Below are 72,089 nucleotides of genomic sequence, written 5' to 3'. Positions count from 1 at the left end.
GACTCTGCATAATACCACTTCTCTTCTCTTGTATGCCGGGTATAATTCTCAGTATCTGTTCTCATTCTTTATGTATGGACTCTGCATAATACCACTTCTCTTCTCCTGTATGCCGGGTATAATTCTCAGTATCTGTTCTCATTCTGTATGCATGGATTCTGCTTAATACCACTTCTCTTCTACTGCTGGGTATAATTCTCAGTATCTGTTCTCATTCTGTTTGCATGGATTCTGCATAATACCTCTTCTCTTCTACTGCTGGGTATAATTCTCAGTATCTGTTATCATTCTGTATGTATGGGCTCTGCATAATACCACTTCTCTTCTCCTGTATGCTGGGTATAATTCTCAGTATCTGTTCTCATTCTGTATGTATGGACTCTGCATAATACCACTTCTCTTCTCCTGTATGCTGGGTTTAATTCTCAGTATCTGTTCTCATTCTGTATGCATGGTCTCTGCATAATACCACTTCTCTTCTCCTGTATGCTGGGTATAATTCTCAGTATCTGTTCTCATTCTGTATGTATGGACTCTGCATAATGCCACTTCTCTTCTCCTGTATGCTTGGTATAATTCTCAGTATCTGTTCTCATTCTGTATGCATGGACTCTGCATAATACCACTTCTCTTCTCCTGCTGGGTATAATTCTCAGTATCTGTTCTCATTCTGTATGCATGGATTCTGCATAATACCACTTCTCTTCTACTGCTGGGTATAATTCTCAGTATCTGTTCTCATTCTGTATGTATGGACTCTGCATAATACCACTTCTCTTCTCCAGTATGCCGGGTATAATTCTCAGTATCTGTTCTCATTCTGTATGCATGGACTCTGCATAATACCACTTCTCTTATCCTGTATGCTGGGTATAATTCTCAGTATCTGTTCTCATTCTGTATGCATGGACTCTGCATAATACCACTTCTCTTCTACTGCTGGGTATAATTCTCAGTATCTGTTCTCATTCTGTATGCATGGACTCTGCATAATACCACTTCTCTTCTCCTGCTGGGTATAATTCTCATTATCTGTTCTCATTCTGTATGTATGGATTCTGCATAATACCACTTCTCTTCTCTTGTATGCTGGGTATAATTCTCAGTATCTGTTCTCATTCTGTATGCATGGACTCTGCATAATACCACTTCTCTTCTCCAGTATGCCGGGTATAATTCTCAGTATCTGTTCTCATTCTTTATGTATGGAATCTGCATAATACCACTTCTCTTCTCCTGTATGCTGGGTATAATTCTCAGTATCTGTTCTTATTCTGTATATATGGATTCTGCATAATACCTCTTCTCTTCTATTGCTGGGTATAATTCTCAGTATCTGTTCTCATTCTGTATGCATGGACTCTGCATAATACCACTTCTCTTCTCCTGCTGGGTATAATTCTCAGTATCTGTTCTCATTCTGTATGCATGGACTCTGCATAATACCACTTCTCTTCTCCTGTATGCTGGGTATAATTCTCAGTATCTGTTCTCATTCTGTATGTATGGACTCTGCATAATACCACTTCTCTTCTCCTGTATGCTGGGTATAATTCTCAGTATCTGTTCTCATTCTGTATGCATGGACTCTGCATAATACCACTTCTCTTCTCCTGTATGCTGGGTATAATTCTCAGTATCTGTTCTCATTCTGTATGTATGGACTCTGCATAATACCACTTCTCTTCCCCTGTATGCTGGGTATAATTCTCAGTATCTGTTCTCATTCTGTATGCATGGACTCTGCATAATACCACTTCTCTTCCCCTGTATGCTGGGTATAATTCTCAGTATCTGTTCTCATTCTGTATGTATGGACTCTGCATAATACCACCTCTCTTCCCCTGTATGCTGGGTATTATTCTCAGTATCTGTTCTCATTCTGTATGCATGGACTCTGCATAATACCACTTCTCTTCTCCTGTATGCTGGGTATAATTCTCAGTATCTGTTCTCCTTCTGTATGCATGGACTCTGCATAATACCACTTCTCTTCTACTGCTGGGTATAATTCTCAGTATCTGTTCTCATTCTGTATGCATGGACTCTGCATAATACCACTTCTCTTCTTCTGCTGGGTATAATTCTCAGTATCTGTTCTCATTCTGTATGTATGGATTCTGCATAATACCACTTCTTTTCACCTGTATGCTGGGTATAATTCTCAGTATCTGTTCTCATTCTTTATGCATGGACTCTGCATAATACCACTTCTCTTCTCCTGTATGCTGGGTATAATTCTCAGTATCTGTTCTCATTCTGTATGCATGGATTCTGCATAATACCACTTCTCTTCTCCTGCTGGGTATAATTCTCAGTATCTGTTCTCATTCTGTATGCATGGACTCTGCATAATACCACTTCTTTTCCCCTGTATGCTGGGTATAATTCTCAGTATCTGTTATCATTCTGTATGTATGGACTCTGCATAATACCACTTCTCTTCTCCTGTATGCTGGGTATAATTCTCAGTATCTGTTCTCATTCTGTATGCATGGACTCTGCATAATACCACTTCTCTTCTCCTGTATGCTGGGTATCATTCTCAGTATCTGTTCTCATTCTGTATGCATGGACTCTGCATAATACCACTTTTCTTCTCCTGCTGGGTATAATTCTCAGTATCTGTTCTCATTCTGTATGCATGGACTCTGTATAATACCACTTCTCTTCTCCTGCTGGGTATAATTCTCAGTATCTGTTCTCATTCTGTATGTATGGATTCTGCATAATACCACTTCTCTTCTCTTGTATGCTGGGTATAATTCTCAGTATCTGTTCTCATTCTGTATGCATGGACTCTGCATAATACCACTTCTATTCTCCTGTATGCTGGGTATAATTCTCAGTATCTGTTCTCATTCTGTATGCATGGATTCTGCATAATACCACTTCTCTTCTCCTTTATGCTGGGTATAATTCTCAGTATCTGTTCTCATTCTGTATGCATGGACTCTGCATAATACCACTTCTCTTCTCCTGTATGCTGGGTATAATTCTCAGTATCTGTTCTCATTCTGTATGCATGGACTCTGCATAATACCACTTCTCTTCTCCTGCTGGGTATAATTCTCAGTATCTGTTCTCATTCTGTATGCATGGACTCTGTATAATACCACTTCTCTTCTCCTGCTGGGTATAATTCTCAGTATCTGTTCTCATTCTGTATGTATGGACTCTGCATAATACCACTTCTATTCTCCTGTATGCTGTGTATAATTCTCAGTATCTGTTCTCATTCTGTATGCATGGACTCTGCATAATACCACTTCTATTCTCCTGTATGCTGAGTATAATTCTCAGTATCTGTTCTCATGCTTTATGCTTGGATTCTGCATAATACCACTTCTCTTCTCCTGCTGGGTATAATTCTCAGTATCTGTTCTCATTCTCTATGCATGGACTCTGCATAATACCTCTTCTCTTCTCCTGCTGGGTATAATTCTCAGTATCTGTTCTCATTCTGTTTGCATGGACTCTGCATAATACCACTTCTTTTCACCTGTATGCTGGGTATAATTCTCAGTATCTGTTCTCATTCTGTATGTATTTACTCTGTATAATACCACTTCTCTTCTTCTGTATGCCGGGTATGATTCTCAGTATCTGTTCTCATTCTTTATGCATGGATTCTGCATAATACCACTTCTTTTCTCCTGTATGCTGGGTATAATTCTCAGTATCTGTTCTCATTCTGTATGTATGGATTCTGCATAATACCACTTCTCTTCTACTGCTGGGTATAATTCTCAGTATCTGTTCTCATTCTGTATGTATGGACTCTGCATAATACCACTTCTTTTCTCCTGTATGCTGGGTATAATTCTCAGTATCTGTTCTCATTCTGTATGTATGGACTCTGCATAATACCACTTCTCTTCTCCTGCTGGGTATAATTCTCAGTATCTGTTCTCATTCTGTATGCATAGACTCTGCATAATACCACTTCTCTTCCCCTGTATGCTGGGTATAATTCTCAGTATCTGTTCTCATTCTGTATGTATGGACTCTGCATAATACCACTTCTCTTCTCCTGTATGCTGGGTATAATTCTCAGTATCTGTTCTCATTCTGTATGCATGGATTCTGCATAATACCACTTCTCTTCTACTGCTGGGTATAATTCTCAGTATCTGTTCTCATTCTGTTTGCATGGATTCTGCATAATACCACTTCTCTTCTACTGCTGGGTATAATTCTCAGTATCTGTTCTCATTCTGTATGCCTGGATTCTGCATGATGCCACTTCTCTTCTCCTGTATGCTGGGTATAATTCTCAGTATCTGTTATCATTCTGTATGTATGGGCTCTGCATAATACCACTTCTCTTCTCCTGTATGCTGGGTATAATTCTCAGTATCTGTTCTCATTCTGTATGTATGGACTCTGCATAATACCACTTCTCTTCTCCTTCTGGGTTTAATTCTCAGTATCTGTTCTCATTCTGTATGCATGGACTCTGCATAATACCACTTCTCTTCTCCTGTATGCTGGGTATAATTCTCAGTATCTGTTCTCATTCTGTATGCATGGACTCTGCATAATACCACTTCTCTTCTCCTGCTGGGTATAATTCTCAGTATCTGTTCTCATTCTGTATGCATGGACTCTGCATAATACCACTTCTCTTCTCCTGCTGGGTATAATTCTCAGTATCTGTTCTCATTCTGTATGTATGGACTCTGCATAATACCACTTCTATTCTCCTGTATGCTGAGTATAATTCTCAGTATCTGTTCTCATTCTGTATGCATGGACTCTGCATAATACCTCTTCTCTTCTCCTGCTGGGTATAATTCTCAGTATCTGTTCTCATTCTGTATGTATGGATTCTGCATAATACCACTTATCTTCTACTGCTGGGTATAATTCTCAGTATCTGTTCTCATTCTGTTTGCATGGACTCTGCATAATACCACTTCTTTTCTCCTGTATGCTGGGTATAATTCTCAGTATCTGTTCTCATTCTGTATGTATGGATTCTGCATAATACCACTTCTCTTCTACTGCTGGGTATAATTCTCAGTATCTGTTCTCATTCTGTTTGCATGGATTCTGCATAATTCCACTCCTCTTCTACTGCTGGGTATAATTCTCAGTATCTGTTCTCATTCTGTATGTATGGACTCTGCATAATACCACTTCTCTTCTCCTGTATGCTGGGTATAATTCTCAGTATCTGTTCTCATTCTGTATGCCTGGATTCTGCATGATGCCACTTCTCTTCTCCTGTATGCTGGGTATAATTCTCAGTATCTGTTCTCATTCTGTATGTATGGACTCTGCATAATACCACTTCTCTTCTCCTGTATGCTGGGTATAATTCTCAGTATCTGTTCTCATTCTGTATGCATGGACTCTGCATAATACCACTTCTCTTCTCCTGCTGGGTATAATTCTCAGTATCTGTTCTCATTCTGTATGCATGGACTCTGCATAATACCACTTCTCTTCTCCTGCTGGGTATAATTCTCAGTATCTGTTCTCATTCTGTATGCATGGACTCTGCATAATACCACTTCTCTTCTACTGATGGGCATAATTCTCAGTATCTGTTCTCATTCTGTATGCATGGACTCTGTATAATACCACTTCTTTTCTCCTGTATGCTGAGTATAATTCTCAGTATCTGTTCTCATTCTATATGTATGGACTCTGCATAATACCACTTCTCTTCTCCTGTATGCTGGGTATAATTCTCAGTATCTGTTCTCATTCTGTATGTATGGACTCTGCATAATACCACTTCTCTTCTCCTGCTGGGTATAATTCTCAGTATCTGTTCTCATTCTGTATGCATAGACTCTGCATAATACCACTTCTCTTCCCCTGTATGCTGGGTATAATTCTCAGTATCTGTTCTCATTCTGTATGTATGGACTCTGCATAATACCACTTCTCTTCTCCTGTATGCTGGGTATAATTCTCAGTATCTGTTCTCATTCTGTATGCATGGATTCTGCATAATACCACTTCTCTTCTACTGCTGGGTATAATTCTCAGTATCTGTTCTCATTCTGTATGCCTGGATTCTGCATGATGCCACTTCTCTTCTCCTGTATGCTGGGTATAATTCTCAGTATCTGTTATCATTCTGTATGTACGGGCTCTGCATAATACCACTTCTCTTCTCCTGTATGCTGGGTATAATTCTCAGTATCTGTTCTCATTCTGTATGTATGGACTCTGCATAATACCACTTCTCTTCTCCTTCTGGGTTTAATTCTCAGTATCTGTTCTCATTCTGTATGCATGGACTCTGCATAATACCACTTCTCTTCTCCTGTATGCTGGGTATAATTCTCAGTATCTGTTCTCATTCTGTATGCATGGACTCTGCATAATACCACTTCTCTTCTCCTGCTGGGTATAATTCTCAGTATCTGTTCTCATTCTGTATGCATGGACTCTGCATAATACCACTTCTCTTCTCCTGCTGGGTATAATTCTCAGTATCTGTTCTCATTCTGTATGTATGGACTCTGCATAATACCACTTCTATTCTCCTGTATGCTGAGTATAATTCTCAGTATCTGTTCTCATTCTGTATGCATGGACTCTGCATAATGCCACTTCTCTTCTCCTGTATGCTGGGTATAATTCTCAGTATCTGTTCTCATTCTGTATGCATGGACTCTGCATAATACCACTTCTCTTCTCCTGTATGCCGGGTATAATTCTCAGTATCTGTTCTCATTCTGTATGCATGGACTCTGCATAATACCACTTCTCTTCTCCTGCTGGGTATAATTCTCAGTATCTGTTCTCATTCTCTATGCATGGACTCTGCATAATACCACTTCTCTTCTCCTGCTGGGTATAATTCTCAGTATCTGTTCTCATTCTCTATGCATGGACTCTGCATAATACCTCTTCTCTTCTCCTGCTGGGTATAATTCTCAGTATCTGTTCTCATTCTGTATGTATGGATTCTGCATAATACCACTTCTCTTCTACTGCTGGGTATAATTCTCAGTATCTGTTCTCATTCTGTTTGCATGGATTCTGCATAATTCCACTCCTCTTCTACTGCTGGGTATAATTCTCAGTATCTGTTCTCATTCTGTATGTATGGACTCTGCATAATACCACTTCTCTTCTCCTGTATGCTGGGTATAATTCTCAGTATCTGTTCTCATTCTGTATGCCTGGATTCTGCATGATGCCACTTCTCTTCTCCTGTATGCTGGGTATAATTCTCAGTATCTGTTCTCATTCTGTATGTATGGACTCTGCATAATACCACTTCTCTTCTCCTGTATGCTGGGTATAATTCTCAGTATCTGTTCTCATTCTGTATGCATGGACTCTGCATAATACCACTTCTCTTCTCCTGCTGGGTATAATTCTCAGTATCTGTTCTCATTCTGTATGCATGGACTCTGCATAATACTACTTCTCTTCTCCTGCTGGGTATAATTCTCAGTATCTGTTCTCATTCTGTATGTATGGACTCTGCATAATACCACTTCTCTTCTACTGCTGGGCATAATTCTCAGTATCTGTTCTCATTCTGTATGCATGGACTCTGTATAATACCACTTCTCTTCTCCTGTATGCTGAGTATAATTCTCAGTATCTGTTCTCATTCTGTATGTATGGACTCTGCATAATACCACTTCTCTTCTACTGCTGGCTATAATTCTCAGTATCTGTTCTCATTCTGTATGCATGGACTCTGCATAATACCACTTCTCTTCTCCTGCTGGGTATAATTCTCAGTATCTGTTCTCATTCTGTATGTATGGACTCTGCATAATACCACTTCTCTTCTACTGCTGGGTATAATTCTCAGTATCTGTTCTCATTCTGTATGCATGGATTCTGCATAATACCACTTCTCTTCTCCTGCTGGATATAATTCTCAGTATCTGTTCTCATTCTGTATGCATGGACTCTGGATAATACCACTTCTCTTCTCCTGCTGGGTATAATTCTCAGTATCTGTTCTCATTCTGTATGCATGGACTCTGCATAATACCACTTCTCTTCTCCTGTATGCTGGGTATAATTCTCAGTATCTGTTCTCATTCTGTATGTATGGACTCTGCATAATACCACTTCTATTCTCCTGTATGCTGAGTATAATTCTCAGTATCTGTTCTCATTCTGTATGCATGGACTCTGCATAATACCACTTCTCTTCTCCTGTATGCTGGGTATAATTCTCAGTATCTGTTCTCATTCTGTATGTATGGACTCTGCATAATACCACTTCTTTTCTCCTGTATACTGGGTATAATTCTCAGTATCTGTTCTCATTCTCTATGTATGGACTCTGCATAATACCACTTCTCTTCTCCTGTATGCTGGGTATAATTCTCAGTATCTGTTCTCATTCTGTATGTATGGATTCTGCATAATACCACTTCTCTTCTACTGCTGGGTATAATTCTCAGTATCTGTTCTCATTCTGTATGCATGGACTCTGCATAATACCACTTCTCTTCCCCTGTATGCTGGGTATAATTCTCAGTATTTGTTCTCATTCTGTATGTATGGACTCTGCATAATACCACTTCTCTTCCCCTGTATGCTGGGTATAATTCTCAGTATCTGTTCTCATTCTGTATGCATGGACTCTGCATAATACCACTTCTCTTCTCCTGCTGGGTATAATTCTCAGTATCTGTTCTCATTCTGTATGTATGGATTCTGTATAATACCACTTCTTTTCACCTGTATGCTGGGTATAATTCTCAGTATCTGTTCTCATTCTGTATGTATGGACTCTGCATAATACCACTTCTCTTCTCCTGTATGCCGGGTATAATTCTCAGTATCTGTTCTCATTCTGTATGCATGGATTCTGCATAATACCACTTCTCTTCTACTGCTGGGTATAATTCTCAGTATCTGTTCTCATTCTGTATGCATGGACTCTGCATAATACCTCTTCTCTTCTCCTGTATGCTGGGTATAATTCTCAGTATCTGTTCTCATTCTGTATGTATGGACTCTGCATAATACCACTTCTCTTCTCCTGTATGCTGGGTATAATTCTCAGTATCTGTTCTCATTCTGTATGCATGGAGTCTGCATAATACCACTTCTCTTCTCCTGTATGCTGGGTATAATTCTCAGTATCTATTCTCATTCTGTATGCATGGACTCTGCATAATACCACTTCTCTTCTCCTGTATGCTGGGTATAATTCTCAGTATCTATTCTCATTCTGTATGCATGGACTCTGCATAATACCACTTCTCTTCTCCTGCTGGGTATAATTCTCAGTATCTGTTCTCATTCTGTATGCATGGACTCTGCATAATACCACTTCTCTTCTACTGCTGGGTATAATTCTCAGTATCTGTTCTCATTCTGTATGCATGGACTCTGCATAATACCACTTCTCTTCTCCTGTATGCCGGGTATAATTCTCAGTATCTGTTCTCATTCTGTATGTATGGACTCTGTATAATACCACTTCTCTTCTCCTGTATGCCGGGTATAATTCTCAGTATCTGTTCTCATTCTGTATGTATGGACTCTGCATAATACCACTTCTCTTCTACTGCTGGGCATAATTCTCAGTATCTGTTCTCATTCTGTATGCATGGACTCTGCATAATACCACTTCTCTTCTCCTGTATGCTGGGTATAATTCTCAGTATCTGTTCTCATTCTGTATGCATTGACTCTGCATAATACCACTTCTCTTCTACTGCTGGGCATAATTCTCAGTATCTGTTCTCATTCTGTATGCATGGACTCTGCATAATACCACTTCTCTTCTACTGCTGGGCATAATTCTCAGTATCTGTTCTCATTCTGTATGCATGGACTCTGCATAATACCACTTCTCTTATCCTGTATGCTGGGTATAATTCTCAGTATCTGTTCTCATTCTGTATGCATGGACTCTGCATAATACCACTTCTCTTCTACTGCTGGGTATAATTCTCAGTATCTGTTCTCATTCTGTATGCATGGACTCTGCATAATACCACTTCTCTTCTCCAGTATGCCGGGTATAATTCTCAGTATCTGTTCTCATTCTTTATGTATGGACTCTGCATAATACCACTTCTCTTCTCCTGTATGCTGGGTATAATTCTCAGTATCTGTTCTCATTCTTTATGTATGGACTCTGCATAATACCACTTCTCTTCTCCTGTATGCTGGGTATAGTTCTCAGTATCTTTTCTCATTCTGTATGTATGGACTCTGCATAATACCACTTCTCTTCTCTTGTATGCCGGGTATAATTCTCAGTATCTGTTCTCATTCTTTATGTATGGACTCTGCATAATACCACTTCTCTTCTCCTGTATGCCGGGTATAATTCTCAGTATCTGTTCTCATTCTGTATGCATGGATTCTGCTTAATACCACTTCTCTTCTACTGCTGGGTATAATTCTCAGTATCTGTTCTCATTCTGTTTGCATGGATTCTGCATAATACCTCTTCTCTTCTACTGCTGGGTATAATTCTCAGTATCTGTTATCATTCTGTATGTATGGGCTCTGCATAATACCACTTCTCTTCTCCTGTATGCTGGGTATAATTCTCAGTATCTGTTCTCATTCTGTATGTATGGACTCTGCATAATACCACTTCTCTTCTCCTGTATGCTGGGTTTAATTCTCAGTATCTGTTCTCATTCTGTATGCATGGTCTCTGCATAATACCACTTCTCTTCTCCTGTATGCTGGGTATAATTCTCAGTATCTGTTCTCATTCTGTATGCATGGATTCTGCTTAATACCACTTCTCTTCTCCTGCTGGGTATAATTCTCAGTATCTGTTCTCATTCTGTATGCATGGATTCTGCATAATACCACTTCTCTTCTACTGCTGGGTATAATTCTCAGTATCTGTTCTTATTCTGTATGTATGGACTCTGCATAATACCACTTCTCTTCTCCAGTATGCCGGGTATAATTCTCAGTATCTGTTCTCATTCTGTATGCATGGACTCTGCATAATACCACTTCTCTTATCCTGTATGCTGGGTATAATTCTCAGTATCTGTTCTCATTCTGTATGCATGGACTCTGCATAATACCACTTCTCTTCTACTGCTGGGTATAATTCTCAGTATCTGTTCTCATTCTGTATGCATGGACTCTGCATAATACCACTTCTCTTCTGCAGTATGCCGGGTATAATTCTCAGTATCTGTTCTCATTCTTTATGTATGGACTCTGCATAATACCACTTCTCTTCCCCTGTATGCTGGGTATAATTCTCAGTATCTGTTCTCATTCTGTATGCATGGACTCTGCATAATACCACTTCTCTTCTCCTGTATGCTGGGTATAATTCTCAGTATCTGTTCTCATTTTGTATGCATGGACTCTGCATAATACCACTTCTCTTCTACTGTATGCTGGGTATAATTCTCAGTATCTGTTCTCATTTTGTATGCATGGACTCTGCATAATACCACTTCTCTTCTCCTGTATGCTGGGTATAATTCTCAGTATCTGTTCTCATTCTGTATGCCTGGATTCTGCATGATGCCACTTCTCTTCTCCTGTATGCTGGGTATAATTCTCAGTATCTGTTATCATTCTGTATGTATGGGCTCTGCATAATACCACTTCTCTTCTCCTGTATGCTGGGTATAATTCTCAGTATCTGTTCTCATTCTGTATGTATGGACTCTGCATAATACCACTTCTCTTCTCCTGTATGCTGGGTATCATTCTCAGTATCTGTTCTCATTCTGTATGCATGGACTCTGCATAATACCACTTCTCTTCTCCTGCTGGGTATAATTCTCAGTATCTGTTCTCATTCTGTATGCATGGACTCTGCATAATACCACTTCTCTTCTACTGCTGGGTATAATTCTCAGTATCTGTTCTCATTCTCTATGCATGGACTCTGCATAATACCTCTTCTCTTCTCCTGCTGGGTATAATTCTCAGTATCTGTTCTCATTCTGTATGTATGGATTCTGCATAATACCACTTCTTTTCACCTGTATGCTGGGTATAATTCTCAGTATCTGTTCTCATTCTGTATGCATGGACTCTGCATAATACCACTTCTTTTCTCCTGTATGCTGGGTATAATTCTCAGTATCTGTTCTCATTCTGTGTGCCTGGATTCTGCATGATGCCACTTCTCTTCTCCTGTATGCTGGGTATAATTCTCAGTATCTGTTCTCATTCTGTATGTATGGACTCTGCATAATACCACTTCTCTTCTCCTGCTGGGTATAATTCTCAGTATCTGTTCTCATTCTGTATGCATAGACTCTGCATAATACCACTTCTCTTCTCCTGCTGGGTATAATTCTCAGTATCTGTTCTCATTCTGTATGTATGGATTCTGCATAATACCACTTCTCTTCTCTTGTATGCTGGGTATAATTCTCAGTATCTGTTCTCATTCTGTATGCATGGACTCTGTATAATACCACTTCTCTTCTCCTGTATGCTGGGTATAATTCTCAGTATCTGTTCTCATTCTGTATGTATGGACTCTGCATAATACCACTTCTCTTCTCCTGTATGCTGGGTATAATTCTCAGTATCTGTTCTCATTCTGTATGCTTGGACTCTGCATAATACCACTTCTCTTCTACTGCTGGGTATAATTCTCAGTATCTGTTCTCATTCTGTATGCATGGACTCTGCATAATACCACTTCTCTTCTCCTGTATGCTGGGTATAATTCTCAGTATTTGTTCTCATTCTGTATGTATGGATTCTGCATAATACCTCTTCTCTTCTATTGCTGGGTATAATTCTCAGTATCTGTTCTCATTCTGTATGCATGGACTCTGCATAATACCACTTCTCTTCTACTGCTGGGTATAATTCTCAGTATCTGTTTTCATTCTGTATGCCTGGATTCTGCATGATGCCACTTCTCTTCTCCTGTATGCTGGGTATAATTCTCAGTATCTGTTCTCATTCTGTATGTATGGATTCTGCATAATACCACTTCTCTTCTACTGCTGGGTATAATTCTCAGTATCTGTTCTCATTCTGTTTGCATGGATTCTGCATAATTCCACTCCTCTTCTACTGCTGGGTATAATTCTCAGTATCTGTTCTCATTCTGTATGTATGGACTCTGCATAATACCACTTCTCTTCTCCTGTATGCTGGGTATAATTCTCAGTATCTGTTCTCATTCTGTATGCCTGGATTCTGCATGATGCCACTTCTCTTCTCCTGTATGCTGGGTATAATTCTCAGTATCTGTTCTCATTCTGTATGTATGGACTCTGCATAATACCACTTCTCTTCTCCTGTATGCTGGGTATAATTCTCAGTATCTGTTCTCATTCTGTATGCATGGACTCTGCATAATACCACTTCTCTTCTCCTGCTGGGTATAATTCTCAGTATCTGTTCTCATTCTGTATGCATGGACTCTGCATAATACTACTTCTCTTCTCCTGCTGGGTATAATTCTCAGTATCTGTTCTCATTCTGTATGTATGGACTCTGCATAATACCACTTCTCTTCTACTGCTGGGCATAATTCTCAGTATCTGTTCTCATTCTGTATGCATGGATTCTGCATAATACCACTTCTCTTCTCTTGTATACTGGGTATAATTCTCAGTATCTTTTCTCATTCTGTATGCATGGACTCTGTATAATACCACTTCTCTTCTCCTGTATGCTGGGTATAATTCTCAGTATCTGTTCTCATTCTGTATGTATGGACTCTGCATAATACCACTTCTCTTCTACTGCTGGGCATAATTCTCAGTATCTGTTCTCATTCTGTATGCATGGACTCTGCATAATTCCACTTCTCTTCTCCTGTATGCTGGGTATAATTCTCAGTATCTGTTCTCATTCTGTATGCCTGGATTCTGCATGATGCCACTTCTCTTCTCCTGTATGCTGGGTATAATTCTCAGTATCTGTTATCATTCTGTATGTATGGGCTCTGCATAATACCACTTCTCTTCTCCTGTATGCTGGGTATAATTCTCAGTATCTGTTCTCATTCTGTATGTATGGACTCTGCATAATACCACTTCTCTTCTCCTGTATGCTGGGTATAATTCTCAGTATCTGTTCTCATTCTGTATGCATGGACTCTGCATAATACCACTTCTCTTCCCCTGTATGCTGGGTATAATTCTCAGTATCTGTTCTCATTCTGTATGCATCGACTCTGCATAATACCACTTCTCTTCTCCTGTATGCTGGGTATCATTCTCAGTATCTGTTCTCATTCTGTATGCATGGATTCTGCATAATACCACTTCTCTTCTACTGCTGGGTATAATTCTCAGTATCTGTTCTCATTCTGTATGTATGGACTCTGCATAATACCACTTCTCTTCTCCAGTATGCCGGGTATAATTCTCAGTATCTGTTCTCATTCTGTATGCATGGACTCTGCATAATACCACTTCTCTTATCCTGTATGCTGGGTATAATTCTCAGTATCTGTTCTCATTCTGTATGCATGGACTCTGCATAATACCACTTCTCTTCTACTGCTGGGTATAATTCTCAGTATCTGTTCTCATTCTGTATGCATGGACTCTGCATAATACCACTTCTCTTCTCCAGTATGCCGGGTATAATTCTCAGTATCTGTTCTCATTCTTTATGTATGGACTCTGCATAATACCACTTCTCTTCTCCTGTATGCTGGGTATAATTCTCAGTATCTGTTCTCATTCTTTATGTATGGACTCTGCATAATACCACTTCTCTTCTCCTGTATGCTGGGTATAGTTCTCAGTATCTTTTCTCATTCTGTATGTATGGACTCTGCATAATACCACTTCTCTTCTCCTGTATGCCGGGTATAATTCTCAGTATCTGTTCTCATTCTGTATGCATGGATTCTGCTTAATACCACTTCTCTTCTACTGCTGGGTATAATTCTCAGTATCTGTTCTCATTCTGTTTGCATGGATTCTGCATAATACCTCTTCTCTTCTACTGCTGGGTATAATTCTCAGTATCTGTTATCATTCTGTATGTATGGGCTCTGCATAATACCACTTCTCTTCTCCTGTATGCTGGGTATAATTCTCAGTATCTGTTCTCATTCTGTATGTATGGACTCTGCATAATACCACTTCTCTTCTCCTGTATGCTGGGTTTAATTCTCAGTATCTGTTCTCATTCTGTATGCATGGTCTCTGCATAATACCACTTCTCTTCTCCTGTATGCTGGGTATAATTCTCAGTATCTGTTCTCATTCTGTATGTATGGACTCTGCATAATGCCACTTCTCTTCTCCTGTATGCTTGGTATAATTCTCAGTATCTGTTCTCATTCTGTATGCATGGACTCTGCATAATACCACTTCTCTTCTCCTGCTGGGTATAATTCTCAGTATCTGTTCTCATTCTGTATGCATGGATTCTGCATAATACCACTTCTCTTCTACTGCTGGGTATAATTCTCAGTATCTGTTCTCATTCTGTATGTATGGACTCTGCATAATACCACTTCTCTTCTCCAGTATGCCGGGTATAATTCTCAGTATCTGTTCTCATTCTGTATGCATGGACTCTGCATAATACCACTTCTCTTATCCTGTATGCTGGGTATAATTCTCAGTATCTGTTCTCATTCTGTATGCATGGACTCTGCATAATACCACTTCTCTTCTACTGCTGGGTATAATTCTCAGTATCTGTTCTCATTCTGTATGCATGGACTCTGCATAATACCACTTCTCTTCTCCAGTATGCCGGGTATAATTCTCAGTATCTGTTCTCATTCTTTATGTATGGACTCTGCATAATACCACTTCTCTTCCCCTGTATGCTGGGTATAATTCTCAGTATCTGTTCTCATTCTGTATGCATGGACTCTGCATAATACCACTTCTCTTCTCCTGTATGCTGGGTATAATTCTCAGTATCTGTTCTCATTCTGTATGCCTGGATTCTGCATGATGCCACTTCTCTTCTCCTGTATGCTGGGTATAATTCTCAGTATCTGTTATCATTCTGTATGTATGGGCTCTGCATAATACCACTTCTCTTCTCCTGTATGCTGGGTATAATTCTCAGTATCTGTTCTCATTCTGTATGTATGGACTCTGCATAATACCACTTCTCTTCTCCTGTATGCTGGGTATCATTCTCAGTATCTGTTCTCATTCTGTATGCATGGACTCTGCATAATACCACTTCTCTTCTCCTGCTGGGTTTAATTCTCAGTATCTGTTCTCATTCTGTATGCATGGACTCTGCATAATACCACTTCTCTTCTACTGCTGGGTATAATTCTCAGTATCTGTTCTCATTCTCTATGCATGGACTCTGCATAATACCTCTTCTCTTCTCCTGCTGGGTATAATTCTCAGTATCTGTTCTCATTCTGTATGTATGGATTCTGCATAATACCACTTCTTTTCACCTGTATGCTGGGTATAATTCTCAGTATCTGTTCTCATTCTGTATGCATGGACTCTGCATAATACCACTTCTTTTCTCCTGTATGCTGGGTATAATTCTCAGTATCTGTTCTCATTCTGTATGCCTGGATTCTGCATGATGCCACTTCTCTTCTCCTGTATGCTGGGTATAATTCTCAGTATCTGTTCTCATTCTGTATGCATGGACTCTGCATAATACCACTTCTCTTCTCCTGCTGGGTATAATTCTCAGTATCTGTTCTCATTCTGTATGTATGGACTCTGCATAATACCACTTCTCTTCTACTGCTGGGCATAATTCTCAGTATCTGTTCTCATTCTGTATGCATGGATTCTGCATAATACCACTTCTCTTCTCTTGTATACTGGGTATAATTCTCAGTATCTTTTCTCATTCTGTATGCATGGACTCTGTATAATACCACTTCTCTTCTCCTGTATGCTGGGTATAATTCTCAGTATCTGTTCTCATTCTGTATGTATGGACTCTGCATAATACCACTTCTCTTCTACTGCTGGGCATAATTCTCAGTATCTGTTCTCATTCTGTATGCATGGACTCTGCATAATTCCACTTCTCTTCTCCTGTATGCTGGGTATAATTCTCAGTATCTGTTCTCATTCTGTATGCCTGGATTCTGCATGATGCCACTTCTCTTCTCCTGTATGCTGGGTATAATTCTCAGTATCTGTTATCATTCTGTATGTATGGGCTCTGCATAATACCACTTCTCTTCTCCTGTATGCTGGGTATAATTCTCAGTATCTGTTCTCATTCTGTATGTATGGACTCTGCATAATACCACTTCTCTTCTGTATGCTGGGTATAATTCTCAGTATCTGTTCTCATTCTGTATGCATGGACTCTGCATAATACCACTTCTCTTCCCCTGTATGCTGGGTATAATTCTCAGTATCTGTTCTCATTCTGTATGCATCGACTCTGCATAATACCACTTCTCTTCTCCTGTATGCTGGGTATCATTCTCAGTATCTGTTCTCATTCTGTATGCATGGATTCTGCATAATACCACTTCTCTTCTACTGCTGGGTATAATTCTCAGTATCTGTTCTCATTCTGTATGTATGGACTCTGCATAATACCACTTCTCTTCTCCAGTATGCCGGGTATAATTCTCAGTATCTGTTCTCATTCTTTATGTATGGACTCTGCATAATACCACTTCTCTTCCCCTGTATGCTGGGTATAATTCTCAGTATCTGTTCTCATTCTGTATGCATGGACTCTGCATAATACCACTTCTCTTCTCCTGTATGCTGGGTATAATTCTCAGTATCTGTTCTCATTCTGTATGCCTGGATTCTGCATGATGCCACTTCTCTTCTCCTGTATGCTGGGTATAATTCTCAGTATCTGTTATCATTCTGTATGTATGGGCTCTGCATAATACCACTTCTCTTCTCCTGTATGCTGGGTATAATTCTCAGTATCTGTTCTCATTCTGTATGTATGGACTCTGCATAATACCACTTCTCTTCTCCTGTATGCTGGGTATCATTCTCAGTATCTGTTCTCATTCTGTATGCATGGACTCTGCATAATACCACTTCTCTTCTCCTGCTGGGTTTAATTCTCAGTATCTGTTCTCATTCTGTATGCATGGACTCTGCATAATACCACTTCTCTTCTACTGCTGGGTATAATTCTCAGTATCTGTTCTCATTCTCTATGCATGGACTCTGCATAATACCTCTTCTCTTCTCCTGCTGGGTATAATTCTCAGTATCTGTTCTCATTCTGTATGTATGGATTCTGCATAATACCACTTCTTTTCACCTGTATGCTGGGTATAATTCTCAGTATCTGTTCTCATTCTGTATGCATGGACTCTGCATAATACCACTTCTTTTCTCCTGTATGCTGGGTATAATTCTCAGTATCTGTTCTCATTCTGTATGCCTGGATTCTGCATGATGCCACTTCTCTTCTCCTGTATGCTGGGTATAATTCTCAGTATCTGTTCTCATTCTGTATGCATGGACTCTGCATAATACCACTTCTCTTCTCCTGCTGGGTATAATTCTCAGTATCTGTTCTCATTCTGTATGTATGGACTCTGCATAATACCACTTCTCTTCTACTGCTGGGCATAATTCTCAGTATCTGTTCTCATTCTGTATGCATGGATTCTGCATAATACCACTTCTCTTCTCTTGTATACTGGGTATAATTCTCAGTATCTTTTCTCATTCTGTATGCATGGACTCTGTATAATACCACTTCTCTTCTCCTGTATGCTGGGTATAATTCTCAGTATCTGTTCTCATTCTGTATGTATGGACTCTGCATAATACCACTTCTCTTCTACTGCTGGGCATAATTCTCAGTATCTGTTCTCATTCTGTATGCATGGACTCTGCATAATTCCACTTCTCTTCTCCTGTATGCTGGGTATAATTCTCAGTATCTGTTCTCATTCTGTATGCCTGGATTCTGCATGATGCCACTTCTCTTCTCCTGTATGCTGGGTATAATTCTCAGTATCTGTTATCATTCTGTATGTATGGGCTCTGCATAATACCACTTCTCTTCTCCTGTATGCTGGGTATAATTCTCAGTATCTGTTCTCATTCTGTATGTATGGACTCTGCATAATACCACTTCTCTTCTGTATGCTGGGTATAATTCTCAGTATCTGTTCTCATTCTGTATGCATGGACTCTGCATAATACCACTTCTCTTCCCCTGTATGCTGGGTATAATTCTCAGTATCTGTTCTCATTCTGTATGCATCGACTCTGCATAATACCACTTCTCTTCTCCTGTATGCTGGGTATCATTCTCAGTATCTGTTCTCATTCTGTATGCATGGATTCTGCATAATACCACTTCTCTTCTACTGCTGGGTATAATTCTCAGTATCTGTTCTCATTCTGTATGTATGGACTCTGCATAATACCACTTCTCTTCTCCAGTATGCCGGGTATAATTCTCAGTATCTGTTCTCATTCTGTATGCATGGACTCTGCATAATACCACTTCTCTTATCCTGTATGCTGGGTATAATTCTCAGTATCTGTTCTCATTCTGTATGCATGGACTCTGCATAATACCACTTCTCTTCTACTGCTGGGTATAATTCTCAGTATCTGTTCTCATTCTGTATGCATGGACTCTGCATAATACCACTTCTCTTCTCCAGTATGCCGGGTATAATTCTCAGTATCTGTTCTCATTCTTTATGTATGGACTCTGCATAATACCACTTCTCTTCCCCTGTATGCTGGGTATAATTCTCAGTATCTGTTCTCATTCTGTATGCATGGACTCTGCATAATACCACTTCTCTTCTCCTGTATGCTGGGTATAATTCTCAGTATCTGTTCTCATTTTGTATGCATGGACTCTGCATAATACCACTTCTCTTCTCCTGTATGCTGGGTATAATTCTCAGTATCTGTTCTCATTCTGTATGTATGGACTCTGCATAATACCACTTCTCTTCTCCTGTATGCTGGGTATCATTCTCAGTATCTGTTCTCATTCTGTATGCATGGACTCTGCATAATACCACTTCTCTTCTCCTGCTGGGTATAATTCTCAGTATCTGTTCTCATTCTGTATGCATGGACTCTGCATAATACCACTTCTCTTCTACTGCTGGGTATAATTCTCAGTATCTGTTCTCATTCTCTATGCATGGACTCTGCATAATACCTCTTCTCTTCTCCTGCTGGGTATAATTCTCAGTATCTGTTCTCATTCTGTATGTATGGATTCTGCATAATACCACTTCTTTTCACCTGTATGCTGGGTATAATTCTCAGTATCTGTTCTCATTCTGTATGCATGGACTCTGCATAATACCACTTCTTTTCTCCTGTATGCTGGGTATAATTCTCAGTATCTGTTCTCATTCTGTATGCCTGGATTCTGCATGATGCCACTTCTCTTCTCCTGTATGCTGGGTATAATTCTCAGTATCTGTTCTCATTCTGTATGTATGGACTCTGCATAATACCACTTCTCTTCTCCTGCTGGGTATAATTCTCAGTATCTGTTCTCATTCTGTATGCATAGACTCTGCATAATACCACTTCTCTTCTCCTGCTGGGTATAATTCTCAGTATCTGTTCTCATTCTGTATGTATGGATTCTGCATAATACCACTTCTCTTCTCTTGTATGCTGGGTATAATTCTCAGTATCTGTTCTCATTCTGTATGCATGGACTCTGTATAATACCACTTCTCTTCTCCTGTATGCTGGGTATAATTCTCAGTATCTGTTCTCATTCTGTATGTATGGACTCTGCATAATACCACTTCTCTTCTCCTGTATGCTGGGTATAATTCTCAGTATCTGTTCTCATTCTGTATGCTTGGACTCTGCATAATACCACTTCTCTTCTACTGCTGGGTATAATTCTCAGTATCTGTTCTCATTCTGTATGCATGGACTCTGCATAATACCACTTCTCTTCTCCTGTATGCTGGGTATAATTCTCAGTATTTGTTCTCATTCTGTATGTATGGATTCTGCATAATACCTCTTCTCTTCTATTGCTGGGTATAATTCTCAGTATCTGTTCTCATTCTGTATGCATGGACTCTGCATAATACCACTTCTCTTCTACTGCTGGGTATAATTCTCAGTATCTGTTTTCATTCTGTATGCCTGGATTCTGCATGATGCCACTTCTCTTCTCCTGTATGCTGGGTATAATTCTCAGTATCTGTTCTCATTCTGTATGTATGGATTCTGCATAATACCACTTCTCTTCTACTGCTGGGTATAATTCTCAGTATCTGTTCTCATTCTGTTTGCATGGATTCTGCATAATTCCACTCCTCTTCTACTGCTGGGTATAATTCTCAGTATCTGTTCTCATTCTGTATGTATGGACTCTGCATAATACCACTTCTCTTCTCCTGTATGCTGGGTATAATTCTCAGTATCTGTTCTCATTCTGTATGCCTGGATTCTGCATGATGCCACTTCTCTTCTCCTGTATGCTGGGTATAATTCTCAGTATCTGTTCTCATTCTGTATGTATGGACTCTGCATAATACCACTTCTCTTCTCCTGTATGCTGGGTATAATTCTCAGTATCTGTTCTCATTCTGTATGCATGGACTCTGCATAATACCACTTCTCTTCTCCTGCTGGGTATAATTCTCAGTATCTGTTCTCATTCTGTATGCATGGACTCTGCATAATACCACTTCTCTTCTCCTGCTGGGTATAATTCTCAGTATCTGTTCTCATTCTGTATGTATGGACTCTGCATAATACCACTTCTCTTCTACTGCTGGGCATAATTCTCAGTATCTGTTCTCATTCTGTATGCATGGATTCTGCATAATACCACTTCTCTTCTCTTGTATACTGGGTATAATTCTCAGTATCTTTTCTCATTCTGTATGCATGGACTCTGTATAATACCACTTCTCTTCTCCTGTATGCTGAGTATAATTCTCAGTATCTGTTCTCATTCTGTATGTATGGACTCTGCATAATACCACTTCTCTTCTCCTGTATGCTGGGTATAATTCTCAGTATCTGTTCTCATTCTGTATGCATGGACTCTGCATAATACCACTTCTCTTCTCCTGCTGGGTGTAATTCTCAGTATCTGTTCTCATTCTGTATGCATGGACTCTGCATAATACCACTTCTCTTCTCCTGCTGGGTATAATTCTCAGTATCTGTTCTCATTCTGTATGTATGGACTCTGCATAATACCACTTCTCTTCTACTGCTGGGTATAATTCTCAGTATCTGTTCTCATTCTGTATGCATGGATTCTGCATAATACCACTTCTCTTCTCCTGCTGGATATAATTCTCAGTATCTGTTCTCATTCTGTATGCATGGACTCTGCATAATACCACTTCTCTTCTCCTGTATGCTGGGTATAATTCTCAGTATCTGTTCTCATTCTCTATGTATGGACTCTGCATAATACCACTTCTATTCTCCTGTATGCTGAGTATAATTCTCAGTATCTGTTCTCATTCTGTATGCATGGACTCTGCATAATACCACTTCTCTTCTACTGTATGCTGAGTATAATTCTCAGTATCTGTTCTCATTCTGTATGTATGGACTCTGCATAATACCACTTCTTTTCTCCTGTATGCTGGGTATAATTCTCAGTATCTGTTCTCATTCTCTATGTATGGACTCTGCATAATACCACTTCTCTTCTCCTGTATGCTGGGTATAATTCTCAGTATCTGTTCTCATTCTGTATGTATGGACTCTGCATAATACCACTTCTATTCTCCTGTATGCTGAGTATAATTCTCAGTATCTGTTCTCATTCTGTATGCATGGACTCTGCATAATACCACTTCTCTTCTCCTGTATGCTGAGTATAATTCTCAGTATCTGTTCTCATTCTGTATGTATGGACTCTGCATAATACCACTTCTTTTCTCCTGTATGCTGGGTATAATTCTCAGTATCTGTTCTCATTCTCTATGTATGGACTCTGCATAATACCACTTCTCTTCCCCTGTATGCTGGGTATAATTCTCAGTATCTGTTCTCATTCTGTATGCATGGACTCTGCATAATACCACTTCTCTTCCCCTGTATGCTGGGTATAATTCTCAGTATTTGTTCTCATTCTGTATGTATGGACTCTGCATAATACCACTTCTCTTCCCCTGTATGCTGGGTATAATTCTCAGTATCTGTTCTCATTCTGTATGCATGGACTCTGCATAATACCACTTCTCTTCTCCTGCTGGGTATAATTCTCAGTATCTGTTCTCATTCTGTATGTATGGATTCTGTATAATACCACTTCTTTTCACCTGTATGCTGGGTATAATTCTCAGTATCTGTTCTCATTCTGTATGCCTGGATTCTGCATAATACCACTTCTCTTCTCCTGTATGCCGGGTATAATTCTCAGTATCTGTTCTCATTCTGTATGCATGGATTCTGCATAATACCACTTCTCTTCTACTGCTGGGTATAATTCTCAGTATCTGTTCTCATTCTGTTTGCATGGATTCTGCATAATACCACTTCTCTTCTACTGCTGGGTATAATTCTCAGTATCTGTTCTCATTCTGTATGCCTGGATTCTGCATGATGCCACTTCTCTTCTCCTGTATGCTGGGTATAATTCTCAGTATCTGTTATCATTCTGTATGTATGGGCTCTGCATTATACCACTTCTCTTCTCCTGTATGCTGGGTATAATTCTCAGTATCTGTTCTCATTCTGTATGTATGGACTCTGCATAATACCACTTCTCTTCTCCTGTATGCTGGGTTTAATTCTCAGTATCTGTTCTCATTCTGTATGCATGGACTCTGCATAATACCACTTCTCTTCTCCTGTATGCTGGGTATAATTCTCAGTATCTGTTCTCATTCTGTATGCATGGAGTCTGCATAATACCACTTCTCTTCTCCTGTATGCTGGGTATAATTCTCAGTATCTATTCTCATTCTGTATGCATGGACTCTGCATAATACCACTTCTCTTCTCCTGCTGGGTATTATTCTCAGTATCTGTTCTCATTCTGTATGCATGGATTCTGCATAATACCACTTCTCTTCTACTGCTGGGTATAATTCTCAGTATCTGTTCTCATTCTGTATGTATGGACTCTGCATAATACCACTTCTTTTCTCCTGTATGCTGGGTATAATTCTCAGTATCTGTTCTCATTCTCTATGTATGGACTCTGCATAATACCACTTCTCTTCTCCTGTATGCTGGGTATAATTCTCAGTATCTGTTCTCATTCTGTATGTATGGACTCTGCATAATACCACTTCTATTCTCCTGTATGCTGAGTATAATTCTCAGTATCTGTTCTCATTCTGTATGCATGGACTCTGCATAATACCACTTCTCTTCTCCTGTATGCTGAGTATAATTCTCAGTATCTGTTCTCATTCTGTATGTATGGACTCTGCATAATACCACTTCTTTTCTCCTGTATGCTGGGTATAATTCTCAGTATCTGTTCTCATTCTCTATGTATGGACTCTGCATAATACCACTTCTCTTCCCCTGTATGCTGGGTATAATTCTCAGTATCTGTTCTCATTCTGTATGCATGGACTCTGCATAATACCACTTCTCTTCCCCTGTATGCTGGGTATAATTCTCAGTATTTGTTCTCATTCTGTATGTATGGACTCTGCATAATACCACTTCTCTTCCCCTGTATGCTGGGTATAATTCTCAGTATCTGTTCTCATTCTGTATGCATGGACTCTGCATAATACCACTTCTCTTCTCCTGCTGGGTATAATTCTCAGTATCTGTTCTCATTCTGTATGTATGGATTCTGTATAATACCACTTCTTTTCACCTGTATGCTGGGTATAATTCTCAGTATCTGTTCTCATTCTGTATGCCTGGATTCTGCATAATACCACTTCTCTTCTCCTGTATGCCGGGTATAATTCTCAGTATCTGTTCTCATTCTGTATGCATGGATTCTGCATAATACCACTTCTCTTCTACTGCTGGGTATAATTCTCAGTATCTGTTCTCATTCTGTTTGCATGGATTCTGCATAATACCACTTCTCTTCTACTGCTGGGTATAATTCTCAGTATCTGTTCTCATTCTGTATGCCTGGATTCTGCATGATGCCACTTCTCTTCTCCTGTATGCTGGGTATAATTCTCAGTATCTGTTATCATTCTGTATGTATGGGCTCTGCATTATACCACTTCTCTTCTCCTGTATGCTGGGTATAATTCTCAGTATCTGTTCTCATTCTGTATGTATGGACTCTGCATAATACCACTTCTCTTCTCCTGTATGCTGGGTTTAATTCTCAGTATCTGTTCTCATTCTGTATGCATGGACTCTGCATAATACCACTTCTCTTCTCCTGTATGCTGGGTATAATTCTCAGTATCTGTTCTCATTCTGTATGCATGGAGTCTGCATAATACCACTTCTCTTCTCCTGTATGCTGGGTATAATTCTCAGTATCTATTCTCATTCTGTATGCATGGACTCTGCATAATACCACTTCTCTTCTCCTGTATGCTGGGTATAATTCTCAGTATCTATTCTCATTCTGTATGCATGGACTCTGCATAATACCACTTCTCTTCTCCTGCTGGGTATAATTCTCAGTATCTGTTCTCATTCTGTATGCATGGATTCTGCATAATACCACTTCTCTTCTACTGCTGGGTATAATTCTCAGTATCTGTTCTCATTCTGTATGTATGGACTCTGCATAATACCACTTCTCTTCTACTGCTGGGTATAATTCTCAGTATCTGTTCTCATTCTGTATGTATGGACTCTGTATAATACCACTTCTCTTCTCCTGTATGCCGGGTATAATTCTCAGTATCTGTTCTCATTCTGTATGTATGGACTCTGCATAATACCACTTCTATTCTCCTGTATGCTGGGTATAATTCTCAGTATCTGTTCTCATGCTTTATGCATGGATTCTGCATAATACCACTTCTCTTCTCCTGTATGCTGAGTATAATTCTCAGTATCTGTTCTCATTCTGTATGTATGGACTCTGCATAATACCACTTCTCTTCTCCTGTATGCTGGGTATAATTCTCAGTATCTGTTCTCATTCTGTATGCATGGACTCTGCATAATACCACTTCTCTTCTCCTGTATGCTGGGTATAATTCTCAGTATCTGTTCTCATTCTGTATGCATGGACTCTGCATAATACCACTTCTCTTCTCCTGCTGGGTATAATTCTCAGTATCCGTTCTCATTCTGTATGCATGGACTCTGTATAATACCACTTCTCTTCTCCTGCTGGGTATAATTCTCAGTATCTATTCTCATTCTGTATGTATGGACTCTGCATAATACCACTTCTCTTCTCCTGTATGCTGGGTATAATTCTCAGTATCTGTTCTCATTCTGTATGCATGGACTCTGCATAATACCACTTCTCTTCTCCTGTATGCTGAGTATAATTCTCAGTATCTGTTCTCATGCTTTATGCATGGATTCTGCATAATACCACTTCTCTTCTCCTGTATGCTGAGTATAATTCTCAGTATCTGTTCTCATTCTGTATGCATGGACTCTGCATAATACCACTTCTCTTCTCCTGTATGCTGGGTATAATTCTCAGTATCTGTTCTCATTCTGTATGCATGGACTCTGCATAATACCACTTCTCTTCTCCTGTATGCTGGGTATAATTCTCAGTATCTGTTCTCATTCTGTATGCATGGACTCTGCATAATACCACTTCTCTTCTCCTGTATGCTGGGTATAATTCTCAGTATCTGTTCTCATTCTGTATATATGGACTCTGCATAATACCACTTCTCTTCTCCTGTATGCTGGGTATAATTCTCAGTATCTGTTCTCATTGTGTATGTATGGACTCTGCATAATACCACTTCTCTTCTCCTGTATGCTGGGTATAATTCTCAGTATCTGTTCTCATTCTGTATGCATGGACTCTGCATAATACCACTTCTCTTCTCCTGTATGCTGGGTATAATTCTCAGTATCTGTTCTCATTCTGTATGCATGGACTCTGCATAATACCACTTCTCTTCTCCTGTATGCTGGGTATAATTCTCAGTATCTGTTCTCATTCTGTATGCATGGACTCTGCATAATACCACTTCTCTTCTCCTGCTGGGTATAATTCTCAGTGTCTGTTCTCATTCCAGACATGGATAGCAGAGCGCAGAGCGATGTCAGCAGAAGACGCATTTTATTCAACATAACATAATCCTCCACTTCCATCTCAATACAGGAGGATCGGCGCAGTGATGGGCGGAGTCAGAAGCTCCCAGGATGCCCCATGATGACAGGTGGAGGAGGAGGAGTTCTGGGATCACATACAGCTCTGCAGCAGAGCTTCAGCTTGAAGTTGGTATTTGGGAGCAGCCAGTAAATGTAAAAACTAAATGGTGGGAAAGAGTGTGAGAAGCTGCGGCCGGGTCACAGTTAAAACAAAAGTTAAGATTTGTCAAAAAAACTTTAAAAAAAAAAGGAATTTATTTAAAAAACACAAAGGATGTTTGAACTTTTAAGGAATACTAAAAACAGAATTCAGTAAATATGGTGTATCCCGGGTGTTTTTTACAAGGAGAATGTAATCCCCTGGTGTCCAACCTACAAGCCTAGGGGCCGCTTGCAGCCCCTAGGGCCCCTGCATGCCGCCCCTAGGGCCCCTGCATGCCCTAATCTGTGTTTCCCTATTGTACTGTTATAGTAATGATTTCTAGCAGTCTCATGTAATACTGTATTTGAGCGCAGGGTTCTCATTCTGTATGCATGGACTCTGCATGATGCCACTTCTCTTCTCCTGTATGCTGGGTATAATTCTCAGTATCTGTTCTCATTCTGTATGCATGGACTCTGCATAATACCACTTCTCTTCTACTACTGGGCATAATTCTCAGTATCTGTTCTCATTCTGTATGCATGGACTCTGTATAATACCACTTCTCTTCTCCTGTATGCTGGGTATAATTCTCAGTATCTGTTCTCATTCTGTATGCATGGACTCTGCATGATGCCACTTCTCTTCTCCTGTATGCTGGGTATAATTCTCAGTATCTGTTCTCATTCTGTATGCATGGACTCTGCATAATACCACTTCTCTTCTCCTGTATGCTGGGTATCATTCTCAGTATCTGTTCTCATTCTGTATGCATGGACTCTGCATAATACCACTTCTCTTCTCCTGCTGGGTATAATTCTCAGTATCTGTTCTCATTCTGTATGCATGGACTCTGTATAATACCACTTCTCTTCTCCTGTATGCTGGGTATAATTCTCAGTATCTGTTCTCATTCTGTATGTATGGACTCTGCATAATACCACTTCTCTTCTCCTGTATGCTGGGTATAATTCTCAGTATCTGTTCTCATTCTGTATGCATGGACTCTGCATGATGCCACTTCTCTTCTCCTGTATGCTGGGTATAATTCTCAGTATCTGTTCTCATTCTGTATGCATGGACTCTGCATAATACCACTTCTCTTCTCCTGTATGCTGGGTATCATTCTCAGTATCTGTTCTCATTCTGTATGCATGGACTCTGCATAATACCACTTCTCTTCTCCTGCTGGGTATAATTCTCAGTATCTGTTCTCATTCTGTATGCATGGACTCTGTATAATACCACTTCTCTTCTCCTGTATGCTGGGTATAATTCTCAGTATCTGTTCTCATTCTGTATGTATGGACTCTGCATAATACCACTTCTCTTCTCCTGTATGCTGGGTATAATTCTCAGTATCTGTTCTCATTCTGTATGCATGGACTCTGCATGATGCCACTTCTCTTCTCCTGTATGCTGGGTATAATTCTCAGTATCTGTTCTCATTTTGTATGCATGGACTCTGCATAATACCACTTCTCTTCTCCTGTATGCTGGGTATCATTCTCAGTATCTGTTCTCATTCTGTTTGCATGGATTCTGCATAATACCACTTCTCTTCTACTGCTGGGTATAATTCTCAGTATCTGTTCTCATTCTGTTTGCATGGATTCTGCATAATACCACTTCTCTTCTACTGCTGGGTATAATTCTCAGTATCTGTTCTCATTCTGTATGCCTGGATTCTGCATGATGCCACTTCTCTTCTCCTGTATGCTGGGTATAATTCTCAGTATCTGTTCTCATTCTGTATGTATGGACTCTGCATAATACCACTTCTCTTCTCCTGTATGCTGGGTATAATTCTCAGTATCTATTCTCATTCTGTATGCATGGACTCTGCATAATACCACTTCTCTTCTCCTGTATGCTGGGTATAATTCTCAGTATCTATTCTCATTCTGTATGCATGGACTCTGCATAATACCACTTCTCTTCTCCTGCTGGGTATAATTCTCAGTATCTGTTCTCATTCTGTATGCATGGATTCTGCATAATACCACTTCTCTTCTACTGCTGGGTATAATTCTCAGTATCTGTTCTCATTCTGTATGTATGGACTCTGCATAATACCATTTCTCTTCTCCTGTATGCTGGGTATAATTCTCAGTATCTGTTCTCATTCTGTATGTATGGACTCTGCATAATACCACTTCTCTTCTCCAGTATGCCGGGTATAATTCTCAGTATCTGTTCTCATTCTGTATGCATGGACTCTGCATAATACCACTTCTCTTATCCTGTATGCTGGGTATAATTCTCAGTATCTGTTCTCATTCTGTATGTATGGACTCTGCATAATACCACTTCTCTTCTACTGCTGGGTATAATTCTCAGTATCTGTTCTCATTCTGTATGCATGGACTCTGCATAATACCACTTCTCTTCTCCAGTATGCCGGGTATAATTCTCAGTATCTGTTCTCATTCTTTATGTATGGACTCTGCATAATACCACTTCTCTTCTCCTGTATGCTGGGTATAATTCTCAGTATCTGTTCTCATTTTGTATGCATGGACTCTGCATAATACCACTTCTCTTCTCCTGTATGCTGGGTATAATTCTCAGTATCTGTTCTCATTCTGTATGCATGGACTCTGCATAATACCACTTCTCTTCTCCTGTATGCTGTGTATAATTCTCAGTATCTGTTCTCATTCTGTATGCCTGGATTCTGCATGATGTCACTTCTCTTCTCCTGTATGCTGGGTATAATTCTCAGTATCTGTTATCATTCTGTATGTATGGGCTCTGCATAATACCACTTCTCTTCTCCTGTATGCTGGGTATAATTCTCAGTATCTGTTCTCATTCTGTATGTATGGACTCTGCATAATACCACTTCTCTTCTCCTGTATGCTGGGTATAATTCTCAGTATCTGTTCTCATTTTGTATGCATGGACTCTGCATAATACCACTTCTCTTCCCCTGTATGCTGGGTATTATTCTCAGTATCTGTTCTCATTCTGTATGCATGGACTCTGCATAATACCACTTCTCTTCTCCTGTATGCTGGGTATAATTCTCAGTATCTGTTCTCATTCTGTATGCATGGACTCTGCATAATACCACTTCTCTTCTACTGCTGGGTATAATTCTCAGTATCTGTTATCATTCTGTATGTATGGGCTCTGCATAATACCACTTCTCTTCTCCTGTATGCTGGGTATAATTCTCAGTATCTGTTCTCATTCTTTATGTATGCACTCTGCATAATACCACTTCTCTTCCCCTGTATGCTGAGTATAATTCTCAGTATCTGTTATCATTCTGTATGTATGGGCTCTGCATAATACCACTTCTCTTCTCCTGTATGCTGGGTATAATTCTCAGTATCTGTTCTCATTCTGTATGCCTGGATTCTGCATAATACCACTTCTCTTCTCCTGTATGCTGGGTATAATTCTCAGTATCTGTTCTCATTTTGTATGCATGGACTCTGCATAATACCACTTCTCTTCTCCTGTATGCTGTGTATAATTCTCAGTATCTGTTCTCATTCTGTATGCCTGGATTCTGCATGATGCCACTTCTCTTCTCCTGTATGCTGGGTATAATTCTCAGTATCTGTTCTCATTCTGTATGCCTGGATTCTGCATGATGCCACTTCTCTTCTCCTGTATGCTGGGTATAATTCTCAGTATCTGTTCTCATTCTGTATGCATGGACTCTGCATAATACCACTTCTCTTCTCCTGTATGCTGGGTATAATTCTCAGTATCTATTCTCATTCTGTATGCATGGACTCTGCATAATACCACTTCTCTTCTCCTGCTGGGTATAATTCTCAGTATCTGTTCTCATTCTGTATGCATGGATTCTGCATAATACCACTTCTCTTCTACTGCTGGGTATAATTCTCAGTATCTGTTCTCATTCTGTATGTATGGACTCTGCATAATACCATTTCTCTTCTCCTGTATGCTGGGTATAATTCTCAGTATCTGTTCTCATTCTGTATGTATGGACTCTGCATAATACCACTTCTCTTCTCCAGTATGCCGGGTATAATTCTCAGTATCTGTTCTCATTCTGTATGCATGGACTCTGCATAATACCACTTCTCTTCTACTGCTGGGTATAATTCTCAGTATCTGTTCTCATTCTGTATGCATGGACTCTGCATAATACCACTTCTCTTCTCCAGTATGCCGGGTATAATTCTCAGTATCTGTTCTCATTCTTTATGTATGGACTCTGCATAATACCACTTCTCTTCTCCTGTATGCTGTGTATAATTCTCAGTATCTGTTCTCATTCTGTATGCCTGGATTCTGCATGATGCCACTTCTCTTCTCCTGTATGCTGGGTATAATTCTCAGTATCTGTTATCATTCTGTATGTATGGGCTCTGCATAATACCACTTCTCTTCTCCTGTATGCTGGGTATAATTCTCAGTATCTGTTCTCATTCTGTATGTATGGACTCTGCATAATACCACTTCTCTTCTCCTGTATGCTGGGTATAATTCTCAGTATCTGTTCTCATTTTGTATGCATGGACTCTGCATAATACCACTTCTCTTCCCCTGTATGCTGGGTATTATTCTCAGTATCTGTTCTCATTCTGTATGCATGGACTCTGCATAATACCACTTCTCTTCTCCTGTATGCTGGGTATAATTCTCAGTATCTGTTCTCATTCTGTATGCATGGACTCTGCATAATACCACTTCTCTTCTACTGCTGGGTATAATTCTCAGTATCTGTTATCATTCTGTATGTATGGGCTCTGCATAATACCACTTCTCTTCTCCTGTATGCTGGGTATAATTCTCAGTATCTGTTCTCATTCTTTATGTATGCACTCTGCATAATACCACTTCTCTTCCCCTGTATGCTGAGTATAATTCTCAGTATCTGTTATCATTCTGTATGTATGGGCTCTGCATAATACCACTTCTCTTCTCCTGTATGCTGGGTATAATTCTCAGTATCTGTTCTCATTCTGTATGCCTGGATTCTGCATGATGCCACTTCTCTTCTCCTGTATGCTGGGTATAATTCTCAGTATCTGTTCTCATTTTGTATGCATGGACTCTGCATAATACCACTTCTCTTCTCCTGTATGCTGTGTATAATTCTCAGTATCTGTTCTCATTCTGTATGCCTGGATTCTGCATGATGCCACTTCTCTTCTCCTGTATGCTGGGTATAATTCTCAGTATCTGTTATCATTCTGTATGTATGGGCTCTGCATAATACCACTTCTCTTCTCCTGTATGCTGTGTATAATTCTCAGTATCTGTTCTCATTCTGTATGCATGGACTCTGCATAATACCACTTCTCTTCTCCTGTATGCTGGGTATCATTCTCAGTATCTGTTCTCATTCTGTATGCATGGACTCTGCATAATACCACTTCTCTTCTCCTGCTGGGTATAATTCTCAGTATCTGTTCTCAGTCTGTATGCATGGACTCTGTATAATACCACTTCTCTTCTCCTGCTGGGTATAATTCTCAGTATCTGTTCTCATTCTGTATGTATGGACTCTGTATAATACCACTTCTATTCTCCTGTATGCTCGGTATAATTCTCAGTATCTGTTCTCATTCTGTATGCATGGACTCTGCATAATACCACTTCTATTCTCCTGTATGCTGAGTATAATTCTCAGTATCTGTTCTCATGCTTTATGCATGGATTCTGCATAATACCACTTCTCTTCTCCTGTATGCTGAGTATAATTCTCAGTATCTGTTCTCATTCTGTATGTATGGACTCTGCATAATACCACTTCTCTTCTCCTGTATGCTGGGTATAATTCTCAGTATCTGTTCTCATTCTGTATGCATGGACTCTGCATAATACCACTTCTCTTCTCCTGTATGCTGGGTATAATTCTCAGTATCTGTTCTCATTCTGTATGCATGGACTCTGCATAATACCACTTCTCTTCTCCTGCTGGGTATAATTCTCAGTATCTGTTCTCATTCTGTATGTATGGACTCTGCATAATACCACTTCTCTTCTCCTGTATGCTGGGTATAATTCTCAGTATCTGTTCTCATTCTGTATGTATGGACTCTGCATAATACCACTTCTATTCTCCTGTATGCTGGGTATCATTCTCAGTATCTGTTCTCATTCTGTATGCATGGACTCTGCATAATACCACTTCTCTTCTCCTGTATGCTGAGTATAATTCTCAGTATCTGTTCTCATGCTTTATGCATGGATTCTGCATAATACCACTTCTCTTCTCCTGTATGCTGAGTATAATTCTCAGTATCTGTTCTCATTCTGTATGTATGGACTCTGCATAATACCACTTCTCTTCTCCTGCTGGGTATAATTCTCAGTATCTGTTCTCATTCTGTATGCATGGACTCTGCATAATACCACTTCTCTTCTCCTGCTGGGTATAATTCTCAGTATCTGTTCTCATTCTCTATGCATGGACTCTGCATAATACCTCTTCTCTTCTCCTGCTGGGTATAATTCTCAGTATATGTTCTCATTCTGTTTGCATGGACTCTGCATAATACCACTTCTCTTCTCCTGTATGCTGGGTATAATTCTCAGTATCTGTTCTCATTCTGTATGTATGGACTCTGCATAATACCACCTCTCTTCTACTGCTGGGTATAATTCTCAGTATCTGTTCTCATTCTGTTTGCATGGATTCTGCATAATTCCACTCCTCTTCTCCTGTATGCTGGGTTTAATTCTCAGTATCTGTTCTCATTCTTTATGTATGGACTCTGCATAATACCACTTCTCTTCCCCTGTATGCTGGGTATAATTCTCAGTATCTGTTCTCATTCTGTATGTATGGACTCTGCATAATACCACTTCTCTTCTCCTGTATGCTGGGTATAATTCTCAGTATCTGTTCTCATTCTGTATGTATGGACTCTGCATTATACCACTTCTCTTCCCCTGTATGCTGGGTATAATTCTCAGTATCTGTTCTCATTCTGTATGCATGGACTCTGCATAATACCACTTCTCTTCTCCTGTATGCTGGGTATAATTCTCAGTATCTGTTCTCATTTTGTATGCATGGAGTCTGCATAATACCACTTCTCTTCTCCTGTATGCTGGGTATAATTCTCAGTATCTGTTCTCATTCTGTATGTATGGACTCTGCATAATACCACTTCTCTTCTCCTGTATGCTGGGTATAATTCTCAGTATCTGTTATCCTTCTGTATGTATTGGCTCTGCATAATACCACTTCTCTTCTCCTGTATGCTGGGTATAATTCTCAGTATCTGTTCTCATTCTGTATGTATGGACTCTGCATAATACCACTTCTCTTCTCCTGTATGCTGGGTATAATTCTCAGTATCTGTTCTCATTCTGTATGCATGGACTCTGCATAATACCACTTCTCTTCCCCTGTATGCTGGGTATAATTCTCAGTATCTGTTCTCATTCTGTATGCATGGACTCTGCATAATACCACTTCTCTTCTCCTGCTGGGTATAATTCTCAGTATCTGTTCTCATTCTGTATTTATGGATTCTGCATAATACCACTTCTCTTCTCTTGTATGCTGGGTATAATTCTCAGTATCTGTTCTCATTCTGTATGCATGGACTCTGTATAATACCACTTCTCTTCTCCTGTATGCTGGGTATAATTCTCAGTATCTGTTCTCATTCTGTATGTATGGACTCTGCATAATACCACTTCTCTCCTCCTGTATGCTGGGTATAATTCTCAGTATCTGTTCTCATTCTGTATGTATGGACTCTGTATAATACCACTTCTCTTCTCCTGTATGCTGGGTATAATTCTCAGTATCTGTTCTCATTCTGTATGTATGGACTCTGCATAATACCACTTCTCTTCTCCAGTATGCCGGGTAGAATTCTCAGTATCTGTTCTCATTCTGTATGCATGGACTCTGCATAATACCACTTCTCTTCTCCTGTATGCTGGGTATAATTCTCAGTATCTGTTCTTATTCTGTATATATGGACTCTGCATAATACCACTTCTCTTCTACTGCTGGGTATAATTCTCAGTATCTGTTCTCATTCTGTATGCATGGACTCTGCATAATACCACTTCTCTTCTCCTGCTGGGTATAATTCTCAGTATCTGTTCTCATTCTGTATGTATGGATTCTGCATAATACCACTTCTTTTCACCTGTATGCTGGGTATAATTCTCAGTATCTGTTCTCATTCTTTATGCATGGACTCTGCATAATACCAATTCTCTTCTCCTGTATGCTGGGTATAATTCTCAGTATCTGTTCTCATTCTGTATGCATGGATTCTGCATAATACCACTTCTCTTCTACTGCTGGGTATAATTCTCAGTATCTGTTCTCATTCTGTATGCATGGATTCTGCATAATACCACTTCTCTTCTACTGCTGGGTATAATTCTCAGTATCTGTTCTCATTCTGTATGCATGGATTCTGCATAATACCACTTCTCTTATCCTGTATGCTGGGTATAATTCTCAGTATCTGTTCTCATTCTGTATGCATGGACTCTGCATAATACCACTTCTCTTCTCCTGTATGCTGGGTATCATTCTCAGTATCTGTTCTCATTCTGTATGCATGGACTCTGCATAATACCACTTCTCTTCTCCTGCTGGGTATAATTCTCAGTATCTGTTCTCATTCTGTATGCATGGACTCTGTATAATACCACTTCTCTTCTCCTGCTGGGTATAATTCTCAGTATCTGTTCTCATTCTGTATGTATGGATTCTGCATAATACCACTTCTCTTCTCTTGTATGCTGGGTATAATTCTCAGTATCTGTTCTCATTCTGTATGTATGGACTCTGCATAATACCACTTCTATTCTCCTGTATGCTGAGTATAATTCTCAGTATCTGTTCTCATGCTTTATGCATGGATTCTGCATAATACCACTTCTCTTCTCCTGTATGCTGAGTATAATTCTCAGTATCTGTTCTCATTCTGTATGTATGGACTCTGCATAATACCACTTCTCTTCTCCTGTATGCTGGGTATAATTCTCAGTATCTGTTCTCATTCTGTATGCATGGATTCTGCATAATACCACTTCTCTTCTACTGCTGGGTATAATTCTCAGTATCTGTTCTCATTCTGTTTGCATGGATTCTGCATAATACCACTTCTCTTCTACTGCTGGGTATAATTCTCAGTATCTGTTCTCATTCTGTATGCATGGATTCTGCATAATACCACTTCTCTTATCCTGTATGCTGGGTATAATTCTCAGTATCTGTTATCATTCTGTATGTATGGGCTCTGCATAATACCACTTCTCTTCTCCTGTATGCTGGGTATAATTCTCAGTATCTGTTCTCATTCTGTATGCATGGACTCTGCATAATACCACTTCTCTTCTCCTGTATGCTGGGTATCATTCTTAGTATCTGTTCTCATTCTGTATGCATGGACTCTGCATAATACCACTTCTCTTCTCCTGCTGGGTATAATTCTCAGTATCTGTTCTCATTCTGTATGCATGGATTCTGCATAATACCACTTCTCTTCTCTTGTATGCTGGGTATAATTCTCAGTATCTGTTCTCATTCTGTATGCATGGACTCTGCATAATACCACTTCTATTCTCCTGTATGCTGGGTATAATTCTCAGTATCTGTTCTCATGCTTTATGCATGGATTCTGCATAATACCACTTCTCTTCACCTGTATGCTGAGTATAATTCTCAGTATCTGTTCTCATTCTGTATGTATGGACTCTGCATAATACCACTTCTCTTCTCCTGTATGCTGGGTATAATTCTCAGTATCTGTTCTCATTCTGTATGCATGGACTCTGCATAATACCACTTCTCTTCTCCTGCTGGGTATAATTCTCAGTATCTGTTCTCATTCTGTTTGCATGGACTCTGCATAATACCACTTCTTTTCACCTGTATGCTGGGTATAATTCTCAGTATCTGTTCTCATTCTGTATGTATGGACTCTGCATAATACCACTTCTCTTCTCCTGTATACCGGGTATGATTCTCAGTATCTGTTCTCATTCTTTATGCATGGACTCTGCATAATACCACTTCTCTTCTCCTGTATGCTGGGTATCATTCTCAGTATCTGTTCTCATTCTGTATGCATGGACTCTGCATAATACCACTTCTCTTCTCCTGCTGGGTATAATTCTCAGTATCTGTTCTCATTCTGTATGCATGGATTCTGCATAATACCACTTCTCTTCTACTGCTGGGTATAATTCTCAGTATCTGTTCTCATTCTGTATGTATGGACTCTGCATAATACCATTTCTCTTCTCCTGTATGCTGGGTATAATTCTCAGTATCTGTTCTCATTCTGTATGTATGGACTCTGCATAATACCACTTCTCTTCTCCAGTATGCCGGGTATAATTCTCAGTATCTGTTCTCATTCTGTATGCATGGACTCTGCATAATACCACTTCTCTTCTACTGCTGGGTATAATTCTCAGTATCTGTTCTCATTCTGTATGCATGGACTCTGCATAATACCACTTCTCTTCTCCAGTATGCCGGGTATAATTCTCAGTATCTGTTCTCATTCTTTATGTATGGACTCTGCATAATACCACTTCTCTTCTCCTGTATGCTGTGTATAATTCTCAGTATCTGTTCTCATTCTGTATGCCTGGATTCTGCATGATGCCACTTCTCTTCTCCTGTATGCTGGGTATAATTCTCAGTATCTGTTATCATTCTGTATGTATGGGCTCTGCATAATACCACTTCTCTTCTCCTGTATGCTGGGTATAATTCTCAGTATCTGTTCTCATTCTGTATGTATGGACTCTGCATAATACCACTTCTCTTCTCCTGTATGCTGGGTATAATTCTCAGTATCTGTTCTCATTTTGTATGCATGGACTCTGCATAATACCACTTCTCTTCCCCTGTATGCTGGGTATTATTCTCAGTATCTGTTCTCATTCTGTATGCATGGACTCTGCATAATACCACTTCTCTTCTCCTGTATGCTGGGTATAATTCTCAGTATCTGTTCTCATTCTGTATGCATGGACTCTGCATAATACCACTTCTCTTCTACTGCTGGGTATAATTCTCAGTATCTGTTATCATTCTGTATGTATGGGCTCTGCATAATACCACTTCTCTTCTCCTGTATGCTGGGTATAATTCTCAGTATCTGTTCTCATTCTTTATGTATGCACTCTGCATAATACCACTTCTCTTCCCCTGTATGCTGAGTATAATTCTCAGTATCTGTTATCATTCTGTATGTATGGGCTCTGCATAATACCACTTCTCTTCTCCTGTATGCTGGGTATAATTCTCAGTATCTGTTCTCATTCTGTATGCCTGGATTCTGCATGATGCCACTTCTCTTCTCCTGTATGCTGGGTATAATTCTCAGTATCTGTTCTCATTTTGTATGCATGGACTCTGCATAATACCACTTCTCTTCTCCTGTATGCTGTGTATAATTCTCAGTATCTGTTCTCATTCTGTATGCCTGGATTCTGCATGATGCCACTTCTCTTCTCCTGTATGCTGGGTATAATTCTCAGTATCTGTTATCATTCTGTATGTATGGGCTCTGCATAATACCACTTCTCTTCTCCTGTATGCTGTGTATAATTCTCAGTATCTGTTCTCATTCTGTATGCATGGACTCTGCATAATACCACTTCTCTTCTCCTGTATGCTGGGTATCATTCTCAGTATCTGTTCTCATTCTGTATGCATGGACTCTGCATAATACCACTTCTCTTCTCCTGCTGGGTATAATTCTCAGTATCTGTTCTCAGTCTGTATGCATGGACTCTGTATAATACCACTTCTCTTCTCCTGCTGGGTATAATTCTCAGTATCTGTTCTCATTCTGTATGTATGGACTCTGTATAATACCACTTCTATTCTCCTGTATGCTCGGTATAATTCTCAGTATCTGTTCTCATTCTGTATGCATGGACTCTGCATAATACCACTTCTATTCTCCTGTATGCTGAGTATAATTCTCAGTATCTGTTCTCATGCTTTATGCATGGATTCTGCATAATACCACTTCTCTTCTCCTGTATGCTGAGTATAATTCTCAGTATCTGTTCTCATTCTGTATGTATGGACTCTGCATAATACCACTTCTCTTCTCCTGTATGCTGGGTATAATTCTCAGTATCTGTTCTCATTCTGTATGCATGGACTCTGCATAATACCACTTCTCTTCTCCTGTATGCTGGGTATAATTCTCAGTATCTGTTCTCATTCTGTATGCATGGACTCTGCATAATACCACTTCTCTTCTCCTGCTGGGTATAATTCTCAGTATCTGTTCTCATTCTGTATGTATGGACTCTGCATAATACCACTTCTCTTCTCCTGTATGCTGGGTATAATTCTCAGTATCTGTTCTCATTCTGTATGTATGGACTCTGCATAATACCACTTCTATTCTCCTGTATGCTGGGTATCATTCTCAGTATCTGTTCTCATTCTGTATGCATGGACTCTGCATAATACCACTTCTCTTCTCCTGTATGCTGAGTATAATTCTCAGTATCTGTTCTCATGCTTTATGCATGGATTCTGCATAATACCACTTCTCTTCTCCTGTATGCTGAGTATAATTCTCAGTATCTGTTCTCATTCTGTATGTATGGACTCTGCATAATACCACTTCTCTTCTCCTGCTGGGTATAATTCTCAGTATCTGTTCTCATTCTGTATGCATGGACTCTGCATAATACCACTTCTCTTCTCCTGCTGGGTATAATTCTCAGTATCTGTTCTCATTCTCTATGCATGGACTCTGCATAATACCTCTTCTCTTCTCCTGCTGGGTATAATTCTCAGTATATGTTCTCATTCTGTTTGCATGGACTCTGCATAATACCACTTCTCTTCTCCTGTATGCTGGGTATAATTCTCAGTATCTGTTCTCATTCTGTATGTATGGACTCTGCATAATACCACCTCTCTTCTACTGCTGGGTATAATTCTCAGTATCTGTTCTCATTCTGTTTGCATGGATTCTGCATAATTCCACTCCTCTTCTCCTGTATGCTGGGTTTAATTCTCAGTATCTGTTCTCATTCTTTATGTATGGACTCTGCATAATACCACTTCTCTTCCCCTGTATGCTGGGTATAATTCTCAGTATCTGTTCTCATTCTGTATGTATGGACTCTGCATAATACCACTTCTCTTCTCCTGTATGCTGGGTATAATTCTCAGTATCTGTTCTCATTCTGTATGTATGGACTCTGCATTATACCACTTCTCTTCCCCTGTATGCTGGGTATAATTCTCAGTATCTGTTCTCATTCTGTATGCATGGACTCTGCATAATACCACTTCTCTTCTCCTGTATGCTGGGTATAATTCTCAGTATCTGTTCTCATTTTGTATGCATGGAGTCTGCATAATACCACTTCTCTTCTCCTGTATGCTGGGTATAATTCTCAGTATCTGTTCTCATTCTGTATGTATGGACTCTGCATAATACCACTTCTCTTCTCCTGTATGCTGGGTATAATTCTCAGTATCTGTTATCCTTCTGTATGTATTGGCTCTGCATAATACCACTTCTCTTCTCCTGTATGCTGGGTATAATTCTCAGTATCTGTTCTCATTCTGTATGTATGGACTCTGCATAATACCACTTCTCTTCTCCTGTATGCTGGGTATAATTCTCAGTATCTGTTCTCATTCTGTATGCATGGACTCTGCATAATACCACTTCTCTTCCCCTGTATGCTGGGTATAATTCTCAGTATCTGTTCTCATTCTGTATGCATGGACTCTGCATAATACCACTTCTCTTCTCCTGCTGGGTATAATTCTCAGTATCTGTTCTCATTCTGTATTTATGGATTCTGCATAATACCACTTCTCTTCTCTTGTATGCTGGGTATAATTCTCAGTATCTGTTCTCATTCTGTATGCATGGACTCTGTATAATACCACTTCTCTTCTCCTGTATGCTGGGTATAATTCTCAGTATCTGTTCTCATTCTGTATGTATGGACTCTGCATAATACCACTTCTCTCCTCCTGTATGCTGGGTATAATTCTCAGTATCTGTTCTCATTCTGTATGTATGGACTCTGTATAATACCACTTCTCTTCTCCTGTATGCTGGGTATAATTCTCAGTATCTGTTCTCATTCTGTATGTATGGACTCTGCATAATACCACTTCTCTTCTCCAGTATGCCGGGTAGAATTCTCAGTATCTGTTCTCATTCTGTATGCATGGACTCTGCATAATACCACTTCTCTTCTCCTGTATGCTGGGTATAATTCTCAGTATCTGTTCTTATTCTGTATATATGGACTCTGCATAATACCACTTCTCTTCTACTGCTGGGTATAATTCTCAGTATCTGTTCTCATTCTGTATGCATGGACTCTGCATAATACCACTTCTCTTCTCCTGCTGGGTATAATTCTCAGTATCTGTTCTCATTCTGTATGTATGGATTCTGCATAATACCACTTCTTTTCACCTGTATGCTGGGTATAATTCTCAGTATCTGTTCTCATTCTTTATGCATGGACTCTGCATAATACCAATTCTCTTCTCCTGTATGCTGGGTATAATTCTCAGTATCTGTTCTCATTCTGTATGCATGGATTCTGCATAATACCACTTCTCTTCTACTGCTGGGTATAATTCTCAGTATCTGTTCTCATTCTGTATGCATGGATTCTGCATAATACCACTTCTCTTCTACTGCTGGGTATAATTCTCAGTATCTGTTCTCATTCTGTATGCATGGATTCTGCATAATACCACTTCTCTTATCCTGTATGCTGGGTATAATTCTCAGTATCTGTTCTCATTCTGTATGCATGGACTCTGCATAATACCACTTCTCTTCTCCTGTATGCTGGGTATCATTCTCAGTATCTGTTCTCATTCTGTATGCATGGACTCTGCATAATACCACTTCTCTTCTCCTGCTGGGTATAATTCTCAGTATCTGTTCTCATTCTGTATGCATGGACTCTGTATAATACCACTTCTCTTCTCCTGCTGGGTATAATTCTCAGTATCTGTTCTCATTCTGTATGTATGGATTCTGCATAATACCACTTCTCTTCTCTTGTATGCTGGGTATAATTCTCAGTATCTGTTCTCATTCTGTATGTATGGACTCTGCATAATACCACTTCTATTCTCCTGTATGCTGAGTATAATTCTCAGTATCTGTTCTCATGCTTTATGCATGGATTCTGCATAATACCACTTCTCTTCTCCTGTATGCTGAGTATAATTCTCAGTATCTGTTCTCATTCTGTATGTATGGACTCTGCATAATACCACTTCTCTTCTCCTGTATGCTGGGTATAATTCTCAGTATCTGTTCTCATTCTGTATGCATGGATTCTGCATAATACCACTTCTCTTCTACTGCTGGGTATAATTCTCAGTATCTGTTCTCATTCTGTTTGCATGGATTCTGCATAATACCACTTCTCTTCTACTGCTGGGTATAATTCTCAGTATCTGTTCTCATTCTGTATGCATGGATTCTGCATAATACCACTTCTCTTATCCTGTATGCTGGGTATAATTCTCAGTATCTGTTATCATTCTGTATGTATGGGCTCTGCATAATACCACTTCTCTTCTCCTGTATGCTGGGTATAATTCTCAGTATCTGTTCTCATTCTGTATGCATGGACTCTGCATAATACCACTTCTCTTCTCCTGTATGCTGGGTATCATTCTTAGTATCTGTTCTCATTCTGTATGCATGGACTCTGCATAATACCACTTCTCTTCTCCTGCTGGGTATAATTCTCAGTATCTGTTCTCATTCTGTATGCATGGATTCTGCATAATACCACTTCTCTTCTCTTGTATGCTGGGTATAATTCTCAGTATCTGTTCTCATTCTGTATGCATGGACTCTGCATAATACCACTTCTATTCTCCTGTATGCTGGGTATAATTCTCAGTATCTGTTCTCATGCTTTATGCATGGATTCTGCATAATACCACTTCTCTTCACCTGTATGCTGAGTATAATTCTCAGTATCTGTTCTCATTCTGTATGTATGGACTCTGCATAATACCACTTCTCTTCTCCTGTATGCTGGGTATAATTCTCAGTATCTGTTCTCATTCTGTATGCATGGACTCTGCATAATACCACTTCTCTTCTCCTGCTGGGTATAATTCTCAGTATCTGTTCTCATTCTGTTTGCATGGACTCTGCATAATACCACTTCTTTTCACCTGTATGCTGGGTATAATTCTCAGTATCTGTTCTCATTCTGTATGTATGGACTCTGCATAATACCACTTCTCTTCTCCTGTATACCGGGTATGATTCTCAGTATCTGTTCTCATTCTTTATGCATGGACTCTGCATAATACCACTTCTCTTCTCCTGTATGCTGGGTATCATTCTCAGTATCTGTTCTCATTCTGTATGCATGGACTCTGCATAATACCACTTCTCTTCTCCTGCTGGGTATAATTCTCAGTATCTGTTCTCATTCTCTATGCATGGACTCTGCATAATACCTCTTCTCTTCTCCTGCTGGGTATAATTCTCAGTATCTGTTCTCATTCTGTATGTATGGATTCTGCATAATACCACTTATCTTCTACTGCTGGGTATAATTCTCAGTATCTGTTCTCATTCTGTTTGCATGGACTCTGCATAATACCACTTCTTTTCACCTGTATGCTGGGTATAATTCTCAGTATCTGTTCTCATTCTGTATGTATGGACTCTGCATAATACCACTTCTCTTCTCCTGTATACCGGGTATGATTCTCAGTATCTGTTCTCATTCTTTATGCATGGACTCTGCATAATACCACTTATTTTCTCCTGTATGCTGGGTATAATTCTCAGTATCTGTTCTCATTCTGTATGCATGGACTCTGCATAATACCACTTCTCTTCTCCTGTATGCTGGGTATCACTCTCAGTATCTGTTCTCATTCTGTATGCATGGACTCTGCATAATACCACTTCTCTTCTCCTGCTGGGTATAATTCTCAGTATCTGTTCTCATTCTGTATGCATGGACTCTGCATAATACCACTTCTCTTCTCCTGCTGGGTATTATTCTCAGTATCTGTTCTCATTCTGTATGCATGGACTCTGCATAATACCACTTCTCTTATCCTGTATGCAGGATATAATTCTCAGTATCTGTTCTCATTCTGTATGCATGGACTCTGCATAATACCACTTCTCTTCTCCTGTATGCTGGGTATAATTCTCAGTATCTGTTCTCATTCTTTATGCATGGACTCTGCATAATACCTCTTCTCTTCTCCTGTATGCTGGGTATAATTCTCAGTATCTGTTCTCATTCTGTATGCAAGGATTCTGCATAATACCACTTCTCTTCTACTGCTGGGTATAATTCTCAGTATCTGTTCTCATTCTGTTTGCATGGATTCTGCATAATACCACTTCTCTTCTACTGCTGGGTATAATTCTCAGTATCTGTTCTCATTCTGTATGCCTGGATTCTGCATAATACCACTTCTCTTCTCCTGTATGCTGGGTATAATTCTCAGTATCTTTTCTCATACTGTATGTATGGACTCTGCATAATACCACTTCTCTTCTCCTGTATGCTGGGTATAATTCTCAGTATCTTTTCTCATTCTGTATGCATGGACTCTGCATAATACCACTTCTCTTCTCCTGTATGCTGGGTATCATTCTCAGTATCTGTTCTCATTCTGTATGCATGGACTCTGCATAATACCACTTTTCTTCTCCTGCTGGGTATAATTCTCAGTATCTGTTCTCATTCTGTATGCATGGACTCTGCATAATTCCACTTCTCTTCTCCTGCTGGGCATAATTCTCAGTATCTGTTCTCATTCTGTATGCATGTACTCTGCATAATACCACTTCTCTTCTCCTGTATGCTGGGTCTAATTCTCAGTATCTGTTCTCATTCTGTATGTATGGACTCTGCATAATACCACTTCTATTCTCCTGTACGCTGAGTATAATTCTCAGTATCTGTTCTCATTCTGTATGTATGGACTCTGCATAAAACCACTTCTCTTCTCCTGTATGCTGGGTATAATTCTCAGTATCTGTTCTCATTCTGTATGCATGGACTTTGCATAATACCACTTCTCTTCTCCTGTATGCTGGGTATAATTCTCAGTATCTGTTCTCATTCTGTATGCATGTACTCTGCATAATACCACTTCTCTTCTCCTGTATGCTGGGTATAATTCTCAATATCTGTTCTCATTCTGTATGCATGTACTCTGCATAATTCCACTTCTCTTCTCCTGTATGCTGGGTATCATTCTCAGTATCTGTTCTCATTGTGTATGTATGGACTCTGCATAATACCACTTCTCTTCTCCTGTATGCTGGGTATAATTCTCAGTATCTGTTCTCATTCTGTATGCATGCACTCTGCATAATACCACTTCTCTTCTCCTGTATGCTGGGTATCATTCTAAGTATCTGTTCTCATTCTGTATGTATGGATTCTGCATAATACCACTTCTCTTCTCCTGTATGCTGGGTATAATTCTCAGTATCTGTTATCATTCTGTATGTATGGGCTCTGCATAATACCACTTCTCTTCTCCTGTATGCTGGGTATAATTCTCAGTATCTGTTCTCATTCTGTATGCATGGACTCTGCATAATACCACTTCTCTTCTCCTGCTGGGTATAATTCTCAGTATCTGTTCTCATTCTGTATGCATGGACTCTGCATAATACCACTTCTCTTCTCCTGTATGCTGTTTATAATTCTCAGTATCTGTTCTCATTCTGTATGCATGGACTCTGCATAATACCACTTCTCTTCTCCTGCTGGGTTTAATTCTCAGTATCTGTTCTCATTCTGTATGTATGGACTCTGCATAATACCACTTCTCTTCTACTGCTGGGTATAATTCTCAGTATCTGTTCTCATTCTGTATGTATGGGCTCTGCATAATACCACTTCTCTTCTCCTGTATGCTGGGTATAATTCTCAGTATCTGTTCTCATTCTGTATGCATGGACTCTGTATAATACCACTTCTCTTCTCCTGTATGCTGGGTATAATTCTCAGTATCTGTTCTCATTCTGTATGCATGGACTCTGCATAATACCACTTCTCTTCTACTGCTGGGTATAATTCTCAGTATCTGTTCTCATTCTGTATGCATGGACTCTGTATAATACCACTTCTCTTCTCCTGTATGCTGGGTATAATTCTCAGTATCTGTTCTCATTCTGTATGTATGGACTCTGCATAATACCACTTCTATTCTCCTGTACGCTGAGTATAATTCTCAGTATCTGTTCTCATTCTGTATGTATGGACTCTGCATAAAACCACTTCTCTTCTCCTGTATGCTGGGTATAATTCTCAGTATCTGTTCTCATTCTGTATGCATGGACTTTGCATAATACCACTTCTCTTCTCCTGTATGCTGGGTATAATTCTCAGTATCTGTTCTCATTCTGTATGCATGTACTCTGCATAATACCACTTCTCTTCTCCTGTATGCTGGGTATAATTCTCAATATCTGTTCTCATTCTGTATGCATGGACTCTGCATAATTCCACTTCTCTTCTCCTGTATGCTGGGTATCATTCTCAGTATCTGTTCTCATTGTGTATGTATGGACTCTGCATAATACCACTTCTCTTCTCCTGTATGCTGGGTATAATTCTCAGTATCTGTTCTCATTCTGTATGCATGCACTCTGCATAATACCACTTCTCTTCTCCTGTATGCTGGGTATCATTCTAAGTATCTGTTCTCATTCTGTATGTATGGATTCTGCATAATACCACTTCTCTTCTCCTGTATGCTGGGTATAATTCTCAGTATCTGTTATCATTCTGTATGTATGGGCTCTGCATAATACCACTTCTCTTCTCCTGTATGCTGGGTATAATTCTCAGTATCTGTTCTCATTCTGTATGCATGGACTCTGCATAATACCACTTCTCTTCTCCTGTATGCTGGGTATCATTCTCAGTATCTGTTCTCATTCTGTATGTATGGATTCTGCATAATACCACTTCTCTTCTCCTGTATGCTGGGTATAATTCTCAGTATCTGTTCTCATTCTGTATGCATGGACTCTGCATAATACCACTTCTCTTCTCCTGCTGGGTATAATTCTCAGTATCTGTTCTCATTCTGTATGCATGGACTCTGCATAATACCACTTCTCTTCTCCTGTATGCTGTTTATAATTCTCAGTATCTGTTCTCATTCTGTATGCATGGACTCTGCATAATACCACTTCTCTTCTCCTGCTGGGTTTAATTCTCAGTATCTGTTCTCATTCTGTATGTATGGACTCTGCATAATACCACTTCTCTTCTACTGCTGGGTATAATTCTCAGTATCTGTTCTCATTCTGTATGTATGGGCTCTGCATAATACCACTTCTCTTCTCCTGTATGCTGGGTATAATTCTCAGTATCTGTTCTCATTCTGTATGCATGGACTCTGTATAATACCACTTCTCTTCTCCTGTATGCTGGGTATAATTCTCAGTATCTGTTCTCATTCTGTATGCATGGACTCTGCATAATACCACTTCTCTTCTACTGCTGGGTATAATTCTCAGTATCTGTTCTCATTCTGTATGCATGGACTCTGTATAATACCACTTCTCTTCTCCTGTATGCTGGGTATAATTCTCAGTATCTGTTCTCATTCTGTATGTATGGACTCTGCATAATACCACTTCTCTTCTCCTGTATACTGGGTATAATTCTCAGTATCTGTTCTCATTCTGTATGCATGGACTCTGCATAATACCACTTCTCTTCTCCTGTATGCTGGGTATAATTCTCAGTATCTGTTCTTATTCTGTATGCATGGACTCTGCATAATACCACTTCTTTTCACCTGTATGCTGGGTATAATTCTCAGTATCTGTTCTCATTCTCTATGCATGGACTCTGCATAATACCACTTCTCTTCTCCTGTATGCTGGGTATAATTCTCAGTATCTGTTCTCATTCTGTATGCAAGGATTCTGCATAATACCACTTCTCTTCTACTGCTGGGTATAATTCTCAGTATCTGTTCTCATTCTGTTTGCATGGATTCTGCATAATACCACTTCTCTTCTACTGCTGGGTATAATTCTCAGTATCTGTTCTCATTCTGTATGCCTGGATTCTGCATAATGCCACTTCTCTTCTCCTGTATGCTGGGTATAATTCTCAGTATCTGTTCTCATACTGTATGTATGGACTCTGCATAATACCACTTCTCTTCTCCTGTATGCTGGGTATAATTCTCAGTATCTGTTCTCATTCTGTATGCATGGACTCTGCATAATACCACTTCTCTTCTCCTGTATGCTGGGTATCATTCTCAGTATCTGTTCTCATTCTGTATGCATGGACTCTGCATAATACCACTTTTCTTCTCCTGCTGGGTATAATTCTCAGTATCTGTTCTCATTCTGTATGTATGGACTCTGCATAATACCACTTCTATTCTCCTGTACGCTGAGTATAATTCTCAGTATCTGTTCTCATTCTGTATGCATGGACTCTGCATAATACCACTTCTCTTCTCCTGTATGCTGAGTATAATTCTCAGTATCTGTTCTCATTCTGTATGTATGGACTCTGCATAATACCACTTCTCTTCTCCTGTATGCTGGGTATAATTCTCAGTATCTGTTCTCATTCTGTATGCATGTACTCTGCATAATACCACTTCTCTTCTCCTGTATGCTGGGTATAATTCTCAGTATCTGTTCTCATTCTGTATGCATGGACTCTGCATAATACCACTTCTCTTCTCCTGTATGCTGGGTCTAATTCTCAGTATCTGTTCTCATTCTGTATGCATGGACTCTGCATAATACCACTTCTCTTCTCCTGTATGCTGGGTCTAATTCTCAGTATCTGTTCTCATTCTGTATGCATGGACTCTGCATAATTCCACTTCTCTTCTCCTGCTGGGCATAATTCTCAGTATCTGTTCTCATTCTGTATGTATGGACTCTGCATAATACCACTTCTCTTCTCCTGTATGCTGGGTCTAATTCTCAGTATCTGTTCTCATTCTGTATGCATGGACTTTGCATAATACCACTTCTCTTCTCCTGTATGCTGGGTATAATTCTCAGTATCTGTTCTCATTCTGTATGCATGGACTCTGCATAATACCACTTCTCTTCTCCTGTATGCTGGGTATCATTCTCAGTATCTGTTCTCATTGTGTATGTATGGACTCTGCATAATACCACTTCTCTTCTCCTGTATGCTGGGTATCATTCTCAGTATCTGTTCTCATTCTGTATGTTTGGATTCTGCATAATACCACTTCTCTTCTCCTGTATGCTGGGTATAATTCTCAGTATCTGTTATCATTCTGTATGTATGGGCTCTGCATAATACCACTTCTCTTCTCCTGTATGCTGGGTATAATTCTCAGTATCTGTTCTCATTCTGTATGCATGGACTCTGCATAATACCACTTCTCTTCTCCTGCTGGGTATAATTCTCAGTATCTGTTCTCATTCTGTATGTATGGGCTCTGCATAATACCACTTCTCTTCTCCTGTATGCTGGGTATAATTCTCAGTATCTGTTCTCATTCTGTATGCATGGACTCTGCATAATACCACTTCTCTTCTCCTGCTGGGTTTAATTCTCAGTATCTGTTCTCATTCTGTATGTATGGACTCTGCATAATACCACTTCTCTTCTACTGCTGGGCATAATTCTCAGTATCTGTTCTCATTCTGTATGCATGGACTCTGTATAATACCACTTCTCTTCTCCTGTATGCTGGGTATAATTCTCAGTATCTGTTCTCATTCTGTATGCATGGACTCTGCATAATACCACTTCTCTTCTACTGCTGGGTATAATTCTCAGTATCTGTTCTCATTCTGTATGCATGGACTCTGCGTAATACCACTTCTCTTCTCCAGTATGCCGGGTATAATTCTCAGTATCTGTTCTCATTCTTTATGTATGGACTCTGCATAATACCACTTCTCTTCTCCTGTATGCTGGGTATAATTCTCAGTATCTGTTCTCATTCTGTATGCATAGATTCTGCATAATACCTCTTCTCTTCTATTGCTGGGTATAATTCTCAGTATCTGTTCTCATTCTGTATGTATGGACTCTGCATAATACCACTTCTCTTCTACTGCTGGGCATAATTCTCAGTATCTGTTCTCATTCTGTATGCATGGACTCTGCATAATACCACTTCTCTTCTACTGCTGGGTATAATTCTCAGTATCTGTTCTCATTCTGTATGCCTGGATTCTGCATGATGCCACTTCTCTTCTCCTGTATGCTGGGTATAATTCTCAGTATCTGTTATCATTCTGTATGTATGGACTCTGCATAATACCACTTCTCTTCTCCTGTATGCTGAGTATAATTCTCAGTATCTGTTCTCATTCTGTATGCATGTACTCTGCATAATACCACTTCTCTTCTCCTGTATGCTGGGTATAATTCTCAGTATCTGTTCTCATTCTGTATGCATGGACTCTGCATAATACCACTTCTCTTCTCATGTATGCTGGGTATAATTCTCAGTATCTGTTCTCATTCTGTATGTATGGACTCTGCATAATACCACTTCTCTTCTCCTGTATGCTGGGTATAATTCTCAGTATCTGTTCTCATTCTGTATGTATGGACTCTGCATAATACCACTTCTCTTCCCCTGTATGCTGGGTATAATTCTCAGCATCTGTTCTCATTCTGTATGCATGGACTCTGCATAATACCACTTCTCTTCTCCTGTATGCTGGGTATCATTCTCAGTATCTGTTCTCATTCTGTATGCATGGACTCTGCATAATACCACTTCTCTTCTCCTGCTGGGTATAATTCTCAGTATCTGTTCTCATTCTGTATGTATGGACTCTGCATAATACCACTTCTATTCTCCTGTATGCTGAGTATAATTCTCAGTATCTGTTCTCATTCTGTATGTATGGACTCTGCATAATACCACTTCTCTTCTCCTGTATGCTGGGTATAATTCTCAGTATCTGTTCTCATTCTGTATGCATGGACTCTGCATAATACCACTTCTCTTCTCCTGTATGCTGGGTATCATTCTCAGTATCTGTTCTCATTCTGTATGCATGGACTCTGCATAATACCACTTCTCTTCTCCTGCTGGGTATAATTCTCAGTATCTGTTCTCATTCTGTATGCATGGACTCTGCATAATACCACTTCTCTTCTACTGCTGGGCATAATTCTCAGTATCTGTTCTCATTCTGTATGTATGGACTCTGCATAATACCACTTCTCTTCTCCTGTATGCTGGGTATAATTCTCAGTATCTGTTCTCATTCTGTATGCATGGACTCTGCATAATACCACTTCTCTTCTCCTGTATGCTGGGTATCATTCTCAGTATCTGTTCTCATTCTGTATGCATGGACTCTGCATAATACCACTTCTCTTCTCCTGCTGGGTATAATTCTCAGTATCTGTTCTCATTCTGTATGCATGGACTCTGCATAATACCACTTCTCTTCTCCTGCTGGGTATAATTCTCAGTATCTGTTCTCATTCTGTATGTATGGACTCTGCATAATACCACTTCTATTCTCCTGTATGCTGAGTATAATTCTCAGTATCTTTTCTCATTCTTTATGCATGGACTCTGCATAATACCACTTCTCTTCTCCTGTATGCTGAGTATAATTCTCAGTATCTGTTCTCATTCTGTATGTATGGACTCTGCATAATACCACTTCTCTTCTCCTGTATGCTGGGTATAATTCTCAGTATCTGTTCTCATTCTGTATGCATGGACTCTGCATAATACCACTTCTCTTCTCCTGTATGCTGGGTATAATTCTCAGTATCTGTTCTCATTCTGTATGCATGGACTCTGCATAATACCACTTCTCTTCTCCTGTATGCTGGGTATCATTCTCAGTATCTGTTCTCATTCTGTATGCATGGACTCTGCATAATACCACTTCTCTTCTCCTGCTGGGTATAATTCTCAGTATCTGTTCTCATTCTGTATGCATGGACTCTGCATAATACCACTTCTCTTCTCCTGCTGGGTATAATTCTCAGTATCTGTTCTCATTCTGTATGTATGGACTCTGCATAATACCACTTCTCTTCTACTGCTGGGCATAATTCTCAGTATCTGTTCTCATTCTGTATGCATGGACTCTGTATAATACCACTTCTCTTCTCCTGTATGCTGGGTATAATTCCCAGTATCTGTTCTCATTCTGTATGCATGAACTCTGCATGATGCCACTTCTCTTCTCCTGTATGCTGGGTATAATTCTCAGTATCTGTTCTCATTCTGTATGCATGGACTCTGCATAATACCACTTCTCTTCTCCTGTATGCTGGGTATCATTCTCAGTATCTGTTCTCATTCTGTATGCATGGACTCTGCATAATACCACTTCTCTTCTCCTGCTGGGTATAATTCTCAGTATCTGTTCTCATTCTGTATGTATGGACTCTGCATAATACCACTTCTCTTCTACTGCTGGGCATAATTCTCAGTATCTGTTCTCATTCTGTATGTATGGACTCTGCATAATACCACTTCTCTTCTCCTGTATGCTGGGTATAATTCTCAGTATCTGTTCTCATTCTGTATGTATGGACTCTGCATAATACCACTTCTCTTCTCCTGTATGCTGGGTATAATTCTCAGTATCTGTTCTCATTCTGTATGCATGGACTCTGCATAATACCACTTCTCTTCTACTGCTGGGTATAATTCTCAGTATCTGTTCTCATTCTGTATGCATGGACTCTGCATAATACCACTTCTCTTCTCCTGTATGCTGGGTATAATTCTCAGTATTTGTTCTCATTCTGTATGCATGGACTCTGCATATTACCACTTCTCTTCTCCTGTATGCTGGGTATAATTCTCAGTATCTATTATCATTCTGTATGTATGGGCTCTGCATAATACCACTTCTCTTCTCCTGTATGCTGGGTATAATTCTCAGTATCTGTTCTCATTCTGTATGTATGGACTCTGCATAATACCACTTCTCTTCTCCTGTATGCTGGGTATAATTCTCAGTATCTGTTCTCATTCTGTATGCATGGACTCTGTATAATACCACTTCTCTTCTCCTGTATGCTGGGTATAATTCTCAGTATCTGTTCTCATTCTGTATGTATGGAGTCTGCATAATACCACTTCTCTTCTCCTGTATGCTGGGTATAATTCTCAGTATCTGTTCTCATTCTGTATGCATGGACTCTGCATAATACCACTTCTCTTATCCTGTATGCTGGGTATAATTCTCAGTATCAGTTCTCATTCTGTATGCATGGACTCTGCATAATACCACTTCTCTTCTGCTGCTGGGTATAATTCTCAGTATCTGTTCTCATTCTGTATGTATGGACTCTGCATAATACCACTTCTCTTCTCCAGTATGCCGGGTATAATTCTCAGTATCTGTTCTCATTCTGTATGCATGGACTCTGCATAATACCACTTCTCTTCTCCAGTATGCCGGGTATAATTCTCAGTATCTGTTCTCATTCTGTATGTATGGACTCTGCATAATACCACTTCTCTTCTCCTGCTGGGTATAATTCTCAGTATCTGTTCTCATTCTCTATGCATGGACTCTGCATAATACCTCTTCTTTTCTCCTGCTGGGTATAATTCTCAGTATCTGTTCTCATTCTGTATGTATGGACTCTGCATAATACCACTTCTCTTCTCCTGTATGCTGGGTATAATTCTCAGTATCTGTTCTCATTCTGTATGTATGGACTCTGCATAATACCACTTCTCTTCTCCTGCTGGGTATAATTCTCAGTATCTGTTCTCATTCTGTATGCATGGACACTGCATAATACCACTTCTCTTCTCCTGTATGCTGGGTATAATTCTCAGTATCTGTTCTCATTCTGTATGTATGGACTCTGTATAATACCACTTCTCTTCTCCTGTATGCTGGGTATAATTCTCAGTATCTGTTCTCATTCTGTATGCATGGACTCTGCATAATACCACTTCTCTTCTACTGCTGGGTATAATTCTCAGTATCTGTTCTCATTCTGTATGCATGGACTCTGCATAATACCACTTCTCTTCTCCAGTATGCCGGGTATAATTCTCAGTATCTGTTCTCATTCTGTATGCATGGACTCTGCATAATACCACTTCTCTTCTCCAGTATGCCGGGTATAATTCTCAGTATCTGTTCTCATTCTGTATGCATGGACTCTGCATAATACCACTTCTCTTCTACTGCTGGGTATAATTCTCAGTATCTGTTCTCATTCTGTATGCATGGACTCTGCATAATACCACTTCTCTTCTCCTGTATGCTGGGTATAATTCTCAGTATTTGTTCTCATTCTGTATGCATGGACTCTGCATATTACCACTTCTCTTCTCCTGTATGCTGGGTATAATTCTCAGTATCTATTATCATTCTGTATGTATGGGCTCTGCATAATACCACTTCTCTTCTCCTGTATGCTGGGTATAATTCTCAGTATCTGTTCTCATTCTGTATGTATGGACTCTGCATAATACCACTTCTCTTCTCCTGTATGCTGGGTATAATTCTCAGTATCTGTTCTCATTCTGTATGCATGGACTCTGTATAATACCACTTCTCTTCTCCTGTATGCTGGGTATAATTCTCAGTATCTGTTCTCATTCTGTATGTATGGAGTCTGCATAATACCACTTCTCTTCTCCTGTATGCTGGGTATAATTCTCAGTATCTGTTCTCATTCTGTATGCATGGACTCTGCATAATACCACTTCTCTTATCCTGTATGCTGGGTATAATTCTCAGTATCAGTTCTCATTCTGTATGCATGGACTCTGCATAATACCACTTCTCTTCTGCTGCTGGGTATAATTCTCAGTATCTGTTCTCATTCTGTATGTATGGACTCTGCATAATACCACTTCTCTTCTCCAGTATGCCGGGTATAATTCTCAGTATCTGTTCTCATTCTGTATGCATGGACTCTGCATAATACCACTTCTCTTCTCCAGTATGCCGGGTATAATTCTCAGTATCTGTTCTCATTCTGTATGTATGGACTCTGCATAATACCACTTCTCTTCTCCTGCTGGGTATAATTCTCAGTATCTGTTCTCATTCTCTATGCATGGACTCTGCATAATACCTCTTCTTTTCTCCTGCTGGGTATAATTCTCAGTATCTGTTCTCATTCTGTATGTATGGACTCTGCATAATACCACTTCTCTTCTCCTGTATGCTGGGTATAATTCTCAGTATCTGTTCTCATTCTGTATGTATGGACTCTGCATAATACCACTTCTCTTCTCCTGCTGGGTATAATTCTCAGTATCTGTTCTCATTCTGTATGCATGGACACTGCATAATACCACTTCTCTTCTCCTGTATGCTGGGTATAATTCTCAGTATCTGTTCTCATTCTGTATGTATGGACTCTGTATAATACCACTTCTCTTCTCCTGTATGCTGGGTATAATTCTCAGTATCTGTTCTCATTCTGTATGCATGGACTCTGCATAATACCACTTCTCTTCTACTGCTGGGTATAATTCTCAGTATCTGTTCTCATTCTGTATGCATGGACTCTGCATAATACCACTTCTCTTCTCCAGTATGCCGGGTATAATTCTCAGTATCTGTTCTCATTCTTTATGTATGGACTCTGCATAATACCACTTCTCTTTTCCTGTATGCTGGGTATAATTCTCAGTATCTGTTCTCATTCTGTATGCATGGACTCTGCATAATACCACTTCTCTTCTCCTGCTGGGTATAATTCTCAGTATCTGTTCTCTTTCTCTATGCATGGACTCTGCATAATACCTCTTCTTTTCTCCTGCTGGGTATAATTCTCAGTATCTGTTCTCATTCTGTATGTATGGACTCTGCATAATACCACTTCTCTTCTCCTGTATGCTGGGTATAATTCTCAGTATCTGTTCTCATTCTGTATGTATGGACTCTGCATAATACCACTTCTCTTCTCCTGCTGGGTATAATTCTCAGTATCTGTTCTCATTCTGTATGCATGGACTCTGCATAATTCCACTTCTCTTCTCCTGCTGGGCATAATTCTCAGTATCTGTTCTCATTCTGTATGCATGTACTCTGCATAATACCACTTCTCTTCTCCTGTATGCTGGGTCTAATTCTCAGTATCTGTTCTCATTCTGTATGTATGGACTCTGCATAATACCACTTCTATTCTCCTGTACGCTGAGTATAATTCTCAGTATCTGTTCTCATTCTGTATGTATGGACTCTGCATAAAACCACTTCTCTTCTCCTGTATGCTGGGTATAATTCTCAGTATCTGTTCTCATTCTGTATGCATGGACTTTGCATAATACCACTTCTCTTCTCCTGTATGCTGGGTATAATTCTCAGTATCTGTTCTCATTCTGTATGCATGTACTCTGCATAATACCACTTCTCTTCTCCTGTATGCTGGGTATAATTCTCAATATCTGTTCTCATTCTGTATGCATGGACTCTGCATAATTCCACTTCTCTTCTCCTGTATGCTGGGTATCATTCTCAGTATCTGTTCTCATTGTGTATGTATGGACTCTGCATAATACCACTTCTCTTCTCCTGTATGCTGGGTATAATTCTCAGTATCTGTTCTCATTCTGTATGCATGCACTCTGCATAATACCACTTCTCTTCTCCTGTATGCTGGGTATCATTCTAAGTATCTGTTCTCATTCTGTATGTATGGATTCTGCATAATACCACTTCTCTTCTCCTGTATGCTGGGTATAATTCTCAGTATCTGTTATCATTCTGTATGTATGGGCTCTGCATAATACCACTTCTCTTCTCCTGTATGCTGGGTATAATTCTCAGTATCTGTTCTCATTCTGTATGCATGGACTCTGCATAATACCACTTCTCTTCTCCTGCTGGGTATAATTCTCAGTATCTGTTCTCATTCTGTATGCATGGACTCTGCATAATACCACTTCTCTTCTCCTGTATGCTGTTTATAATTCTCAGTATCTGTTCTCATTCTGTATGCATGGACTCTGCATAATACCACTTCTCTTCTCCTGCTGGGTTTAATTCTCAGTATCTGTTCTCATTCTGTATGTATGGACTCTGCATAATACCACTTCTCTTCTACTGCTGGGTATAATTCTCAGTATCTGTTCTCATTCTGTATGTATGGGCTCTGCATAATACCACTTCTCTTCTCCTGTATGCTGGGTATAATTCTCAGTATCTGTTCTCATTCTGTATGCATGGACTCTGTATAATACCACTTCTCTTCTCCTGTATGCTGGGTATAATTCTCAGTATCTGTTCTCATTCTGTATGCATGGACTCTGCATAATACCACTTCTCTTCTACTGCTGGGTATAATTCTCAGTATCTGTTCTCATTCTGTATGCATGGACTCTGTATAATACCACTTCTCTTCTCCTGTATGCTGGGTATAATTCTCAGTATCTGTTCTCATTCTGTATGTATGGACTCTGCATAATACCACTTCTATTCTCCTGTACGCTGAGTATAATTCTCAGTATCTGTTCTCATTCTGTATGTATGGACTCTGCATAAAACCACTTCTCTTCTCCTGTATGCTGGGTATAATTCTCAGTATCTGTTCTCATTCTGTATGCATGGACTTTGCATAATACCACTTCTCTTCTCCTGTATGCTGGGTATAATTCTCAGTATCTGTTCTCATTCTGTATGCATGTACTCTGCATAATACCACTTCTCTTCTCCTGTATGCTGGGTATAATTCTCAATATCTGTTCTCATTCTGTATGCATGGACTCTGCATAATTCCACTTCTCTTCTCCTGTATGCTGGGTATCATTCTCAGTATCTGTTCTCATTGTGTATGTATGGACTCTGCATAATACCACTTCTCTTCTCCTGTATGCTGGGTATAATTCTCAGTATCTGTTCTCATTCTGTATGCATGCACTCTGCATAATACCACTTCTCTTCTCCTGTATGCTGGGTATCATTCTAAGTATCTGTTCTCATTCTGTATGTATGGATTCTGCATAATACCACTTCTCTTCTCCTGTATGCTGGGTATAATTCTCAGTATCTGTTATCATTCTGTATGTATGGGCTCTGCATAATACCACTTCTCTTCTCCTGTATGCTGGGTATAATTCTCAGTATCTGTTCTCATTCTGTATGCATGGACTCTGCATAATACCACTTCTCTTCTCCTGTATGCTGGGTATCATTCTCAGTATCTGTTCTCATTCTGTATGTATGGATTCTGCATAATACCACTTCTCTTCTCCTGTATGCTGGGTATAATTCTCAGTATCTGTTCTCATTCTGTATGCATGGACTCTGCATAATACCACTTCTCTTCTCCTGCTGGGTATAATTCTCAGTATCTGTTCTCATTCTGTATGCATGGACTCTGCATAATACCACTTCTCTTCTCCTGTATGCTGTTTATAATTCTCAGTATCTGTTCTCATTCTGTATGCATGGACTCTGCATAATACCACTTCTCTTCTCCTGCTGGGTTTAATTCTCAGTATCTGTTCTCATTCTGTATGTATGGACTCTGCATAATACCACTTCTCTTCTACTGCTGGGTATAATTCTCAGTATCTGTTCTCATTCTGTATGTATGGGCTCTGCATAATACCACTTCTCTTCTCCTGTATGCTGGGTATAATTCTCAGTATCTGTTCTCATTCTGTATGCATGGACTCTGTATAATACCACTTCTCTTCTCCTGTATGCTGGGTATAATTCTCAGTATCTGTTCTCATTCTGTATGCATGGACTCTGCATAATACCACTTCTCTTCTACTGCTGGGTATAATTCTCAGTATCTGTTCTCATTCTGTATGCATGGACTCTGTATAATACCACTTCTCTTCTCCTGTATGCTGGGTATAATTCTCAGTATCTGTTCTCATTCTGTATGTATGGACTCTGCATAATACCACTTCTCTTCTCCTGTATACTGGGTATAATTCTCAGTATCTGTTCTCATTCTGTATGCATGGACTCTGCATAATACCACTTCTCTTCTCCTGTATGCTGGGTATAATTCTCAGTATCTGTTCTTATTCTGTATGCATGGACTCTGCATAATACCACTTCTTTTCACCTGTATGCTGGGTATAATTCTCAGTATCTGTTCTCATTCTCTATGCATGGACTCTGCATAATACCACTTCTCTTCTCCTGTATGCTGGGTATAATTCTCAGTATCTGTTCTCATTCTGTATGCAAGGATTCTGCATAATACCACTTCTCTTCTACTGCTGGGTATAATTCTCAGTATCTGTTCTCATTCTGTTTGCATGGATTCTGCATAATACCACTTCTCTTCTACTGCTGGGTATAATTCTCAGTATCTGTTCTCATTCTGTATGCCTGGATTCTGCATAATGCCACTTCTCTTCTCCTGTATGCTGGGTATAATTCTCAGTATCTGTTCTCATACTGTATGTATGGACTCTGCATAATACCACTTCTCTTCTCCTGTATGCTGGGTATAATTCTCAGTATCTGTTCTCATTCTGTATGCATGGACTCTGCATAATACCACTTCTCTTCTCCTGTATGCTGGGTATCATTCTCAGTATCTGTTCTCATTCTGTATGCATGGACTCTGCATAATACCACTTTTCTTCTCCTGCTGGGTATAATTCTCAGTATCTGTTCTCATTCTGTATGTATGGACTCTGCATAATACCACTTCTATTCTCCTGTACGCTGAGTATAATTCTCAGTATCTGTTCTCATTCTGTATGCATGGACTCTGCATAATACCACTTCTCTTCTCCTGTATGCTGAGTATAATTCTCAGTATCTGTTCTCATTCTGTATGTATGGACTCTGCATAATACCACTTCTCTTCTCCTGTATGCTGGGTATAATTCTCAGTATCTGTTCTCATTCTGTATGCATGTACTCTGCATAATACCACTTCTCTTCTCCTGTATGCTGGGTATAATTCTCAGTATCTGTTCTCATTCTGTATGCATGGACTCTGCATAATACCACTTCTCTTCTCCTGTATGCTGGGTCTAATTCTCAGTATCTGTTCTCATTCTGTATGCATGGACTCTGCATAATACCACTTCTCTTCTCCTGTATGCTGGGTCTAATTCTCAGTATCTGTTCTCATTCTGTATGCATGGACTCTGCATAATTCCACTTCTCTTCTCCTGCTGGGCATAATTCTCAGTATCTGTTCTCATTCTGTATGTATGGACTCTGCATAATACCACTTCTCTTCTCCTGTATGCTGGGTCTAATTCTCAGTATCTGTTCTCATTCTGTATGCATGGACTTTGCATAATACCACTTCTCTTCTCCTGTATGCTGGGTATAATTCTCAGTATCTGTTCTCATTCTGTATGCATGGACTCTGCATAATACCACTTCTCTTCTCCTGTATGCTGGGTATCATTCTCAGTATCTGTTCTCATTGTGTATGTATGGACTCTGCATAATACCACTTCTCTTCTCCTGTATGCTGGGTATCATTCTCAGTATCTGTTCTCATTCTGTATGTTTGGATTCTGCATAATACCACTTCTCTTCTCCTGTATGCTGGGTATAATTCTCAGTATCTGTTATCATTCTGTATGTATGGGCTCTGCATAATACCACTTCTCTTCTCCTGTATGCTGGGTATAATTCTCAGTATCTGTTCTCATTCTGTATGCATGGACTCTGCATAATACCACTTCTCTTCTCCTGCTGGGTATAATTCTCAGTATCTGTTCTCATTCTGTATGTATGGGCTCTGCATAATACCACTTCTCTTCTCCTGTATGCTGGGTATAATTCTCAGTATCTGTTCTCATTCTGTATGCATGGACTCTGCATAATACCACTTCTCTTCTCCTGCTGGGTTTAATTCTCAGTATCTGTTCTCATTCTGTATGTATGGACTCTGCATAATACCACTTCTCTTCTACTGCTGGGCATAATTCTCAGTATCTGTTCTCATTCTGTATGCATGGACTCTGTATAATACCACTTCTCTTCTCCTGTATGCTGGGTATAATTCTCAGTATCTGTTCTCATTCTGTATGCATGGACTCTGCATAATACCACTTCTCTTCTACTGCTGGGTATAATTCTCAGTATCTGTTCTCATTCTGTATGCATGGACTCTGCGTAATACCACTTCTCTTCTCCAGTATGCCGGGTATAATTCTCAGTATCTGTTCTCATTCTTTATGTATGGACTCTGCATAATACCACTTCTCTTCTCCTGTATGCTGGGTATAATTCTCAGTATCTGTTCTCATTCTGTATGCATAGATTCTGCATAATACCTCTTCTCTTCTATTGCTGGGTATAATTCTCAGTATCTGTTCTCATTCTGTATGTATGGACTCTGCATAATACCACTTCTCTTCTACTGCTGGGCATAATTCTCAGTATCTGTTCTCATTCTGTATGCATGGACTCTGCATAATACCACTTCTCTTCTACTGCTGGGTATAATTCTCAGTATCTGTTCTCATTCTGTATGCCTGGATTCTGCATGATGCCACTTCTCTTCTCCTGTATGCTGGGTATAATTCTCAGTATCTGTTATCATTCTGTATGTATGGACTCTGCATAATACCACTTCTCTTCTCCTGTATGCTGAGTATAATTCTCAGTATCTGTTCTCATTCTGTATGCATGTACTCTGCATAATACCACTTCTCTTCTCCTGTATGCTGGGTATAATTCTCAGTATCTGTTCTCATTCTGTATGCATGGACTCTGCATAATACCACTTCTCTTCTCATGTATGCTGGGTATAATTCTCAGTATCTGTTCTCATTCTGTATGTATGGACTCTGCATAATACCACTTCTCTTCTCCTGTATGCTGGGTATAATTCTCAGTATCTGTTCTCATTCTGTATGTATGGACTCTGCATAATACCACTTCTCTTCCCCTGTATGCTGGGTATAATTCTCAGCATCTGTTCTCATTCTGTATGCATGGACTCTGCATAATACCACTTCTCTTCTCCTGTATGCTGGGTATCATTCTCAGTATCTGTTCTCATTCTGTATGCATGGACTCTGCATAATACCACTTCTCTTCTCCTGCTGGGTATAATTCTCAGTATCTGTTCTCATTCTGTATGTATGGACTCTGCATAATACCACTTCTATTCTCCTGTATGCTGAGTATAATTCTCAGTATCTGTTCTCATTCTGTATGTATGGACTCTGCATAATACCACTTCTCTTCTCCTGTATGCTGGGTATAATTCTCAGTATCTGTTCTCATTCTGTATGCATGGACTCTGCATAATACCACTTCTCTTCTCCTGTATGCTGGGTATCATTCTCAGTATCTGTTCTCATTCTGTATGCATGGACTCTGCATAATACCACTTCTCTTCTCCTGCTGGGTATAATTCTCAGTATCTGTTCTCATTCTGTATGCATGGACTCTGCATAATACCACTTCTCTTCTACTGCTGGGCATAATTCTCAGTATCTGTTCTCATTCTGTATGTATGGACTCTGCATAATACCACTTCTCTTCTCCTGTATGCTGGGTATAATTCTCAGTATCTGTTCTCATTCTGTATGCATGGACTCTGCATAATACCACTTCTCTTCTCCTGTATGCTGGGTATCATTCTCAGTATCTGTTCTCATTCTGTATGCATGGACTCTGCATAATACCACTTCTCTTCTCCTGCTGGGTATAATTCTCAGTATCTGTTCTCATTCTGTATGCATGGACTCTGCATAATACCACTTCTCTTCTCCTGCTGGGTATAATTCTCAGTATCTGTTCTCATTCTGTATGTATGGACTCTGCATAATACCACTTCTATTCTCCTGTATGCTGAGTATAATTCTCAGTATCTTTTCTCATTCTTTATGCATGGACTCTGCATAATACCACTTCTCTTCTCCTGTATGCTGAGTATAATTCTCAGTATCTGTTCTCATTCTGTATGTATGGACTCTGCATAATACCACTTCTCTTCTCCTGTATGCTGGGTATAATTCTCAGTATCTGTTCTCATTCTGTATGCATGGACTCTGCATAATACCACTTCTCTTCTCCTGTATGCTGGGTATAATTCTCAGTATCTGTTCTCATTCTGTATGCATGGACTCTGCATAATACCACTTCTCTTCTCCTGTATGCTGGGTATCATTCTCAGTATCTGTTCTCATTCTGTATGCATGGACTCTGCATAATACCACTTCTCTTCTCCTGCTGGGTATAATTCTCAGTATCTGTTCTCATTCTGTATGCATGGACTCTGCATAATACCACTTCTCTTCTCCTGCTGGGTATAATTCTCAGTATCTGTTCTCATTCTGTATGTATGGACTCTGCATAATACCACTTCTCTTCTACTGCTGGGCATAATTCTCAGTATCTGTTCTCATTCTGTATGCATGGACTCTGTATAATACCACTTCTCTTCTCCTGTATGCTGGGTATAATTCCCAGTATCTGTTCTCATTCTGTATGCATGAACTCTGCATGATGCCACTTCTCTTCTCCTGTATGCTGGGTATAATTCTCAGTATCTGTTCTCATTCTGTATGCATGGACTCTGCATAATACCACTTCTCTTCTCCTGTATGCTGGGTATCATTCTCAGTATCTGTTCTCATTCTGTATGCATGGACTCTGCATAATACCACTTCTCTTCTCCTGCTGGGTATAATTCTCAGTATCTGTTCTCATTCTGTATGTATGGACTCTGCATAATACCACTTCTCTTCTACTGCTGGGCATAATTCTCAGTATCTGTTCTCATTCTGTATGTATGGACTCTGCATAATACCACTTCTCTTCTCCTGTATGCTGGGTATAATTCTCAGTATCTGTTCTCATTCTGTATGTATGGACTCTGCATAATACCACTTCTCTTCTCCTGTATGCTGGGTATAATTCTCAGTATCTGTTCTCATTCTGTATGCATGGACTCTGCATAATACCACTTCTCTTCTACTGCTGGGTATAATTCTCAGTATCTGTTCTCATTCTGTATGCATGGACTCTGCATAATACCACTTCTCTTCTCCTGTATGCTGGGTATAATTCTCAGTATTTGTTCTCATTCTGTATGCATGGACTCTGCATATTACCACTTCTCTTCTCCTGTATGCTGGGTATAATTCTCAGTATCTATTATCATTCTGTATGTATGGGCTCTGCATAATACCACTTCTCTTCTCCTGTATGCTGGGTATAATTCTCAGTATCTGTTCTCATTCTGTATGTATGGACTCTGCATAATACCACTTCTCTTCTCCTGTATGCTGGGTATAATTCTCAGTATCTGTTCTCATTCTGTATGCATGGACTCTGTATAATACCACTTCTCTTCTCCTGTATGCTGGGTATAATTCTCAGTATCTGTTCTCATTCTGTATGTATGGAGTCTGCATAATACCACTTCTCTTCTCCTGTATGCTGGGTATAATTCTCAGTATCTGTTCTCATTCTGTATGCATGGACTCTGCATAATACCACTTCTCTTATCCTGTATGCTGGGTATAATTCTCAGTATCAGTTCTCATTCTGTATGCATGGACTCTGCATAATACCACTTCTCTTCTGCTGCTGGGTATAATTCTCAGTATCTGTTCTCATTCTGTATGTATGGACTCTGCATAATACCACTTCTCTTCTCCAGTATGCCGGGTATAATTCTCAGTATCTGTTCTCATTCTGTATGCATGGACTCTGCATAATACCACTTCTCTTCTCCAGTATGCCGGGTATAATTCTCAGTATCTGTTCTCATTCTGTATGTATGGACTCTGCATAATACCACTTCTCTTCTCCTGCTGGGTATAATTCTCAGTATCTGTTCTCATTCTCTATGCATGGACTCTGCATAATACCTCTTCTTTTCTCCTGCTGGGTATAATTCTCAGTATCTGTTCTCATTCTGTATGTATGGACTCTGCATAATACCACTTCTCTTCTCCTGTATGCTGGGTATAATTCTCAGTATCTGTTCTCATTCTGTATGTATGGACTCTGCATAATACCACTTCTCTTCTCCTGCTGGGTATAATTCTCAGTATCTGTTCTCATTCTGTATGCATGGACACTGCATAATACCACTTCTCTTCTCCTGTATGCTGGGTATAATTCTCAGTATCTGTTCTCATTCTGTATGTATGGACTCTGTATAATACCACTTCTCTTCTCCTGTATGCTGGGTATAATTCTCAGTATCTGTTCTCATTCTGTATGCATGGACTCTGCATAATACCACTTCTCTTCTACTGCTGGGTATAATTCTCAGTATCTGTTCTCATTCTGTATGCATGGACTCTGCATAATACCACTTCTCTTCTCCAGTATGCCGGGTATAATTCTCAGTATCTGTTCTCATTCTGTATGCATGGACTCTGCATAATACCACTTCTCTTCTCCAGTATGCCGGGTATAATTCTCAGTATCTGTTCTCATTCTGTATGCATGGACTCTGCATAATACCACTTCTCTTCTACTGCTGGGTATAATTCTCAGTATCTGTTCTCATTCTGTATGCATGGACTCTGCATAATACCACTTCTCTTCTCCTGTATGCTGGGTATAATTCTCAGTATTTGTTCTCATTCTGTATGCATGGACTCTGCATATTACCACTTCTCTTCTCCTGTATGCTGGGTATAATTCTCAGTATCTATTATCATTCTGTATGTATGGGCTCTGCATAATACCACTTCTCTTCTCCTGTATGCTGGGTATAATTCTCAGTATCTGTTCTCATTCTGTATGTATGGACTCTGCATAATACCACTTCTCTTCTCCTGTATGCTGGGTATAATTCTCAGTATCTGTTCTCATTCTGTATGCATGGACTCTGTATAATACCACTTCTCTTCTCCTGTATGCTGGGTATAATTCTCAGTATCTGTTCTCATTCTGTATGTATGGAGTCTGCATAATACCACTTCTCTTCTCCTGTATGCTGGGTATAATTCTCAGTATCTGTTCTCATTCTGTATGCATGGACTCTGCATAATACCACTTCTCTTATCCTGTATGCTGGGTATAATTCTCAGTATCAGTTCTCATTCTGTATGCATGGACTCTGCATAATACCACTTCTCTTCTGCTGCTGGGTATAATTCTCAGTATCTGTTCTCATTCTGTATGTATGGACTCTGCATAATACCACTTCTCTTCTCCAGTATGCCGGGTATAATTCTCAGTATCTGTTCTCATTCTGTATGCATGGACTCTGCATAATACCACTTCTCTTCTCCAGTATGCCGGGTATAATTCTCAGTATCTGTTCTCATTCTGTATGTATGGACTCTGCATAATACCACTTCTCTTCTCCTGCTGGGTATAATTCTCAGTATCTGTTCTCATTCTCTATGCATGGACTCTGCATAATACCTCTTCTTTTCTCCTGCTGGGTATAATTCTCAGTATCTGTTCTCATTCTGTATGTATGGACTCTGCATAATACCACTTCTCTTCTCCTGTATGCTGGGTATAATTCTCAGTATCTGTTCTCATTCTGTATGTATGGACTCTGCATAATACCACTTCTCTTCTCCTGCTGGGTATAATTCTCAGTATCTGTTCTCATTCTGTATGCATGGACACTGCATAATACCACTTCTCTTCTCCTGTATGCTGGGTATAATTCTCAGTATCTGTTCTCATTCTGTATGTATGGACTCTGTATAATACCACTTCTCTTCTCCTGTATGCTGGGTATAATTCTCAGTATCTGTTCTCATTCTGTATGCATGGACTCTGCATAATACCACTTCTCTTCTACTGCTGGGTATAATTCTCAGTATCTGTTCTCATTCTGTATGCATGGACTCTGCATAATACCACTTCTCTTCTCCAGTATGCCGGGTATAATTCTCAGTATCTGTTCTCATTCTTTATGTATGGACTCTGCATAATACCACTTCTCTTTTCCTGTATGCTGGGTATAATTCTCAGTATCTGTTCTCATTCTGTATGCATGGACTCTGCATAATACCACTTCTCTTCTCCTGCTGGGTATAATTCTCAGTATCTGTTCTCTTTCTCTATGCATGGACTCTGCATAATACCTCTTCTTTTCTCCTGCTGGGTATAATTCTCAGTATCTGTTCTCATTCTGTATGTATGGACTCTGCATAATACCACTTCTCTTCTCCTGTATGCTGGGTATAATTCTCAGTATCTGTTCTCATTCTGTATGTATGGACTCTGCATAATACCACTTCTCTTCTCCTGCTGGGTATAATTCTCAGTATCTGTTCTCATTCTGTATGCATGGACACTGCATAATACCACTTCTCTTCTCCTGTATGCTGGGTATAATTCTCAGTATCTGTTCTCATTCTGTATGCATGGACACTGCATAATACCACTTCTCTTCTCCTGTATGCTGGGTATAATTCTCAGTATCTGTTCTCATTCTGTATGCATGGACTCTGCATAATACCACTTCTCTTCTACTGCTGGGTATAATTCTCAGTATCTGTTCTCATTCTGTATGTATGGACACTGCATAATACCACTTCTCTTCCCCTGTATGCTGGGTATAATTCTCAGTATCTGTTCTCATTCTGTATGCATGGACTCTGCATAATACCACTTCTCTTCTCCTGTATGCTGGGTATAATTCTCAGTATCTGTTCTCATTCTGTATGCATGGACTCTGCATAATACCACTTCTCTTCTCCTGTATGCTGGGTATCATTCTCAGTATCTGTTCTCATTCTGTATGCATGGACTCTGCATAATACCACTTCTCTTCTCCTGCTGGGTATAATTCTCAGTATCTGTTCTCATTCTGTATGCATGGACTCTGCATAATACCACTTCTCTTCTCCTGCTGGGTATAATTCTCAGTATCTGTTCTCATTCTGTATGCATGGACTCTGCATAATACCACTTCTCTTCTCCTGCTGGGTATAATTCTCAGTATCTGTTCTCATTCTGTATGTATGGACTCTGCATAATACCACTTCTCTTCTCCAGTATGCCGGGTATAATTCTCAGTATCTGTTCTCATTCTTTATGTATGGACTCTGCATAATACCACTTCTCTTTTCCTGTATGCTGGGTATAATTCTCAGTATCTGTTCTCATTCTGTATGCATGGACTCTGCATAATACCACTTCTCTTCTCCTGTATTCTGGGTATAATTCTCAGTATTTGTTCTCATTTTGTATGCATGGATTCTGCATAATACCACTTCTCTTCTACTGCTGGGCATAATTCTCAGTATCTGTTCTCATTCTGTATGCATGGATTCTGCATAATACCACTTCTCTTCTATTGCTGCGTATAATTCTCAGTATCTGTTCTCATTCTGTATGCATGGACTCTGCATAATACCACTTCTCTTCTCCTGCTGGGTATAATTCTCAGTATCTGTTCTCATTCTGTATGTATGGACTCTGCATAATACCACTTCTCTTCTACTGCTGGGTATAATTCTCAGTATCTGTTCTCATTCTGTATGCATGGACTCTGTATAATACCACTTCTCTTCTCCTGTATGCTGGGTATAATTCTCAGTATCTGTTCTCATTCTGTATGTATGGACTCTGCATAATACCACTTCTCTTCTCCTGTATGCTGGGTATAATTCTCAGTATCTGTTCTCATTCTTTATGCATGGACTCTGCATAATACCACTTCTCTTCTACTGCTGGGTATAATTCTCAGTATCTGTTCTCATTCTGTATGCATGGATTCTGCATAATACCACTTCTCTTCTCCTGTATGCTGGGTATAATTCTCAGTATCTGTTCTCATTCTTTATGTATGGACTCTGCATAATACCACTTCTCTTTTCCTGTATGCTGGGTATAATTCTCAGTATCTGTTCTCATTCTGTATGCATGGACTCTGCATAATACCACTTCTCTTCTCTTGTATGCTGGGTATAATTCTCAGTATTTGTTCTCATTCTGTATGCATGGACTCTGCATAATACCACTTCTCTTCTCCTGTATGCTGGGTATAATTCTCAGTATCTGTTCTCATTCTGTATGCATGGATTCTGCATAATACCTCTTCTCTTCTATTGCTGGGTATAATTCTCAGTATCTGTTCTCATTCTGTATGCATGGACTCTGCATAATACCACTTCTCTTCTACTGCTGGGTATAATTCTCAGTATCTGTTATCATTCTGTATGTATGGGCTCTGCATAATACCACTTCTCTTCTCCTGTATGCTGGGTATAATTCTCAGTATCTGTTCTCATTCTGTATGCATGGACTCTGCATAATACCACGTCTCTTTCCCTGTATGCTGGGTATAATTCTCAGTATCTTTTCTCATTCTGTATGTATGGACTCTGCATAATACCACTTCTCTTCCCCTGTATGCTGGGTATAATTCTCAGTATCTGTTCTCATTCTGTATGCATGGACTCTGCATAATACCACTTCTCTTCCCCTGTATGCTGGGTATAATTCTCAGTATCTGTTCTCATTCTGTATGTATGGACTCTGCATAATACCACTTCTCTTCTCCTGCTGGGTATAATTCTCAGTATCTGTTCTCATTCTGTATGCATGGACTCTGCATAATACCACTTCTCTTCTCCTTTATGCTGGGTATAATTCTCAGTATCTGTTCTCATTCTGTATGCATGGACTCTGCATAATACCACTTCTCTTCTCCTGCTGGGTATAATTCTCAGTATCTGTTCTCATTCTGTATGTATGGATTCTGCATAATACCACTTCTTTTCACCTGTATGCTGGGTATAATTCTCAGTATCTGTTCTCATTCTTTATGCATGGACTCTGCATAATACCACTTCTCTTCCCCTGTATGCTGGGTATAATTCTCAGTATCTGTTCTCATTCTGTATGCATGGACTCTGCATAATACCACTTCTCTTCTCTTGTATGCTGGGTATAATTCTCAGTATTTGTTCTCATTCTGTATGCATGGACTCTGCATAATACCACTTCTCTTCTCCTGTATGCTGGGTATAATTCTCAGTATCTGTTCTCATTCTGTATGCATGGATTCTGCATAATACCTCTTCTCTTCTATTGCTGGGTATAATTCTCAGTATCTGTTCTCATTCTGTATGCATGGACTCTGCATAATACCACTTCTCTTCTACTGCTGGGTATAATTCTCAGTATCTGTTATCATTCTGTATGTATGGGCTCTGCATAATACCACTTCTCTTCTCCTGTATGCTGGGTATAATTCTCAGTATCTGTTCTCATTCTGTATGCATGGACTCTGCATAATACCACGTCTCTTTCCCTGTATGCTGGGTATAATTCTCAGTATCTTTTCTCATTCTGTATGTATGGACTCTGCATAATACCACTTCTCTTCCCCTGTATGCTGGGTATAATTCTCAGTATCTGTTCTCATTCTGTATGCATGGACTCTGCATAATACCACTTCTCTTCCCCTGTATGCTGGGTATAATTCTCAGTATCTGTTCTCATTCTGTATGTATGGACTCTGCATAATACCACTTCTCTTCTCCTGCTGGGTATAATTCTCAGTATCTGTTCTCATTCTGTATGCATGGACTCTGCATAATACCACTTCTCTTCTCCTTTATGCTGGGTATAATTCTCAGTATCTGTTCTCATTCTGTATGCATGGACTCTGCATAATACCACTTCTCTTCTCCTGCTGGGTATAATTCTCAGTATCTGTTCTCATTCTGTATGTATGGATTCTGCATAATACCACTTCTTTTCACCTGTATGCTGGGTATAATTCTCAGTATCTGTTCTCATTCTTTATGCATGGACTCTGCATAATACCACTTCTCTTCCCCTGTATGCTGGGTATAATTCTCAGTATCTGTTCTCATTCTGTATGCATGGACTCTGCATAATACCACTTCTCTTCTCCTGTATGCTGGGTATAATTCTCAGTATCTGTTCTCATTCTGTATGCATGGACTCTGCATAATACCACTTCTCTTCTCCTGTATGCTGGGTATCATTCTCAGTATCTGTTCTCATTCTGTATGCATGGACTCTGCATAATACCACTTCTCTTCTCCTGCTGGGTATAATTCTCAGTATCTGTTCTCATTCTGTATGCATGGACTCTGCATAATACCACTTCTCTTCTACTGCTGGGTATAATTCTCAGTATCTGTTTTCATTCTGTATTCCTGGATTCTGCATGATGCCACTTCTCTTCTCCTGTATGCTGGGTATAATTCTCAGTATCTGTTATCATTCTGTATGTATGGGCTCTGCATAATACCACTTCTCTTCTCCTGTATGCTGGGTATAATTCTCAGTATCTGTTCTCATTCTGTATGCATGGACTCTGCATAATACCACGTCTCTTTCCCTGTATGCTGGGTATAATTCTCAGTATCTTTTCTCATTCTGTATGTATGGACTCTGCATAATACCACTTCTCTTCCCCTGTATGCTGGGTATAATTCTCAGTATCTGTTCTCATTCTGTATGCATGGACTCTGCATAATACCACGTCTCTTCCCCTGTATGCTGGGTATAATTCTCAGTATCTGTTCTCATTCTGTATGCATGGACTCTGCATGATGCCACTTCTCTTCTCCTGTATGCTGGGTATAATTCTCAGTATCTGTTCTCATTCTGTATGCATGGACTCTGCATAATACCACTTCTCTTATCCTGTATGCAGGGTATAATTCTCAGTATCTGTTCTCATTCTGTATGCATGGACTCTGCATAATACCACTTCTCTTCTCCTTTATGCTGGGTATAATTCTCAGTATCTGTTCTCATTCTGTATGCATGGACTCTGCATAATACCACTTCTCTTCTTCTGCTGGGTATAATTCTCAGTATCTGTTCTCATTCTGTATGTATGGATTCTGCATAATACCACTTCTTTTCACCTGTATGCTGGGTATAATTCTCAGTATCTGTTCTCATTCTTTATGCATGGACTCTGCATAATACCACTTCTCTTCCCCTGTATGCTGGGTATAATTCTCAGTATCTGTTCTCATTCTGTATGCATGGACTCTGCATAATACCACTTCTCTTCTCCTGTATGCTGGGTATAATTCTCAGTATCTGTTCTCATTCTGTATGCATGGACTC

This window comes from Staurois parvus, unplaced genomic scaffold (assembly GCF_062004578.1).
Source record: "Staurois parvus isolate SC_StPar_1 unplaced genomic scaffold, SC_StPar_1.0 ptg000667l, whole genome shotgun sequence".
Lineage (NCBI taxonomy): Eukaryota > Metazoa > Chordata > Amphibia > Anura > Ranidae > Staurois > Staurois parvus.
Note: the sequence above shows the minus strand (reverse complement) of the source record.